Raw genomic sequence first — 72,089 nt, 5'->3', positions numbered from 1 at the left:
ATTCATATCAGAAGTCACAAAAATCAAATTCTTCAAGCATGCCTAGCAAAAAAGTGACTCAGAGTTGCAGAACACCCTTAGCATTAAGGATCAGGGTGCCCATGAGTACATGTTCTGCCCAAGGATTTGTTTTCAATACTAGAACCAAGCTCCCAGTCTTTTCACACAAAAAATAGACTCCTGGTTTCTTAATTTCAGCCCTGCATTTAGGAGGTGGAAGCCTTTTTATTGTTGCCATTGTTAAATGACTGTGAATCAGAGACCCTTGTCAGTTTACTGCAAGTCACCAGCAGATGCCAATCAACTTTTGGCCTGCTCCTGCTTTAGAGGAACAAATTAATGGTCAACGAGCTGAGCTACCAGTCCTGGGTTAGTTCATCAATGTGTTGTTGTTTGTCATTAGCCTCCTTCTCCTTGAGGTCTACAAAGAATTCTCCCCAAGACTGTTTCTGGAGCATCAGATACAATGCATCTCAAACCTGGGCCTCCATGGTCTGGCCTTTAACCCACTATACCAGGCTATACAAGGTAAGGATGGGGGAATAGGTGGCCTTCCAGAGGTTGTTAGATTGCAACTCCCATCAATCCTCACCACTGGCTATGCTGACTAGGGCTCATGGGAGTAGCAGTCCAACAACCTCTGGATGGCCATACATCCCCCCACTTCTGATATAAGGCATGGGTGCTCTCTAGCTGTAGTGCTGGCCTTAGTTCTATGAGCTGACTCGGCCACCTAAAGATAGTCAGCTGACTTCCCAAACCAATGGAAAGGCACCAGGCCCTATCAAGCCCTTCCTTCTAACTGGTCCGAGAATATGAACTACTTGTCTCATTGAGTAACTAATGCAGTCTCTTTATGCCCCACCCAGTCCCATGCCTGCCTTGCCTCACCTTGTAGCTGCCCTCCTACACCTCACCTCTCGACTCCAGTATTTTAACTTCCATCCTGTCCATGACTGTGCCTCCTGCTTCTGTTCCTGCTTGCCTGCTCTGCCTCCTGACCTCTAGCCAGGTGACAACCATGCCTATGGCCCGTGTGACCATCACTGTACCAGGGTGTATCCTGTTGCCAGGGCTTGGAGCCCACAAGGGAAGAGGTAGGCTACATTCTATAGAGCCAGGTGAGGTAAATGAGATTGAGTCAAGTGTATCCAGGTGAGTCAGTCAGCTGAAAGCCAGGTCCAATGAAGAACATCAGATTAAGGTCAATCAGCTCATGGTTAAATCAGGACAGGTCAAGAGGAGGGGCTTGGAGAAGTTCAATCCCCTGCCATCTCCAGGTAGGACTATGAAAGAACCCTACCTGAAACCCTGGAGACCCATGGCTGCCAATCAGTGTCCACAATTCTGGGCTAATGGACCAAGGGTCAGACTCAATCTAAGGCAGCTTCTGATGTTCCTAAGGCAAGCCAGCGCTTTACTGGTTTAGTCTTGGTGTATTCGGACAAGCAGCAGTCAGGACTGTGGATAGCTCCCAGTGTGCTCAGTTAGCTAAGCATGGAAAAAGAAGTTCTAGGCCTGGTCTTCCAGTAGCACCGCCCCTGTTGGAGCGGATTGTAATTCTTAAAGGGCCCAAGGCTGCTGCTGCTTGTTTTTGTATTTGTATCTTATGGTTTTAAGTTTCTTTGGTGAACCACCCAGAGAGCTTCAGCTATTGGGCAGTATAGAAAAGTAATAAATAAATAATCCTTGGAGGGCTGATTCTGCATCTGGGAGCTGAGATAGGATAACTCTCATTTGATATGAGCCATTTTGACAAGAGTTTGTTGGTTGGGAGCTTTCTGCAACTCCCCTGTCAGTTCTTTTCAACCTGTTCATATATAAATAAGCACTGTTGAAAAAGCATATGTTTACAGCATCATTCTCGGGTGCATTTTCCTTCAGTGGAAACTGACTGAGAAGGAAATAGAAACTGAATTAAGGAAAGAGAAACTGAATCCTTATTAAGGAAAGAGAAACTGAAAGAGAATTTATTAAGGAAAGAGAAACTGAATCCAATTTTTTTTATTTTTTTATTTATTACATTTTTATACCGCCCAATAGCCGAAGCTCTCTGGGCGGTTCACAAAAATTAAAACCACAATAAAATAACAACAGTTTAAAAACACAAATACAAAATACAGTATAAAAAGCGTGGGGGGGGGGCAATTCAGTTGATCAAGTTATCAAAGCAAGACAGTCCAATCTCACCTTGCAATCTTTAATCAAACCGCTTGCTGCCTAAACCAGAAATCAATAATGCAATTAAACCATTACTAAACATCATTACAGAGGCTTTCTGGAGCATACAGAGAGGCAAAGGATTGCATCTTTCTAACCCATTCCCTGTGGCTATTATTTAGCCCACCAATGTCTTCGGTACATTGCTGCCTTCTATTGCTCATACATGTAATAACTTGGTGATGTTGGCTATCAGATACTCCAAGGTTCACCTTAGACCATCAAGAACATTTAGAGTTGCAGTGCATGCCCTTTGGCCAAAATGAACCATTGAACTCAGTGGGATTCATGTCTGAATAGAAATGTACAGAACTGCACTGTTTATAGATTTGTGTTGGGTTCATTGTGATTTTTGATTTGTACTTTGTAACCTGCCTTGGGAAAAGATTATTGTGTTGCCCCCCACTGGAGGAATCCCCTTTAGAGGAAGAGCTGGAGCTCCCAAAAACCAAGGGTACCCCAGATCAATCACTGTCATCAGATCAGGAAGAGCCTGGGCCCTCAGGGGAGATGGCTGCAGATTCATCCCCATCAAGGACTCTGAGCAACTCCCAGGCCCTGAGGAGTATCATTGCCTCAAGTGTCAGGCTAGTAGAGTCCTTGTGCGAAGGAATGCTCTCTTGCAGAGAAGGACTCCTCAGGAGAAAGTGATTCCTTGTGAACAGTGAGCTCTTATGTACTGCAGCTGGGCTTTGGGTGGGGCTCAGCAATTTCTGGCCTAGCCAGTGTTGGAACATCATTGTATCAGCTCCAGTGCTTTGAATCTTGTTTTATGCACTTTGCTGTGTGATTGACCAACTGTACTACTGAACCTTGGTCTCCTTTCAGACTTCGCTTCTAGATTGTGTAATGTACCTGACTGTCTGTGTTTTGACCTTGATCCTGTTGTCTTGATCACTCCTGCCTTAGCCTGAATCCCTTCAACTGAAATCTGTATGCTGGAAATTTTGCCTGCTTCATTACTTTGCTTTTTGGTTAGACTCTTCACTGAGTCTGCTGCAGTCAATGCAGGATAGTTATACAGACAATGAATACAATACAGACAATGAATACAATTAGTTAATTGATTTTCAGCCGGGGTTGAGTAGTGGAAACTTCTGAGTAAGGGAGCCTTTCTCCCCACCCCTCTCTTGGGTTTTAAAATATTTGGGTGCCATTTTAGGATGTGGATGAAACAAAGGTATATGGTGGGTAGGGTGACCATATGGAAAGGAGGACAGGGCTCCTCTATCTTTAACAGTTGTATTGAAAAGGGAATTCAGCAGGTGTCATTTTTATGCATACAACACCTGGTGAAATTCCCTCTTCATCACAACAGTTAAAGCTGCAGGAACCCTGCCCTCTTTTATAGCTGGTCACTCTAGCATTACATTCTTTTGTATCTGGTCACTTTTCTATACAACTGTTAAAGATACAGGAGCCCGGTCCTCCTTTCCATAGGGCCATCCTAATGGTGTTTCTTTCTCCCCAGTCGTAATTTTAATCCTCTTTCTGTTTCATCTGAAGCCACCTTCACAAGTGCCTGCTGTATTAAATTAAACCATCAGATACAATACGCAACCTTTTTTTTTTTTACCTGTATCCATGGTCTTAAATCATTCAGTTGCTGTTGTCACTGCATCCAGCTATTTATTAAATAAATACAAGACAAATGTTCTGTCAAAAGGCCAAGTCTCGTCTTCAGCAGAGACAGAAAGGAGATGTTTTCAGCATCAGACAAACCTGCTTCTTACACAGCATCTCAATTATGAGTAAAAAAAAACAACTAGTGAAGTTGCCATGAAAAATGGAAAAGATAAAAAGTCAGCTTGAAGGCATATCCCTCCCAATTTAATATTGGCTTGATAATAAAATACTATGTGCAGCAGTTTGCTAAGGATCTAATGAACAAATTGTTAGGTAAAACAGTCTGATTGTTATGCGAGGCATGGCTGCAAAAAACCTCCTACATAACAGGTCTGTTTCTTTCAAGCAGAGTTCACGGATGATGCTTTGACAGCCTGACTTCTGACGCTGATGGACTGGCCTTCCTTATTCCAGGGTTCCTTAAAAAAAAAAAAGTGACAGATTTGATAGACATTGTTTTGGTCTTACGGTATGTTCCAAGAGTAAAAGCAGTTAGGCAAAGATGACAGACAGCCCAAGCTTAAAAACTTGCTCTTAATGAAGATCCTGACATCAATCCAAATACCCTTAGGTGTATCCTTTTGGCAGGAAGAGCTTCACTTCTTTAGCAGAAATGCCATTGCTTTGCTACCTTCAATTGTGGGGAAATGATCTTCCACAGCTCTGAAATACCAGAGGATTTCTCCTTTTTCACAGGAATGGCTTGAGGCGTAGCTTTCAGTTACAGCTGATGAGTTCGGACGACACACTAATCAATGGTTGTTTCCCATTCTGTTCCTATTAAAAAAACCTCCCCCCCACCCCAGTTGATTAGCGTGCCATCCGAACTCAGCCAGTATGTTTGCATTTCACGAGCATAGCAAAATCCTTGTGGTAAGCGGCAGTTACTGCAGCCGAAACTCTCCCCACGGCCTCAGTTCGATCCCAGTGGAAGCTGGTTCTCAGGCAGCTGGCTCAGGTCAACTCAGCCTTCCATCCTTCTGAGGTCGGTAAAATGAGTACCCAGCTAGCTGGGGGAAAGGTAACCGCGACTGGGGAAGGCAATGGCAAACCACCCTGCTACAAAGTTTGCCAAGAAAACGTCAGCGAAAGCAGGCGTCCCTCTAGGAATCAGCAATGACTCAAGTGCTTGCATGAGAGGTTCCTTTCCGTTCCTTTCCTACCACTTTGCTCCCCCAAAGTTGGTTTTTTTTCTAGAGTTGTCCATGCCTTTTCAGAAAATGTGATCTGTCCAAATGGCAGTTCTCCCATTCAAAGTTTTGGGTTTAATATTTTATCTGAGGCTGCTGATTCAGAGTTGTTATTAAAATGCATATATTTTACATATATTTATTTTATTTTATTTATTTACTTACTACATTTCTATACCACTCAACAGCTGACCTCTCTGGGTAGTTCCCAAAAGTTAAAACCAGATTGTTGACCAGGGCTGATTACAGGGAGCATACAACTCCCCAGTTAAAACAGCTTCACTGGCTTCCAGTCTGTTTCCGGGCTCAATTCAAAGTGCAGTTTATCACCTCGGGTACAGGTTATCTGAATCACTGTATTCTCCTATATGAGCCTGCCCATGCTCTGAGTTCTTCTGGGAGGCCTTTCTTTCAGTCCCACCAACATCCCAGGCACACCTGATGGATACACTGGAGAGGGCCTTCTCGGTGGCTGCTCCAAGGCTCTGGACCTCCCTTCCCAGGGAGGCTGGGCTGGCTCCCTCTGTGCTTCACTGTTGGAGGCACGCAAAAACATTTTTGTTTCAGCAGTCTTTTGGAACTTTCTGGACATGTATTAATGTATTGGATCCCCCCTTTAACTTGTTACTGCTTTTAAATTTTTTAACATGTTTTTAATTTTACTGCAGGTTTAATTCTATTTTAACTTTTGTAAATTTATATTTATATGTTCTTTATCAGGAATGATGGTGCCCCTGTAGGAATATGGAAGTGGAGACGATGGAGCATATCCTTCTGTCCTGTAGCTTTTATAATCAGGCCCATCATCTTATGATCACCCCATTGTTGAGTAAACTGTCCAGAAGTTCAGACAAATTTTATGTTAAGTTTCTGTTGGAAGATAAGTCCTCAAAAGCAACTTTGGCTGTTGCTAGATTTCTTACAGTGGCGGCTAGGATTAGAGCTCTCTGTGTATTAGACGAAAGTTGACAATAGCTCTAACTGTCTGATGTTTCATGTTTGATTCTTTTTCCCCCCATGGATCTATGGATCGCAATAAAGATGTCTGGTATGGTAATTTATATTTATATGTTTTAATTGTACATGTTTTAATCTTGTAAACTGCCTTGAGTCCCAGTACTGGGGAAAGGGTGGGATATAAATAATAATAATAATAATAATAATAATAATAATAACACCACAAAATACAGCATAAAATACAATATAAAATGGGTTAAAACTGCTATATAAAAGTGCAACCTAGAAGCAGTGCAGAGATTTAAAATGTAATAGCACATTTAAACCAGTGGAGCTAAAAACTGGAATACTAGGGCGCTAAAAATGCTGGGAAAATAAAAAAAGGTTTTCACCTGGCACCTGAAAGAGCACAACGTAAGCCCCAGGCGAACCTCCCCAGGAAGCTCGTTCCATAACTGGAGTTCCACAGCAGAAAAAGCCCTTTTCCTGGTAGCCTCCCACCTCACTTTCTTTGGCAGAGGCTCACAGAGAGGGACCCCTGAAAATGACCTTAGGGCCCAGGCAGGTACATATGAGAGGAGACGATCTTTCAGGTAACCTGGCCCCAAGCCATTTAGGGCTTTGAATGTTAATACCAGCAGGGCTGGACAGAGGGGTGGGGCCAGTTGGCATGGGCCTACAATTTTGAGGGGGCCTACTCCGAGTCCCCACGGTAGAGGCAAAGGGGGACCCTTTAGTAAAGATTTGTTACAAAGTAGCTCTCCTGTGAGTGAGCTGTACTGACTCCATTTTGAGACAGTCAAAAAGCCAAGGTGTCTTCACCCCCTATCGCCAGCAGAGATGAGACAAAAGCACATGAATGGGGCCGCGAGCAATCACAAAAGGCTAGAGGATGCCAAAAATTACTTCAGGGTGATGTGTTCGTCAACATAATTGACTGTGTTATCGATGGCCTTTCACGTCACTTATCTACGATCAGGGACATTTGTGGACTTTTTGATTTTTTGTGGCACTTTAAGCAGCTAGATGAGAATGAGTTGTCACAAAAAGCTAATCAGTTTCAGTTGCGATACCCAAGTCATATTTCAACTGACATTCAGAGTGAAGTGCTTCTTCTTAAAAAAAATATTGATGTGAATTTCAAATAAAATTCACATCCATTGGATGGCTGTTTTCAGAAGGTGGTGCTGGGGGATTATTGCTCTGTGCCGAGGCACCTAAGCCATGGTGTTCCACAGGGCTCTATCTTATCCCCTATGCTGTTTAACATATACATGAAGCCGCTGGGGGAGGTTATCCAGAGATGTGGACTGAGGTGTCATCAATATGTGGATGATACCCAGCTCTTGCTCTTCTTTTCAACAAACCCAGGTGACGCAGTGGCTGTTCTGAACCAGTGCCTGGGCACGGTAATGGACTGGATGAGGGCTAACAAACTGAGACTCAATCCAGACAAGACGGAGGTACTGTTAGCGGGTGGTTCTTCTGTCTGGCGAGGTGATGTTTGCCCTGTCCTGGACAGGGTTGCACTCTCCCTAAAGGATCGGGTCCGTAGTTTGGGGGTGCTCTTGGATCCAGAACTGTCACTTGAGGCACAGGTGAACTCAGTGGCAAAGAGCACCTTTTATCATTAGGCTGATATACCAACTACGCCCTTATCTAGACAGAGATAGCCTAGCTACAGTTATCCATGCTCAGATAACCTCTCGTTTGGATTACTGCAATGCATTATACGTGGGGCTGCCTTTGAAAATGGTCTGGAAACTTCAGCGGGTACAAAACAGGGCAGCACGCCTATTAACAGGGACTGGCCGGCAAGACCATATCATGCCAGTCCTTCTACAACTTCATTGGCTGCCGGTCCAGGTCTGGTCCTGATTCAGAGTGCTGGTACTAACATTCAAAGCCCTAAACAGTTTGGGCCAGGTTATTTGAAGGAACACCTCCTCCCATATGTGCCTGCCTGGACCTTAAGATCATCCAGAGGGGTCCTTCTCCGCGAGCCCCTGCCAAAGGAAGTGAGGCAGGGGGCTACTAGGAGGAGGGCTTTCTCTGCTGTGGCACCCTGGCTGTGGAACGATCTCCCCAGAGAGGTTCGCTTGGCGCCTACAGTGTACTCCTTTCGTCGCCAGCTGAAGACTTTTTAATTTTCTCAGTATTTTAACACTTAATTTAACTTAAATTTAAACTTTGCTGTTAATGCCATATTTTAACCTATATCAGTTTTTGCTGTGTGGTTTTAATCCTGGTTGTGCTTTTTATATTGTATTTTGTATTCATGTTTTTAAATTGTTGGTTGTTTTATGCTCTTCATGGTTTCAATTTTTGTGAACCGCACAGAGAGCTTCGGCTATTGGGTGGTATAAAAATGTAATAAAATAAATAAACTCGATGCTGTTTCACCAAAGGAAATTTATGGTCAAATACTGAACTTGAGATTGAGCAATATTTTCCCAAATGTCCTCATTGCGTTGTGCATTTCCCTGTAATTGCCAGCAACAGTGGCCTCTAATGAGAGGAGCTTCAGTGTCCTAAAATGAATCAAGCCATACTCTCGGTCCGCAATGGTGCAAGAATGTTTGAATGGATTAGCAGTTTTGAACATTAATATTGACAAGGCAAAGTTGCTTGATTTTTCTGTTGTTGTTGTTGATGAATTTGCCCAAAGAAAAGTGATGTCTTATATACATCTTGAATGAAAGTGCTTGCCATTATCTTTTTTTAATAAATCATTCTAGTTCAAATGTATTTAGAACTGATTAAAAATACTTAATGAGCAGTTTGAAATGGGGCCTACATTTCCCACCTGGCCTGGGCCTACTACCAGCTTTGCCTAGCCCTGAATACCAGCACTTTGAATTGGGCCCGATATATAGGAAATGCCAGTGTGTGTATTAGCTTCAAACTTCAAGGTCCCAGGGGTGACCATATGACCGGATTTGCCCAGATTTGTATGGGTTTTTGATGGCAAATCCGGGAGAGGAGGGGAAATCCGGATTTTTTTCAAAGAACAACTTCAATGGGAATTAACAAAAATGCTTATAACTCCGTAATTTTTTAAGATAAAGACATGAAACTTGGCACAATGGTAGCTCTTAGGAAGGGCTTTAGTCACACCAAATTTGAAACAGATCTGTTCATCCATTGATTTTTTAGGAATTTTTTAAAAATTGAGGTTTTAAAATTATTATTTTTAAATCGTCATTTTTAAAGATAAAGAGGTGAAACTTTGCACCATGAAAGGATTTAGGTAGAGCTTTAGCCACACCAAATTTGAAACAGATCCGTTCATCCATCGGGTGGGCACGCCCCCTTGGTACTTGACACGCCCCCTTGGGGGCGACCGTGTTGTCCTCCTTTTTGGTTTCCAAAATATGGTCACCCTACTGTAGATACACTGAGTTTAAGTTTGGATAGAACACAAGTATAGGGGATGATAAGTCCTTAGTTCAAATCTCCCTTCAGCCACAAACTTGTTGATCTTAGCAAGGCACTATTGTTTCAGCCTCAGCACCTCCACCTATAATACTGGCCTGCACTACACCTTCCCCACACTGTACCCACTGAGATTTTCTTTTCTATACAGCCATTTAAAATACACAAGATCTCTCTTTCTTTGCATCTGGGGGCAGGAAATTATTTGTCCTTACTGCTCTAATACAACAGAGCAGATTTAGGATAAGGCTCCTCACCTTCCAACTGGGGGTCACCCCAGCAATCAGGGTCTCATTCCACAGCTTTTGTGAGGGTCTTGGAAATGGGCATTTACTGCCAGATGTGTTTTGATTTCCTTCTTCAGCAACAGCTAATTTACAGTATACAAGATTTCAGTTTGTTTAACGCAAAGTATATTGATAATAATGCATAGCTGCTTTGATGGCAAAGGAGACTTGTTACTACTCGCACGAAACTTTAAAATGTTAACGCTTTTAGGTTAAATGAAGTGTAAAAAAAAATCTGAACTGAGAAGAATCTGAAAACTTTATTAGTGCTTTAACACTTCATGTGAGCAGCAACATTTTTTCTCTGTGGGTGAAGAAGTTCTGAATACTCCTTCATAAATATGCTCTGCAGACAGTGAATTGAAGTTCTGCATGCTGTACAGCTGTTGATGAAGATGGATTGTATTAAGCAGACTTCTTAAGATTAAAACTGGGGAGTGTTTGATTTGCAAAACCTTTGCCTGCAGCCATTCTTATAAGATCGAGTTGATCTTTCTTATAAGATCGAGTTGACCGCTTTCTCCAGAGTAGTGAAGCAAGCCATCAAGTTAGATTGCTTTAAAAGACAAATTCATGGCAGATAAGCCCATGAATGGCTATTGTGAACTTCTTTGAAAAAGTAGGTTTAACACCATAGTCCTATACATGTCTACTCAAAGGTAAGTCCCATTGAGTTTCCTGGGTGTAGAATTACAGGCTAAGACTGACATGCAGAGTAGGAATAAACCCCACTCGGTTCAGTGGGACTTGCTTCTGAAGTAACATAGATAAGGCTTTGTGTGCATATTCTAGGCTTCCACAGATCCACACCTGAAGTTCTTTGCCATAAAGTTATTAGGGGTATTTATTTATTTAAGCATTTTTATGCTGCCATTCAGCCAAAAAAGGCTCTCACGGTGGCTTACAAAAGTATTTCTTGACAGCCCCTGCCCACAGGCTTACAAAAGACATGACACGAAAGGAAAGAGGATTGGGAGGAGGAGGGGGGAAAGGAAAGCAAATTCAGGCACTACAATCTTAGTTGCAAAGTTCAGCAGTTGCAGTTGACAGCAGGAGGGAGGGGGCTCTCAGCTGGAGCTGGACCCAGGCACGATGGAGAGGTGCCTGGCTGCTGCTTCCTCCCTCACTGGTGGCCTCACTGGCAGACCATCCCTTTGACTGGGACAAAAAATTGCCCTACTTTCTCTTCGCTTTTAGGGAAATTCCCCAAGACTCCACTGGATTCTCACCGTTTGAACTAATGATGGGGAGGAATGTACGTGGTCCCTTAAGTATTATGAGGAAAAGCTGGGAGGGAGAATTAGAAGAAAAAGAATCTGTAATAAATTATGTTTTGAACCTTCAAAATGACATGAAGTACGTGTATGTGTTTGTGGGCCAATGTGGAATGGCTATATTTTATTTTTGTGGTAGAGAGACCCCCAGTGGCTACAGACTTAACCACATTATTTTTTGTATAGTCTTTCAACTACCATAAAATTGGCTTCCTAGTTCCTACCAATCCTAAAATGTAGAGAACAGCAAGTGCTATGTGAGAAGCACTTTATGTGAGAAGCACATTAGTTTAGCTTCTGCCAGGGCTGCTTCAATTTGAGTTGCAATTGTTATTGCTTTCTCTAATGTAAGATCTGTCTCTAGGAGTAAGCGTTCTCATATAAGAGGCAAAGATGTTTTCTCAATAAGCTGGATCTAATCCTTGCTCTCTTAAAGATACAGTACTATACCATCTCCACATTTCTCCCCCTCTTAAGAAACCTCCATAATCCCACATCCCAACACTACATAACATAGTCCTTAGTCCAAGCAGGTTGGTGTCTGACACGGACTGGCCATCTTCCTGGTTCACTTCCTGGTTGGTCAGATCCAGCTGTTGGCATAGTCTCTATTGTGGGTGAAAAAGGCAAATCCTCTAACCCAAAATGGGTATCTTCATCATCTTGACGGTCTACTGGAGCAAGATAAGGAGCATTCCACACACGTCCATCTGAAAGTTTATGTTTATAAGGTCCTTTTCCCCCAATAATTTTACGAGGAGATGTGAACTCCCTTTTGTAAAATCCCAGGTTTCCTAACTCGAACAAAGGAGTTGCACTGGAATATTTGTGCCTTAGCACCACTACATCCATCTGTATATACTTTAGATTTCCTTTGTTTCTCTTTAACTTTCTCTCTCATCTCGGATTCCAAAGGTCTATCTGGTCTAGATTTTAACACTTCAGCCACATTCAATTTTGTATGCATCTCTCTGCCATGCAATAACTCTGCAGGTGACCTCTGTGTTGTTGCATGCTGTGTAGCTCTATACACTTGCAAAAGTCAGTGGTGAATGTTTCCCATGCTTTCCCTTCTAACTTAACTGGTTGTAAACTCTCTTTCAGGCTTCTGTTGAACCTTTCAATCCCCCCATTAGCTTGGGGGTAATACACAGATGATCTCCAATGAATAATATTACGTTCTTCTAAGAAAGTTTCAAATTCCACTGAAGTGAACTGGGCTCCATTATCTGAAACCAGTTCTTTTGGATTTCCTTCTCTACTAAAAACAGTGGAGAGGAAACTAATAACTATAGCTGAGGTAGCTTGAGATGTAAACGCTACTTCTGGCCATTTACTATAATAATCAATTAAAGTGATAGCATAACGACAATCAATTGGAGCAACATCAAAAGATCCTACAATATCAATTGCAACCTTTTCCCATGCAGCATCTGGAAGTGGAACTGGCTGTAATGGTGATGCACGTGTTATTGCTGTCTTATCATGTAATTGACATGTAACACATGATTTTATAGCTGCTTCCGTTTGAGAGTCCATTCCTGGCCACCAATACAAATCTCTCAATCTTTGCTTAGTTCTCACAATCCCTCGATGGGTATCATGTGCCAAACTTATATAGACTGCAATTCCTTTGGCACAAGTAAACGATGTGCTCCCCATAACACATATGCATCATGGAAAGAGAGTTCATCACGTATTCTAAAATAAGGCAACAAAACAGGTTCACGCTTTTTCTTATTACTAGGCCATCTACCTGTCAAAAATTCCCATAACTTTTGTTGGATTGGACATGCCAAACATGCAGCTAAGAATTGCTCTTTTGTAACTGCATTAAGTGCACTAGTAATGATCACAGAATAGCATAGAATAGCACAGTTGGAAGGGGCCTACAAGGCCATCGAGTCCAACCCCCTGCTCAATGCAGGAACAACTACTTCTTCATCACTTTCCAATGAATTCTCAGATGATGACAAAGGCAAACGGGACAAGCAATCAGCAGTCACATATTTAGTCCCTGGTCTATATTCCATTTCATATGTAAAAGACAGTAGTTTTGTTGACCATCTTGCGATGCGATTTCCTACTCGACCTACTTCCTTTGTGGTTAACAATGTTGTCAAGGGCTTATGGTCAGTACGCAGTTTAAATACATGGCCCCATAGATATTTTCTCCACTTTTCTGTAGCCCAAACACAAGCAAGCACTTCTTTTTCAATTGTTTAATATTTCCTCTCAGCTTCAGTAAGTGTTCTTGATGCAAATGCAACAGTCTTTTCCATCTTATCCTCATGGAGCTGTGTAAGTACTGCACCCAGTCCATAATCAGAAGCATCCGTTGTCAAAATTATTGGTAATGCAGGATTAAACAATGCAAGTGCAGGACTGTTGACAATCAACACTTTTACATTCTCAAAACTAGACTGTGCAGCCTTTGTCTAAATAAAATTTTATGTTCCTCTTAGCAGTTCATGAAGGGACTCAACAATAGATGCATAATTAGGAATAAATTTTGCGTACCAAGAAGTAAGACCCAAAAATGAACATAAGGTTTGTACATCACTTGGGGGAGGTGCCTCTAGCATTGCCAACACATGATCAGGATCAGGTTTCAATCCCTGTGGTGAAATTGTATGTCCAAGAAAAGAAAGCTCAGTTTGTCTAAACTTATATTTATCTGAATTAAGCTTCAAGCCCACTGCACTAATACAGCTCAATACAGATTGCAAATTACTTTCATGTTCCTCAGGAGTATTTCCAAACACAATAATATCATCCAGATAACATTGGACCCCCTTTTGCTTCTTAAGGATTATTGACATCATTTTTTGGAAAGCACTAGGTTCTGATGCAAGTCCATAGGGGACACGTTTAAAACGGAATAATCCATCATGTGTAATAAATGCTGTAAGATCTACGCTATCTTCATGCAACACAACTTGATGGTATGCACTCTGCAAATCAAGAGTTGAAAACATCCCTGCTCCCTGAAGTTCTGCAAAAACTTCTTCTATATGTAGAAGAGGATGGCTATCAATCACCATAGCTTTATTTGGCTCCCTCAAATCTACACAAACACGAATATCACTATTCTTCATCTTTGCCACTACTGTAGGTGAAACCCATTCAGATGAATTCACCTCCTCAATAACATCTTGTTGCACCAATTTCTTAATCTCTTCAGAAACAGCATCTCTAACTGCAAATGGTAAACACCATAACTTCTGGCGTACAGGTATCATATTTGGTTTCATTTTAACTTTATGGACAAACCCATGTGCACAACCAAGTTTTCCTTCACTTTGGTCTTCCAACACAGCTGAAACTGATGTTTGCTCTACAAAAGTACTTAACTGGGGAGGAACAACATGCCCATCAACTATTCCAAGATTCAATGCAGCAAATACATCCCTCCCAAGGATAGAAGTACCATCAGGAACAATGTAAATCTCTGCAGATGCACAACATTGCCCAAAAGTTACTCTTACAGGTAGACATCCACATACAGGAATTTGGTTCTTCAGATAACACACTAACTGCATTTTTGGTTTCATAAGTGGTATATCCCTGAAGTAATGGCGATACAATGATTCAGGTAATATAGAGACTGCTGAGCCAGTGTCCAACATTAATTCAACATCCTTTGATACTCCTGTAACAGAAATATTAACAGTACACATGATTTTTTCTACTGTATGTGTGGAACTGGTCCTGTTCACACTCAAAAAAGTAACATCTGGTATTGTAACTACATTTACTTGCTGGTTATTACAATGACTTACTTTAGCAAAATGTCCCGGTTTTTTGCAATAATTACACTGAACATTCTTAGCCGGACATCCTGAGTGACTTGCAAGATGTTGTGAAGACCCACAACGAAAACAGTATTTAATTTGACTTGGCTGATTTAATTGCTTTTGACCAGCTTTTTCTTCATCCCCCTCTATCTGCCTTCTATTTGACCGCTTATGCCATGGATCCACTGCTTGCACCACACCCCCTTTGTCCAAACTCATTAGTTTAGCTTCTGCCAGGGCTGCCTCAATTTGAGTTGCAATTGTTATTGCTTTCTCTAATGTAAGATCTGTCTCTAGGAGTAAGCGTTCTCGTGTACGAGGCAAAGATGTTTTCTCAATTAGCTGGTCTCTAATCATCTCTTCCGCCATATCTCCAAAGTTACACGAGCTCATTAAGTCTCCCAAAGCAGCAGTATACTGTAACACCGACTCCCCCAGTTTCTGCTCACGCTGACGAAATTTGTAGCGGTTAGCTACCACATTCACTTTTGGCACAAAAAAGTTCTTTAAAGCGATACATGCAGTCTCATATTTATTGTCAGCAAGTGGAAGATTGTCAAATATCCGTTGTCCTTCAACTCCCAAACAATGAGTAAGCAACATACATTTTCTTGCTTGAGAAAGTTCCTCATTGCTGACTGCCAACAAGTAGTTTTCAAACATCGAATCCAGGCAGGGAATGCAATTAGAGGCTCACTTGGGCTCTGAAGAAAAGGTGCTGGTGGGTTCAATGATAAAAGAGCCATTCTTCGTCGCCAAAATGTTGTATCCAAAAAGAAGGTAAAAGTACAAATATAAATCCTTTATTTAAAGTATGCCTTGCAAGGCCGGCAGCATAGCCGTATGCCTGACTAAGCCCTCTCAAATGCTATCCCCAATTTCCCCTTATAGATTGTCCAGCCTTCAGATGGATTTAATCCTTGCTCTCTTAAAGATCCAGTACTATACCATCTCCACACTTTTGTGCCCTATAGTACTGCAGAAATTGGCCAACCCAAAACCTCTATCAACTGCTTCCCCCACCTCGCTATCTCAGGAGAGTGTGCCACAGAGCTGCGTTCAAATTTCACCTCAGTGCTGGACTCACTAGGTGACCTTAGTCAATTCACTATGCAGCTGATTTTGCAGTATTACGAGTATAAATGGTATGTGAAATCCCACATTGATCCTGTGGAGCAGAAGGTAGTGTTGCTATTTTGCTATTTTAAATCCCACCGAGTTCAATATCCCACTGAGTTCAAAAACTAAAATGTGAAATTCTTGATCTTCTAATAAAAATATGTAACATGCCCCTAAGAAAGCCTTATTAAAGGACTGAGTTGTAACCAAAGTAACACCATTTTTTTAAAAAAAAGGATCCAGGGGATATTCAGGGAATTAAAAGTGAATTAGCTTAAAACCTGTTCCATATAAATTGGTGGAAAGCAACAGATCCTGCTGAAAAAGTCCTGTCTCACGAATCTTTTTGAGTTCTTTGACTATAACCATGCGAACAGTGTAGCAAAAATAGCTCATTCCCTGGTGTACCAAGTCCAGTTCAGCACACAAGGAGAATAGGAGAAAAACTATGGGTCAAACAGCATTTATTCAGCAGAATAAAGAGGCACTGGAGCTAATTGCTGCAAAGCAGGTAGCTAAGTATTTATACACAATCTTCTCTGGTGCCGCAAAGGTAGGCACCATCTAACAGGAAATTTCTAGCTGAAAAGAAAGTACGTGGAAATACATTTTCTTAGCAAGCATCTACAGTACTCACTGTTCCCTGGAGAACATTCACTTGATTTTGGTTATCTTAAGAATTTCATGGCTTCCCTTAGACATTTTGCAACATTTCCTTAGCAACTAAGCATAGCATCTACTGTAGGTAACTCTGGTTCAGAGCTGGGCTCTTTTCCAACATTCCCACAAAGATTCCTTCCTCCATCATAGGGAAAGAAGTGAACAAGGGACATAAATACCCTTTGCTTTTTCTGGGAACAAACAGAACAAAATTGCGGGTAAACAGGGTATGTTTCCAAAATATGCATTGAGTTTCCAAAATACTTATACTTAATTACTCTTATTTGTAAACAAAATTAATTAAACGCACCCAACACCTGCAGCTTTTAATTGCTCCTTTCCCACGCTCACCCACGGAGGGCGCGATCCTATGTACCGTATTTCTTCGATTCTAAGACACACTTTTCCCCCCATATAAACATCTCTAAAAACGGGGTGCATCTTAGAATCGTGGGTGCATTTATTATTTCTTAGAATCAAAGCTTTTTTTTGTTAGTGGTACTGAAATTAGTGTACGTCTTACAATCAATGTCATCTTACAATAGAAGAAATACAGTATGTTTTAACTGAAAAGAGTCCTACAAGTCCCAGCATACTCCAGTATGCTGGGACTTGATGAAGTTGTAGAACTTATTTCTGTCTCAACATGCATAGGCTTGCACTCCAAAAACCAATTTCCTGCAAACCTCCCAAATATTTTCAGCAGATACCACCATTTCACAAATTCCTCTAGTTTCTGCGATGGAATGAGGCCCCTATTCCTAGCATAGACTACAGGAAGGAAGAAGCCAGCACAAGATGTAGGTGTTTCAACTGAAGTGGGCAATCAAGTGTAAGCATGGGAATTGTGGGACTTTTTTCTTCTTCTGGCTAAACATGCATTGGATTGCGCCTTAACTACCATTTCCTTAAAATAGAAATAAAAAAATCCAACAGTTGTTTCAGCAGCCAATCAGAGAGCAGAATCACCCATCATAAAAATCAAGAATTTTTAAGACGTATTGAAATTTTAGAATGTTTTCAGGATGTTTTAATCATGTATAGTATGTTTTAATTCGCTTTAATGTGTATTTTATATCATGTTTTTATACTGTTTTACACTTTGAATTGTTTTAGTTTTTGTGAACCGCCCAGGGAGCTTCGGCTATTGGGCGGTATAAAAATGCAAATAATAATAATAATAATAGAGAGGCAGGTAAGAAGAAGAATATTCCTTTTTCCCGGGGTGGGTGGGGTATGATTACTTCAAAGAAGTGCAACGAAAGGGAATCTCTGTGTGATTTAAATGTGTGTACTGAATTTCTATTGCTCCACCCCGCGCGTGGACTATCTAGAAAGCGTAAGCAGGAGCCGGAAGTGACGCCTATGTGGGACTCTTAGCTCCGCCCCCTCTCTCTCTCTCGCTTTCGGGTATGGTCGAAGAGATACGTAAGAGAGAAAGGGATTGCGGAAGTGACGTTGGGGGAGGAAAGGCATTGCGGAAGTGACGTTGGGGAGGAACCGGATATATGAGGAGTCGGAGGCGGCGCCGGCAAGCAGGTTTCTGAGAGAAGCGGTAGCGGCGCCATGGTGGATTACAGCGTATGGGATAAGATTGAGGTGTCCGACGATGAGGACGAGACTCACCCCAATATCGACACGCCCAGCCTCTTCCGATGGCGGCACCAGGTGAGGAGGGAGCTGCGGCCTACGTCTCCCCGTCAGGAAGGAAGGAGGGAGAGAGAGAGAGAAACCCCTCCCCCCCTCTTGTGAGGGCTTTGCCTCCCCGGACCCGCCACCGCCACCCTGGCTGGGGAGGATCTTCCAGAAGGCTGCGCCGTTCGCAGGGTTGCCACAAGTGTAACCGCCCCGCCCTGTAGCCTTCCCAAAGCCTGGGCTGGGTGCGTGCGTGGGGGATTCCTTCTCCAGGCAGATTCCTGCCTTGTGAAAACTTCTCTCTTTTTTAAAAAGCTTTAATCATTACATTGTTATTTATTACGGTCACAGATCAGCAAAACCAACAACAAAACATGCAAAGGATAGATTAAAAAAGTGACATTAAAAAACAAGATACAGCTTGGTGAGTTGCTTCTCTCAGAAGGATTGCAACGTTATTTTTCCTAATTTGCATTAAGATTGTGAGAAACTTAGAGACCCACCCTTATTATTTATTTATTTATTTATATAGCACCATCAGTGAACATGGTGCTGTACAGAGTAAAACAATAAAATAGCAAAACCCTGCTGCATAAGCTTACGTTCTAATAGAATCATAATAAAACAGTAAGAAGGGGAAGAGAATGCACCAAACAGGCACAGGGTAGAGTAAAACTAACAGTATAAAAGTAAGATCAATTTATTTATTTTATTTATTTAAAATATTTATATCCTGCCCTGTATCACTAAGATCTCAGGGCGGCGTACAGATAAAAACCTACAGTATAAAACAATAAATATACACAGTAAAAACAAATTAAACCATGATCCAAGTTAAAACAATATATAATTTAAAAGCAATATGGGAGGACACATCCCTTAAACAGATTAATACCAAAGTTGTGGGGCTACATCCAGAAAAGGCTGTTAATAAAGGAAAGATTAACTTTTTTTCTGCATGCCTCATACATGTGACAATGCAAAATGACATGTTCAACAGATTTTGTTGCTCCAGAACCACAGGGACATAACCGTTCATTAACTGGGATCTTACTAAATAGTCCTTCTAGTAATGCTGACAGCAACACATTAAAGCGAGCAAGGGTAAATGCTCTCCTATGCATGGGGATGGTTAAAGCATACAGATATGCCAGAGAGACAGATTGGGGATGCTGCTGGTATACCGCCCACCCTGCTGCCCGGCATCCTCCCTGACTGAGCTGGCGGAGGCAGTCTTGAGTGTGGTGTTGGAGGAACCCAGGACGGTGGTTCTGGGCGACTTCAACTTTCATGCTGAGGCTGTCTCTGGGGCTCCGGCTCGGGACTTTATGGCCTCCATGACAACTATTGGGCTGTCTCAGTTTGTCATTGGCCCAACACATAAAGCAGGGCATACCCTTGATTTGGTTTTTGCTCCAAGCTGTGAGATGGGTAGTCTGAAGATTGGGGGGGTCCAAGTAACCCCATTGTCATGGTCAGACCATTTCTTGGTGAGATTTGAACTCACAGCGTTACTACCCTCTGCAAGGGTGAGGGACCCATTCGGATGGTCCGCCCCAGGAGACTGATGGAATCCAATGGATTTCTGAATGCTCTTGGGGATTTTCCAGTAGAGAGAGCTGGTGATCCAGCTGAGGCCCTAGCCTCACTGTGGAATGGTGAGATGCGGAGGGCCATAGACTTGATCGCACCTGAGTGTCCTCTCCGGTCCTGTAGAGCCCGCTCTGCTCCTTGGTATACTAAGGAGTTGCGGTCAATGAAACAGGCTGGACGTCGGCTGGAGCGCAAATGGCGCAAGACTCGAAGCGAAGATGACCGTGCATGCTGTAGAGCGCATAATCGTACCTATTGCGTGGCAGTGCGGGCAGCAAAGAAGGCTTATTTTGCTGCCTCCATTGCGTCCTCGAGTAGCCGTCCAGCGGAGCTCTTCCGGGTGGTCCGGGGGCTGCTAACATCCTCCCCAGCAAATGGGGCCCTGGCTCCGTCAAGGACCCGCTGTGACCTTTTTGCATCACACTTTGAGGACAAGATCGCTTCTCTCCGCAGCGAGCTTGACGTTGTTTTTAGTGCAGCTCCAGTTGAGGTGTCCGATGCCACCATCTGCCCAATTTTGTGGGATCAGTTCCAGTTATTGCGGCCTGATGATGTAGACAAGGGGCTTGCAGCAGTGCGGCCGACCACTTGCCCTCTCGATCCCTGTCCCTCCTGGCTTATAAAAGCAAGCCGAGGGGGTCTGACTGGGTGGGTCCAGGGGGTGATAAATGCTTCTCTCCGGGAAGGGGTGGTCCCTGCTGTCCTTAAGGAGGCAGTAGTGCGACCACTCCTGAAGAAGCCCACCCTGGACCCAATGGTATTAGGCAACTACCGCCCAGCTGCTAACACTCCTTTTTTAGGGAAGGTACTTGAGAGGGTTGTGGCGGAGCAACTGCAGGCACTCTTGGAGGATACTGATTATCTAGATCCATTCCAGTCTGGGTTCTGATCTGGTTACGGGACTGAATCAGCCTTGGTCGCCCTGCTGGATGACCTTTATCGAGAGAGGGACAGGGGGAATGCAACCCTGTTAATCCTGCTCGATCTCTCGGCGGCTTTTGATACCATTGACCATGGTATCCTCCTGGATCGACTCCGTGGGATGGGCATCGGAGGCACTGTTTTACAGTGGTTCCGGTCCTACCTACGGGGTCGTTTTCAGAGAGTAGCATTGGGTGACCAGTCCTCGGCCTCCTGGCAATTGAGCTATGGAGTGCCGCAGGGCACCATCTTGTCCCCAATGTTATTTAACATCTATATGAAGCCATTGGGAGTGGTCATTAGGGGATTTGGAGCTAAATGCCATCAATACGCTGATGACACGCAGCTCTATCTCCCTGTGACAACTGAATCAGGTGAGGCTGTGCAAGTCCTGGACCAGTGCCTAGACTCAGTAATGGGCTGGATGAGGGCCAATAAACTGAGACTAAATCCTGGCAAGACGGAAGCCCTGTGGGTGAGTGGTTCCCGAGTCCGGGAGACAGGCTCATTGCCTGTTCTGGATGGGGTTGCTCTGCCTCTGAAAGAACAGGTTCGTAGTTTGGGGGTACTCTTAGACCCATTTCTGTCGTTGGAGGCTCAAGTAGCCGCCACGGCTCGGAGTGCCTTTTACCATCTTCGGTTTGTTCGCCAACTACGGCCTCTCCTGGACAGGGATAGCTTGACCACGGTGGTACAGGCATTGGTAACCTCAAGATTGGATTACTGTAATCCGCTCTATGTGGGGCTGCCCTTGAAGCTGCTCCGGAAGCTGGAGCTAGTGCAGAACGCTGCAGCTCGGCTGTTGTCTGGAGCTGCCCCTTTCCAGCATGTAACTCCTCTGCTGAGGGAACTGCACTGGCTGCCTATTCGCTACCGGGCCAGGTTTAAGGTTCTTGTACTTGTGTACAAAGCCCTAAACAACTTGGGACCAGGATACCTGAGAGAGCACCTTCTCCCTTACCAACCTGCCCGGTCAGTGAGGTCATCCGAGGGCCTGCTCCTGGTGGTTCCACCTAGATCCTTCCTCCGATTGGAATCCACCAGGGGAAGAGCCTTCAGCGTGGTGGTGCCCCTCCTGTGGAATTCCCTGCCTCTGGAGGTCAGACAGGCTCCAACCTTGTACTCCTTTCGGCGCCTCGTGAAAACATCTTTATTCCAAGAAGCCTTTCTTTAACATGCAGCCTTGGATTTCTATGTTGTTGTTGTTTTGCTTCTTTTTAAATTTTGTTTTAACTGTTTTATTCTGTTTTTATTTCCATTTTACCTTGTACACCGCTCCGAAATTTTTTCAATGAGGAGCGGTATATAAATATTCTAAATAAATAAATATGAAGCTGCAGTGAGCCCATAGTTATTAAAATTATTGTAGAGCAGTGGAGAGCAAGATTAAGGTTTAATCTTTTTTATTATTATTTCCAAACACCAATAAATAAAATAATAATAATAAAAAACATTAGCGCCAAAAAAAACCAAAAAACGAACAAACAAAAACACATAAATAAAAAATCTTGGCCCCTCCCTCACCCTCTAGCTTTTTCTTTGTTGCTGCCTCATACCTGATAACTTCTCTACCAGAGCAGCACCTACCTACGACGTGCTGTCTCTCTCTTCCTTCTCTCAGAACCCACCTTATTATTATTTATTTATTTATTTATTTATAAAGCACCATCAATGTTCATGCCTCTGTACACAATAAAACAAGACAATCTGCCATATGGCTTACAATCTAAAATCACAGTAACAGACTGGGCAGGGAGGGGAAGAACCAGCCGGGGTAGGGGGCATTAAAACTAAAATATAGGAATCATCATGCTACGATTGTTAACGTTTTCGAGAAAAACGTTTTCAAGTGAGATTTAAAAACTGAAAACACGTTGTTTGAGAGTCTTTGGCAAGTACCTATAACAGAACTGAACACATCTCTACCTACCCCCCCCCCCCCAGCTTTATCTCCTCTCCTTCCTCTCTTTCGTCTGTTGCTTCTCCTGGGTCAAATTTTAGATCTTAAGCTTCTTTGGAATAGAGACCTCTTGTCTTGTTCTTGCTCTGTAAAATACTGCATACATGTGTGGTGGTATAGAAGTAAGTGTTGTTTGTGCACTACCCTGAGAGCTTGTTATTGGGTGATTTAAAAGTGCAATCAATCTGTAATGCCTAAAGTACATTCCAGTGTAGGGCACATATTATCATTGTTAGTAAGACTTTCACTTTAAGTGCATGGCCTAAAACAGGAGCCCCCAACTTTTTTGGGCTTGTGGACACATGTAGTATTTTGAGAAAATGTCATGGATTCTATCACAAAAAACGGTGCCTTGGCAGGGTGGAGCGAGTTGCAAAACACTCATTTCACAGCCTCTAGGGAATGGGAGAAAAGATGGTAGGTTGTTGCAAGCCTGGTGCATAGTGAGGTGACTGTGGGTTCATTGGAGACAGGTAATAAAGAACTATTTGCTGTTCACTACATTTTGAAATGTGTTTCTGAAACTGGCACAAGAAATACAGTACAAAAACAGAAAGTTGGAGACCTCTTAAAACAACAGTTTGATATAATAGATCTTTTTCCAACTCTCAGACTTTACAGGAGTAACAACCTATGCTGCTTCCTAAAACCCTTGGTTCCTTCCATTTATGAACAACCTGGCTGGCTTCCAACCAAATAAAGAACTGAAAGACGTGTTAGCCTATCTTAGTTGGCATCTGCCCAAACCCTGCTTGGGTTCTATATCTCTGCTTATTCTGGAGATTTTTAATTAGACTGCTATTTATCCATATGGGAAGGATGAACAGCCCTGCATGCTTTCAAGCCGATGTGTACAGCCTCAAGGACTAGATGCTAAAAAATACCCCATCCCTGGTATTCTCAGGAGCTCAAACTTCTGCTCCAGTTTCCAGTCTCTCTTCTTGTAGCTATAGAAGAGATGAGCAGCCATGCCTATATTAAGATTCATATGTGCTTGCCAGTTTCTAAGAAAAAAGCAGAGTAAGGTAAAACAGCAAGAATGATGCATGGTTTTCAAGGCAGCATCCTGTTAAAAAAAAAAAGCTTAGATCCTATCTTAAACTATTCATAGCCTATGAGGTCAGAAGAGATGATCATCTCTTCTGACCTCCTTAGGGAATTTAACCTAGTGGGATTAAAGCATACCTTTTTCTGGACACATGACCCTCTGTCTCTAAAGCTTTGCAAGCATGGACTCAGTGTAGAAAGGCAGAGATTTTAGAGAGCTGTGTTATGACAAAAACGAGTCTTGGTCTTTACTAGGCAAATGCTTGATACCCCTTTTCCAGAAATAATGACCACATGCTGCTCCCATGCTTACACTTGATTTGCCCACTTCAGTTGAAACACCTACATATTGTGCTGGCTTCTTCCTTCCTGTAATCTGTGCTAGGAATAGTGGCCTCATTCCATTGCAGAAAGTAGAGGAATTTGTGAAATGGTGGTATCTGCTGAGAATATTTGGGAGGTCTGCAGTAAACTGATTTTTGGAGTGCAAGTCTATGCATGTTGAGACAGAAATAAGTTCTACAACTCCCAGTATGCCACAGCCAACCATAGTCTGTCTCAGGTAAAAAAGCATGCATAGAATTGTGCTGTTAAGTACTAATGAGAAGGTATATACAGAAATGTCTTAAGATTAAACAGTACTTTCCTAGAGGTTCTCTTTGATATTGCAAATGTGCATAATTCTGTTGATTATATATTTAGCTCTGCATGGATTAAACCTATTGATTTTAATAGATCGACTCTTAAGTATGACTAAGCCCTCTGTCTTAGGGTATTGGACTACTTTGAACTGTGTCAGTGAACAAGTCCTAGGGTGAATGGACCTTTTGCAGCCATGCCTTAGTTTTGTTGACTGTTGTAGTCATCCTAAAGCAGCCTTTTCCAACCTGGCACCCTCCATATGTGTGGAACTACAACTCTATATATCCCCGGCATGGTCATTGCTGCGTAGGGTGTAGGGGGTTATAGTCCTATCACATCCGGAGGATGCCATGTTGGAGAAGGCTGCTCTAAAGAAAATGACCTTGTTCAGGTGACATACTAAGCCATGGTGGCCAAGCATTTTCAGCTAAACGTTATGGCTTAGCATGTCATGTGAACCATGACTTAGCATGTTTTGTGAACCATTCCTAACCATGGTGGCTACACAATCATAAGAACATAAGAAGTGCCCTGATGCTGGATCAGACCAAGGGTCCATCTAGTCCAGCACTCTGTTCTCATAGTGGCCAACCAGCCAGCGGCCAGGGATGAACAAGCAGGACATGGTGCAACAGCACCCTCCCACCCATGTTCCCCAGCTACTGGTACATACAGGCTTACTGCCTCAAATACTGGAGATAGCACACAACCATCAGGGCTAGTAGCCGTTCATAGCCTTTGCCTCCTGGAATTTCTCTAACCAATTACTGCAAAAGGGTTAGCAGCCTAACCATGGTTTAATGTGTTGTATGAACAGGCCCAATGTAGATTCTGCAGTGAAAACATATTCAAGAGAATAAACTATGTCATTTTGAAACTTTAAAACTAACAGATTTGTGGTTAGCTTTCATGGAGGTCATTATAGTTTGCATGCATGAAATGTTGTCCTTCGTTGGTGGATATAAGCACACACATTTGAGTGTGCTGCAAGGGGTAGCAGTAGGTTTGTGAAATCTCCATGCAGAGACCAGATGGATCCAAGGTAAGAATTAGTGACTCATTCACAACAGCAGTCACACGTTACTTTATTTCTTACTATGCTAATCTCACATCTGAAGAGGGACTGCTACTTGGGAAAGATACCCATAAGTCTGGACATAATATAATCAACTTTGCTGATATATTCTCGTTCAGCAATTTCATGCTGCCATTTAAGTCTGTTGTCGTTGAAATATGGTCTCTATGAGACCAGGAGCAGAGTGTACCTGATTGAAATGGCCTTCCTCTTGTTATTATATATCACAACTTTTTATATCGGACTTGTGTTGCCAGCACTTGCAGCATCACCAGTCTCTTTGACTGGCCTCCAGCACTCCCAATGAACATCACAGCAGCCATGTATAGGACCAGGCTAATGGGAAGGACTGGCACAAGTAGTCATGGTTTGGGGTCATTCTGACTCCAAAAATGTCTCAAGTGGCAAATAGAATACATTCCAAACCTTGGAGTTGGATTGCAGGAAGAGAAGGGCACTAAAGCACAGGGGGGAAACAGCCACAGCATCTATCTAGGGAGGACTGCCAGTACTCCAGCTGAGCAGGCAGGCAGCTTGGGCACTGATGAATGAGCAGACAGCCCAGGGGCATTGCTGTTGCCAACACCAAAGTGCCAACCCAGTCTTTGCCACGAAGATGCAAATTCTCTGGTTTACTGTTCCAGCCAAGATGGTAAGGGCAGCTGGAAAGATAACCCCAAGAATTTCTTATTGGTAACAGGGATTCAGGAAAGCCACCTTGGCTGCTTCATCAACTTTCTGTGCTATTTATGTATAGGGCGTGGCAGGAGGGAGATAAAGAGTAAAATCTTTACTTAAAGTAGACCCATTGAAATAAATAATGGCTAATTTAAGTTCCATTTATTTAAATAGATCTACTTTAAGTAGGACTTACAGTATATTGGATTTTACCCAAAGGTTTATGTGTGGGATGCACCTATTAGTCTGTGGCAGCTGCTGCAGCTTCTTTGGCTGGCTGATTTTTTGTCCAGGTTACATGTATTCCCTTTGTACATCTGTAAAGACAAAGGTTTGGAAATGTGTTTTAATATATCAAAAGGTCAGCTTGCCAGCAGCTGTGGGGTTGAGAATTTTCCCCTCCCTCTTTTGTCAACTGGCCTGAAAGGTCAAACTGTCCAGGCTTCTGTTGCAGTTTATAAAGAATTTAATGGATGATTACATGTCATTGCTCAGGGTGTTAGTGAAGCCCGTGACTCAACTGATAGGCTGAGAGGCAAGACCATTAACTCTAAACTGTGTATCTTTTGGTGCTGACTTAAAACCTGGTTATTTAAGAAGGCCTTTAGTATACAAAATGTCTCTTCTGTAGATATGTTGATGATATTCCTGTTCATCATTTCCTTGTTTTTGATATTGTGGACTGACTACTGATTTTGCTACTTGCTGGATTTTTTTTAGCTCCTGGTGTTTTATGATGATGGTTGTTCAGTTTTGTTTTTATGTTATTGGTTGAGTTCTTTTTTGGAAACAGTTGGGATAAGATGTTGTGGGTTTTTAATAAATACAAAACAACCTTCCTTTTCCTTTAAAAGATGCCAAGTTGCTATATTTTCATATAAGCAGCTTGGTATGACTTGTTCTGGTTTGGAGTTGTCCCAGAATGACTGCCAGTGAGAGGGGTGGTACACATGAGCCTTAATTGGACTATATTGACTGAGTAAAACCTGTTTTCCAGGCTCGAGTTGAAAGGATGGAACAGTTCCACAAGGAGAAAGAGGAGGTGGAGAAAGGGTGCCGGGACTGCAAAAGGAAAGTAAATGAGTGCCAGAAGAAGATGAAAGAACTTGAATTGGCCAACGCAGAGAGCACCAAAAGTGAGATGCAAAGGCTACAGGCTGAGGCACAGCAACTCAAAAAAGAAGAGAAGAGCTGGGAAGAGAAGGTGGAAACACTCAGGAAGAAGGAAAAGAATATGCCTTGGAATGTGGATACTCTTAGCAAAGATGGCTTCAGTAAGGTGGGTCTAGCTTTCTGTCTTGCTTTTCAGGCTTGAGGGGTCTGCACTCATTTGCAACTGCAAAGCCTTGGTATGACTGTCTTGAACATTAAGTTACGTGAATCACATACCTTTTTCTGGTGAGTTGTGGGATTTGGTTTTTCCCAGCTTGACACATTCCTAAAACCCAAGGTATACAATAATTTCAAAAGCAAAAATCTTGTTCAAGACAACTAAAACAGGTACATGGAGAAACAATCTAGACATTTTGCAAATAGAAAGAGCCAAAGAACTATGATTCTAGTTCCATAAACCCACTGAGGCTCTCAGCTTTCCCCCGCACTCAAACAGTAGCCCCTCCCCATGCCACCTTTCAAACTGTTTTTGAAAATGAGGGTATTTCAGAGGTGGGTTGTTATGAGTTGGGAAGCCAGCAGAACAGAGGAAAAAGTCAAAATCGCACTAGGGTTAGTGCAATCCCCGCACCTTAGCTTAACTGGCTTGGACGCTGGTCAAGATGCCCAGCTGGCCGAACTGCACTCTCCAAGAGCTTGCCCAGAGAGGCATATCTGAGCGTACTTTTGGAAGGTGCTGTGGCTCTGGAGTAGGCAAGTCCTTGGGAATTATTTGGACAGCCACTGAGAGTGCCTCAATGTGCCCTTGCAAGCATGCATATAAACTCATGAGAATATGCCTAGGCAGTTTTGGAGATCATATTGATATATAATACTGTTGTGAGCTGCTCAGAGAACTTCAGCTATTGGGTGATACAGAAATGTAATTAATAAACAAATAATAAATAAAGAACTGCTTCTTTTCATTAAGTTTTGCAAGTCCTGGGATTAGAAAGTGGCAGGGGGAGGGAGCAAAAGAAGGGGTGCAGGAAAAGAGACTTCTAACTCTGATCCCCCAGGAATCATTAGAAGGAAGTGTCTTCAGCAAACATTGTATAGTTTGATTCTCCCTCTCATTTTGTGGATGGAAAGTGAACTGTACAAATATGCAGACCATGAGTTGATTGCCTCCAATGGTCCCTGATAGCATCACAAATGCTGGATCTGTCTTCCTGAATAGCTAATGATGGAAGCAAGGCTGAGATACTGATCCTAGAAATATCCTGAAACAAATAGATGAGGCTTTTTTAAAGCTTCCTTTAAAACTGTTGATGTCCACAGCATTTAGCATCTGAGGCTTCATCTTCAGAGGCAACTGAATCAGTTTCATCAAAAGACTTTGCAGGACTGTTTTTGATGTTTTGAGGAAACTGATTCAGTTGCCCTATCCTTTTGAGGCTGCTTCACCTCTTTATTCTTTTGCTGGTGCATTCCCTTATTTATTTGGTCTATTGCTCCAGCCCTGAGATAGTTCAGCTGACCTTGACTCCTGCAAAATAACAGTAGTGGCACTAACCAGCTTTCTTTTGTTATTGCAGAGTGCCTTCAACATCAAGGCTGAGAAGCAGGATGAGGAGTCTGAAGAACAGAAAGAGAAGAAGCACAAAACATTTGTGGAAAAGTATGAGAAACAAATCAAGCACTTTGGTAAGTCAGATGCCGTTTCCTACGTGGTCTATAGATGAACAACATTTCCATTTTCTTTTGAATTTCACAAAATGTCCCTGGATTGTGGTCCCATAGGAATGTTTACATTATTAGGGTGGGTTTTTTTTTTTGCAAAGGAGACTTTCATATGAAAAATATGCACCAATCAGAGAGTTTACCCTAGATCTCTCTTTCTGTAACTGAGAGCACTTGGGGTCAATGTGACCAATTGCAGATACAGTATTTGTGGACTGGTACTCAACTGCAGTAGAGTAGACTGTGTGACTGGCCAGTGTGTGTGTGTGTGTGTGTGTGAAAGAGAGAGGCAGACAGACAAACTCTGGCAACTTCTTTTGTCACTGGGCCAGCCCAGAATTACGTGCAGGAATGACATGGTCTGTGCCCTACCTTGCCCCACATTCTCCTGCAGTCTTTAGTTACATAAGTTTTTGGGGTGGAGGACAAGATAACTTTTAAAATATATATAATTGGGTTAGGGCCTATTCTGGGAAAGGGGAGGGTTTGGAAATCAACCGAACTATGTAGGTGATCCTCTCTCACCTCCATGCTGCAGCAGGAGATAATTGGATGTTTGCTTAGTATTCATCCCTTCCTGGCATAGTCTGCATGCCAGCAAAGCTGGCTACTGAGCATGATAGCAACACAGTGGGACAGAAGGAGCAGTCAGTGGTCTAGCTGATATAATTTGTTGAGTTGGGGATTGCTAGCTCCAAGTCTGGAAATAATAAATTTGAGAAACGTATCTAGAAAAACAAAGACATTGGCATTTAATGTTCTATGAGCTGCTTCTGGGCAGCTCTTCTGTAATCACCCATAACAATATGTAGGCTGCCTGTTTAGTATTTATTCACCCTGTTGGTTATCTTCCCTTTTGGGTTACGAAGTTCAAAACCAAAGTGTTCTGACAGAACACACATACTTCCTTTGGGAGGCTATTCTGGAGTAAATGAAGTCCAGTATCTGTTTCCAGTAGTCTAATTAGTTTACCCTTTTTCTGATGGTTTGTTCTTGTCTCAGAGAACAACCCTGGAACAAGGTGTTTGAGTTGTTTAGCAAAGCAGAAGCAAGCAGTTGGGAGCCAGTTTGCACTCTCCCATGCATTCGAACAGCTCATGGTTAACAAATCGTAGGTTGTGCAAACTAGGTTATTCTGTTGGTATCTCTGGTGCTTGCTTCTGAGTGTGAACTCCCTATAACGCTTGGCAAGATTGCTAATAATACAAGATTGCTAATAATACATTTTCAAAATAATGGCATTAGATGTCTATGCCACACATGGAGTGCACCTAAAAGGGCTTTACTCTCTCTCTATCCTGGTTGTGCTTTTTATACCGTATTTTGTATTTTGTATTTGTGCTTTTAACATGTTGGTTGTTTTGTTACGGTTTTAATTTTTGTGAACCGCCCAGAGAGCTTCGGCTATTGGGTGGTATAAAAATGTAATAAATAAATAAATAAATATAGTGGCCTGCTGTGCATGAAACATCCAACTGTGTGCATGATCCTTGCAGCTCATGTGCTTCCTCCAGTACCTTCTCCTGTAGGAAAAGGGAAGCTTTTGTTTCAGTTTCAACTGCAGTTATTTGTTATGTAAGAACCCGGACAAACTGTAGCTAGTGTTAGCTATGGTTTAAGGAAACAAGCCAATGTATTATAAACCACCATTTGAAGATGGCTTGTTCCCCTAAACCAGCCTCCCTCAATCTGTGTTACTAAAAAGGCTTTGGATTTGAATTCCCGTTAGCTCCAGCCAGCATAGCCAGTTATCAGGGTGATAGAAGTTGTAGTTCAAAGCACCTGGAGGGACCCAATTTGGGGCAAGCTGCCCTAAGCCATAGTTAACACTATTTATTTATTGATTACATTTTTATACCGCCCCATAACCGAAGCTCTCTGGGCGGTTCACAACTACAGTTTGTCCAGATTCAGACATAACAGGTAACTGTGGTTAGTTGAAAATAGGAGCCAAAGCACTAGGGGAGGGGAGGGCACTGCAGTGTGTGTGTGTGTGTGTGTGAGTTCGATGCTTAGCCAGTGCTAAATTAATTTAGTGCCATGTCTGAACAAAGCCATTGTGTAACAAGGACCAAAACAGCAAACCACTCCTATAGAGCTATTATGGACTTTGTTTCTTTTATTTAAAAACATACAAACATTCCTGATTCCTGCTGCTGATCTTAAACAAACATATATACAGGTTATATAAAGCCCCCTTTAGAAGCCAGAAGCCTTGCTCTGGTTCTCATAGTCTTAATTGTTTTAAAACTATTATTGCCATAAAGTCTGAGCTCCTTTAATATTTACCTCCATGCATGTATCCAAGTCAAAATATCACCTCCTCCATTGATATCCTATCCGCTTCAATTGCTTCTCCTGCCAAACTCAAGTTAATGTGTTGCATATTACACACCCACAAAATGCCAGTTCTTTATAGTGCTCTCAGTGGTGTGTCAGATTCCTGGTCCAAAAACCAGTTTAGGAAAATTATGTCTTCTGTAGCTTGTGAGAACAATCTGATTTGATACTGATACTCTCCTGTTCCAAAGGAATGCTGCGGCGATGGGATGACAGCCAGAAATACCTGTCTGATAACCCACATCTTGTGTGTGAGGAGACAGCCAATTACTTAGTCATCTGGTGTATTGATCTGGAAGTAGAAGAGGTGAGTGATGCTGATGCAGCTGCTCTGGAAGCTGCAGTGGAAAAGGCCAAGAGCTACCAGTTGAACATGATAAATCTGTTGAAGTATGTGGAGAACAACAACGGCTCCCAGAGACCTCTAGTGCAGGAGAATCCTGTCTAGTCCCCAAATAATTGTGTAGCGGCTACACAATTCTATGAAATGACTAGAAAAATTAAACACGCTCATGACTATAATTATTGGACTCAAAACAAAGGAGGAAAGTGTGTTTTGAAAAACTTTGGGTACTGCAAGTCAAGCTGTTAAGGGCCTTCCCCTGTATTTATTTCAGATCTTATGGTTAAGAGTCCAGATAATGATTTTGCACACTTGGATACTAGCCATTAGTAGCAGTATATTACCTTGTGCAGTTTGATAGTTGGCTACCTCATAAACAGCCAGTGTAGTTCTGCACGGAACAAACTGCCTGGCCCTGCTTTAACAGATTATTTCAGCTGTTGTTTTGTGCCTGGTATTGCAGCAGTTGGGGCTTTTGCTGAGTCAGCTGCTGCTGTCTCACAGCCAGCTACATGTCTAGAAGAAGGCACCAACTTTAGAGATAACCTCATGAATTTGTTGAAAGGCATTGCTAATGTTTGGTATAGTCTTTGTGACAGTGTAAGGTGATGCACGTTGGGGCAAAAAAACCCAATTTCAAGTATAACCTAATGGAATCTGAGCTGGTGGTGACTGAACAAGAAAGAGATCTTGGGATTGTGGTGGACAGCTCAATGAAAATGTCCACCCAGTGTGCGGCTGCCGTAAAGAAGGCTAACTCCATGTTAGGCCTTATGAGAATACAACGGCCAGTATCGTACTGCCCTTATACAAATCTATGGTGTGACCATACTTAGAATATTGTGTACAGTTCTGGTCATCACACCTAAAAAAGGATATTATAGAGCTGGAAAAAGTGCAGGAAGGGGCAACTAAAATGATTAAGGAGCTGGAGCATCTCCCCTATGAGGGAAGGTTACAGCATGTGGGATTGTTTAGCTTGGAAAAAAGGAGGCTAAGGGGAGACATGATAGAGGTGTACAAAATTATGCATGGTATGGAGAATGTGGATAGAGAGACATTTATCTCCCTCTCTCAAAATACTAGAACCCAGGGTCATCCCATGAAACTGATTGGTGGGAGATAAATAAAAGGAAGTACTTCTTCACACAGCACATAGTTAAGTTATGGAACTCACTACCACAGGATGTGGTGATGGCCACCAATCTGGATGGCTTTAAAAGAGGATTGGATGAGTTCCTGGAGGCAAAGGCTATCAGTGGCTACTAGCCCTAATAGTTGTGTGCTATCTCCAGTATTCGAGGCAATAAGCCTGTGTGCACCAGTTGCTGGGGAGCATGGGTGGGAGGGTGCTATTGCACCATGTCCTGCTTGTTGATCCCTGGCCGATGGCTGGTTGGCCACTGTGTGAACAGAGTGATGGACTAGATGGACCCTTGGTCTGATCCAGCAGGGCCCTTCTTATGTTCTTAACTGGAAGGTAACAGAATGGCCAGGAAGACAGCATGCTGTACCTTCGATAGTCATGGTGCTGGGCCAGCTTCAATCTGAGAGATGCTTGGACTGATTTTATTTTTGTATTAAAATTATTTATTGCCTGCCTTTCAAGCCAGGCAAGGTCCTGAAGGCATTATCCATGAAGAAAACCATTAAAACAAATTCAAAACAACAAACCAAATTAACAGCAGAGCTATGATTAAAGCCTCAAAGCAGAATTAACACCATGTTAAAAACATTTAAAAGCCGAACAGGAAAATAAACCTTTTTCACTGCCTGCCTAAAATTGAGTGAATATGTGGGCCAGTCTCACCCTAGGGAGGGATTTACACAATTGGAGTGATGCCACAGAGAAGGCCCTGTCCACGTCCCCACCAACCTAGTCCACCAACTTTTTAGGTCTATGTTGAAGTGTGAATAAACCTGTTTCTGTGCCAGGCTGAAGCAAGTGTGCTGCTGAGGAGGAGTGTTGTGCATCTTGAAAAGTTAAACTGCTTTTTTATCGCCTCTCTCAGAAACATGCTTTGATGGAACAAGTGGCCCATCAGACCATAGCGATGCAGTTCATCCTGGAGCTGGCCAAGAGCTTGAAGGTTGACCCTAGAGCCTGTTTCAGGCAATTCTTCACTAAAATCAAGGTAGAAAAGCTCTCCCTTGCTGGCTTCATTGTCTTGCTTCTTGGTTAGCATTGCACTCAGAGTCTGCTGCACTCAATGTTGGACAGCTACTTTGTTGGCTGGCAAAAATACAGAAACAGCAGAATAACACTAAGTTGTCATTTTCCCATAGCAAATGTTCCCTTAAAGCTGACAGTTCCTGAAATGAATGTCCACAGAGTTCAGTGCTTGGTGTTGTGCAATCTTGCTGAATGAGTCAGAATAATCTATGGCCAATAATCTGATATTGGGGGCAATTCTGTTGGTGGCCTGTATGGCCTTTCCCAACTGCATGCTCTCCAGAGATGAGAGTTGTAGTCCAACACATCTGGGGGGCACAACGTTGAGGGGGCTGCATTAAAGAAACCATGCAGACAGTACTCCACTACCACCCGTCCATCCCAAATATTCTCTTATGAACCCTGAGATGAACATAGGCTGCCCTCTTAATACTGCCCTCCAGGTATCTAGCCTACACCTCAAGAGCCCTAGGAGTTATTTTGGTAGCAGCTTTGTGTTTAGGGAATTGCATTTCTCTGGAGGCTCGCCAGAGTCTTAGCTTGAGTATAGAGTGGAATATTTAGGCATGGGTGGCCGTTTTATGGCAAGTTAAGCAAGTTGTGAAGGAGTTTGGGGAGAGCGGATCACTTTGGTCTTTGAATGAAGGGTAGGATGCCAGTTCAACGCCTTGTGCTCATACTATGTTTTTTCTTCTTTTGCCTGCCGCCTTCCCACATTCCATTCAGACTGCTGACCAGCAGTACATGGAAGGCTTTAATGATGAACTGGAATCCTTCAAAGAGAGGGTGCGAGGCCGGGCCAAGGCACGCGTCGAAAGAGCCATGAAAGAGTATGAAGAAGAAGAGCGGCAGAAACGACTGGGACCTGGAGGCCTTGATCCTGTGGATGTGTATGAATCGCTCCCATCTGTAAGTAACTCAGGGAAATTGCTAAACAGCTGAAGCTTCAAGTTGAGGAAATTAGTTACATGAAATGGTCCTTTATTTCGCTCTTGTGTGTATTTATGGGAGGGAAAGTGGGATGCTGATGGAAAAAACAACAAAGACTTTGCTTTGATACCTATGTTATCGCAAGGTCTCAGAACTAATGACTCTCATGTAGATGAAACTACTTGTATTCTTACTGCCTTGCTGCCACCAGAATCCTTAATCTAACTGTTCCTCCCCAGAAAGCTCTTCTGCAGACATTCCTCTTGTGAAGGTACCTGCAGCAGAGGCAGTTCCATCAGGTATCAGATTTGTAGTGCACCTGATTCCTGTGGCCTCTACCCTGGTGGGCGTTCAGGTCTTGCAGATGATGAGATATGAATATATAAAATTGCCTTATATAATTGTCATTTGGTGCACTGCTGTCTACTGTGATTGGCTGTGGTTCTCCAGTGTCTTGCACAGAATTCTTTCCCAGCCCTGCTGGGATACCTTTAACTGGTGCTGCCAAGGGTTGAACATGGACCTTCTGCTTGCAAAGTATGTGGTCTACCCCTGAACTTTGGATAGCCTTTGCGGTTCCTGTAGTTTGAAATGTTGGTGCAGGGCTGTTCCTTCTTTCCCTCTCCACTTCCTATTTATTTATTTCTTACCCGCCTCTCCCTTTGGATTGAGGCGGGGAACAACATTAGAACAGGAATCAATACATTTTTAAAATTCTTGATTTTACATTAATCTGGGTAGGCCTGCCGGAAAAGGCTAGTCTTTAAAGCTGCCTTAAAATCACACAGTGTTAATTTTACGAATCTCCTCCGGCAGGCCATTCCACAATCTGGGGGCGACAGAAGAAAAGGTCCTCTGGGAAACTGATGTCAGCCTAGTTTTAGCTGACTGAAGTAAGTTCACCCCAGAGGACCTGAGTGTGCGGGGAGGACTATATGGGAGAAGGCGATCCCGCAGGTAACCTGGACCCAAACCATTTAGGGCTTTAAAGGTAATGGCCAACACTTTGTACTTTGCCCGGAAACTAATTGGCAGCCAGTGGAGTGATTTTAATGTTGGGGTAATATGCTCACCCCTAGATGTACTGGTGACCAACCTGGCTGCCATATTTTGAACTAGTTGAAGTTTCCGAACTAGGTGCAATGGTAGCCCTATGTAGAGCCCATTGCAGAAGTCAAGCTTTGAGGTTACCAGCGCGTGCACTACTGTTTAGGTCTTCTGACTCTAAGAAGGGGTGCATCTGGCGTATCAGCCAAAGCTGATAGTAGGCACTCCTGGCTGTCGCGTCTATCTGGGCTGTCATTTGGAGCGACAGATCCAGGAGCACCCCTAAACTGCGAACAGTCTTTCAGGGGGAGTGTAGCCCCATCCAGAACTGGCTGACACACCTCCAAACCTAGGTCAGAGCCCTCGACAGCAAGCACCTCTGTTTTGTCTGGATTCAGCTTCAGTTTGTTTTTCCTCATCCAGCCCATTACCGCCTCCAAGCATTCATTCAGAGGGGACACACTATCCTTAGCTGATGCTGTTATCGAAGGCATAGAGAAATATATTTGGGTGTCATCAGCATACTGATAGCACCCTGCCCCATGCCTCCGGATGATCTCTCCCAGCGGTTTCACGTAGATGTTAAACAGCATTGGGGATAGGATGGCACCTTGTGGTACGCCATACAACAGCTCCTTTTTTGAGGAGCAACTATCCCCAAGCATCACCATCTGGAATCTACCTGAGAGGTAGGACCGGAACCACTGGAGCATAGTGCCCCCGATTCCTAAACCCCTCAGGCGTTCCAGAAGGATACCATGGTAGATGGTATCGAAAGCCGCTGAAAGGTCCAAAAGTACCAGCAGGGACACACTCCCCTTGTCAATACTCTTGCCGAGATCATCCACTAAGGCGACCATAGCAGTCTCAACTCCGTATCCTGCCCTAAAGCCAGTTTGAAATGGGTCTAGAAAATCTGTATCATCCAAGACTGCTTGGAGTTGGAAGGCAACTGCCTTCTCAATCACCTTGCCCAAAAATGGAAGATTTGATACTGGTCTGTAATTATTAAGGTCCAGGGGATCCAGGGAGAGCTTTTTTAGAAGCGGCCGTACCACTGCTTCTTTTAAACATGGTGGAAAACTCCCCTCCCTGAGAGATTAATTAACAATATGTTGTAGTCTAACTGCATCTCCTCCCTGGGCGACCAGCCAAGAAGGACAGGGATCGAGAGGACAAGTTGTCTTCCTTACTCGTCCAAGCAGCTTGTCCACATCATCAGTACTCACCAACTGAAACTGATCCAGTGTAATCCTACTCACGGAGTTGCTGGACACTTCAGCTTCTGTTATAACGACGGCATCTAAATTGGCTCTTATCCGAGAGATTTTATCTGTAAAATGATCATTAAATGCATCACAGCGAACTACCGAAGGCTCTAAAACTGGGTTCAGGGGAGGAGGTGCCTGAGTTAGACCCCTCACCACCCTAAACAGTTCTGCTGGACGTGAATTCGCAGACGCAATGCGGTCAGAGAAGAAAGCTTTCTTCGCTGCACGTATTGCCACCCCATAGGAACGAAGATGTTCTCTATGATGTGCCTTGTCGGATATGAGACGAGTTTTACTTCATCGGCGCTCCAGTCGTCGACCTTCCCGCTTCAACTTCCTGAGATCTTCTGTGTACCAAGGTGCCCGATTGGAAGCAGGTCGGAGAGGACGTTTGGGGGAAATCGTGTCGATAGCCCTAGTTAGGTCTTGATTCCATCTATTGACCAGGGCTTCAACAGGATCGTCGACAATACCAGCCATAGCACCCTCTAAGGCTTTGTGGAATCCAAGAGGATCCATCAGCCTTCGAGAGCGGACCATCTTAATAGGTCCGCCACCCCTGCAGGGGCAGATGGTAGCCATGATATTAACCCTGACCAGAAAATGGTCTGTCCATGACAACGCAGAGGTATTTATCACCTCCGCCCACAGATCTGTCTGTTCGGAACTGAAAACAGCATCGAGAGTGTGACCTGCTGAATGTGTGGGTCCAGAGACCAATTGGGATAGGCCCTTGTTTGTCATGGATGCCATGAACTCCCGAGCTGCACCTGACAAACCATTCCCGAAAGGGATGTTGAAGTCGCCCAGGACCAAAAGCCTGGGCGACTCCGACACCAGTTCCGTGAGCTCGACCAGGGAGTCTGATAGGCAGCGGGGTGGCCGGTACACTAACAGAATCCCCAGTCTATCCCTGGTCTTTAAACTCAGGTACACACACTCGATGTGATTCAATTCCCGGACAGGAAGTCTGGTCAGGTTGAGATTATCCTTATAGACCACAGCTACTCCACACACCCCCGCCCACTTTTCCTCACCTGCTCAATAACACAGTACCCAGCTGGGAGAGCCTGGGCCCATGTCGGGCCACTGTCATCTCCCAGCCAGGTCTCTGTGAAACAAGCCTGGTCGGCCTCATCTGTGAGGAGATCATAAATTATATTTCTTTTGTTTTTAACCGACCTGGCATTGCATAGGAGCAAGGAAAGGGTCCGTGGTTGGCTTGGTTTGTTCTCCAAGTTCCCCAGGGTGGCAGGGCGACCAGAAGGAAAGATGGGTGTTAAATATCTATCTCTCCTTCCCCTGTAATGGCACTTCACCCTGCCATCACCATATTGTGTGTCTGAGGGGGAGGGTGTCTTTTAAAATATCTGGTTGGATGCTAAAGTGGGGAAGAAGCAAGGGAGACTGGAGCAGGCAGAGACCATCAGAGCCTGCTTCAGTTGGACCTCCACCCCACCCCACAGGGCTAACCGTCATCTTCATCCTGTGGGGAAGAAGAAGGAGCTGTTGATCTGCCCCTCCATTGGGAGATGAGAGGATGGAGCAGGGCCTTCCCACCAGCCTGAACAGTCTCCTTAATTTCTTTTTATTTTCTCCCTCTTCCCTCCCTATCCCCTTTTCCTTGTGTGTCATGTCTTCTTTAGAATGTAAGCCTGAGAGCAGGGACTGTCTTCTTTATTGATCAATTGTAAGCTGCTCTGAGAGCCTTTTTGGCTGAGGTGCGGGATAAAAATACTCTAAATAACAAAGTGTTGGCCTGGAAGCAGGAAAAGCTCTTGTGCAGATGCCCTCATCTTGGGTGTTCTCCTGTTAGGGAAATTCCCCAAACCTGGTAGGAAAGGGACGATTTCACAAATGGTCCAGAAAAAGAGACTCTTTATTTACTGTGCACACAGGAAACAGCCCCCTACCTCATACAAACCAATGGCAGAGACTCTCTAGCCATCCTCGACATCAGCATACATTTATACTTCATCCAAGTTGCTCTGATGAAGTCATACTTTCCCCTCTGCCCTCCTGTGACTGATCACAAGTCCCATACATGTTCCATAAACAGAAACCCGTTCTTACGTAAACAATGCCATATTTTGGCAGCCTATGACCAGTACAAAATGTTGCATTCTGTTCCTTGATAAGCACCTCAAGGAGAGATAGGAATTCCAGAGTATGCTCTGACCCTTCAGAAATGCCTGGTCAGAGGGCTTTCGATGGTAAATAGATTAAACAATGCACATCTCCAAGTCTGTATTCTAAGTGATCAAGACAGCCTTGGGGGGTTTTGTAACTTGCTTTGAAAGGCACGAAAGGGGGGGCTACAGGGAAAGTTGTTTTTAATTTCTGATGATTCTTAAATTTTATATGCTTTTTAAATGTTTACTGTTTAAACTTTTGTAAACAGCCCAGAGAGCTTTGGCTATGGGGCAGTATATAAATGTAATAAATAAATATTATAAATAACGTGTCACTTCAAATTGAGGGGCTTCAACAGGAGCATTTTCAGATTTCTCTGTCAATCCCTCATTTGTAGGCATTTATAACCAATTAATATGCCTACACACATTTCTCCTTAGAGTTACTGATTAATAGACATCAGTTCCAAAATATCTCTACTCTTGGTTCTCTAATTTCACACAAAACCCATTTGTCTATCTTTTGACTGAGTGACAACAGTGGCTAGTTTTTTGAACAGCCTTTGGCACATGGTTTGATCAAGGCAACAATTGCATAAAACACAAAAGATGCAAGAAAATCAAAACAAAAAGTCCAAAAACAATAAACTCAAAGATCCTTGTAACCAAGACTAAATGGACCAGTCCTATTATTATTATTATTATTATTATTTATTTATATAGCACCATCAATGTACATGGTCCTCTTCCTTCCTCATTTGTGCAACCTCTTGGATGTTTTTCACGTGTTCAAAGATAGTGTTAGTATGATCAGACACAGACATGCAACAGTCCATCTGCAAAAGGTCTTACTTACAGATTATAGGTGAAGCACAGCGGATCCGATTCTCCCCACCCCATACATGGGAAATAACATGCCCCCTGCCCCCCTACCATTTGCCCCTAGGAAAAGGGCTCCAGCAGTTTGGTCTCTCAAGGACTGGGTGTTGCAAATCTTCCACATGGACAGCTCAGGAGTTACACGAGCGATGGGAACCAGGATGCCTATGTTACAGACTTATAGGCCCTTTCCCTACAGACTTGCTAGGGTGGTGAACTCCTTCCTGCAAGTGCTTCCTTCCATCCACATTCGATCGTATCCAGAAAAAGAGGGGAGGAGGCCTGAGAGCCTGTCCTGCTTGGGCTGTAGGATGCGCTAGGTGCAGGTCAGGTATATACAGAGGGACGATCAATCCAAACCGAGGTTAGCGCACATGCAGTCAATCAGTCAAGAGGGTCAGGCAATAACAGGAGTAGTCACAATAACAGGCAAAGGTCAAGACACCATAAACAGTCAGTACTTTACACAGTCCAGAGGCAGAGTCGGTAAGCAGTCCAAAAGGTCAGTAAACTGGGTATCAGGCAAGGCAAGGTTCAGGAGACATGGTTCAAGGCAGGATGGACCAAAGTTATTCCAAATGCAGGCTTTTAAGCCTAAAGCCTGTTGGATCCCACCCAGAGCTCAGCTGCAGTAATCAAAGCTCTCCTTTCAGAGTCCTACTCCTGAAGAGACCCTTTCTCCCTGAGGAGACCCTTTCTGCAGGCGAGCACTCCATCACACAGGAGCTTTAGTCGCCTGTCCCTTGAGGCAACATCGCTCCCTGGGGTCATGGGGGTGCTCAGCCTCTGCCTCAGAGGCAGAGACCCTTTCGCCTGGCAGGGATGGTCGTGCAACTACCTCCCCCAAGGGCTCAGGCTCCTGTGTATCTGATGGTGGTCTTTGGTCTGGGGCTTTGGCTTCTGGGACCTCTAGCTCCTCCTCTGAGGAAGACTCCTCAAGTAGGGGTATGACATCACTCCCCTCCCCATAATCGCCCCCCATACCGATTTGAGGGGCCCGGTTTTCCAGGATATTGTTGGTGGAACTGCCAGACCAGCTTTGGAGCATGAACGTTCATGGCTTCCTCCCAAGAACAATCTTCTGGCCCATAACCTTTCCAGTTTATGAAATACTGGAGCCGGCCTCGGTATAGCCGGGAATCCAGTATGCCCTCCACTTCATATTCCTCCTCCCTGTCCACTGTAATGGGTGGCGGTGGTGATGGGTGAACCTGAAAAGGATGGGTTGGTAAATCAGGGACCAGAAGTGAGCAGTGGAACACTGGGTGAATACACAGAGGGGAGGGCAATTGCAGGCGGAAAGCTACCGGGTTGATTTGTGCGACAATAGGAAAAGGTCCAATGAAACGGGCATCTAACTTGCGGTTGGGCCGACGGTTAGAGAGATACTGGGTTGACAATCTCCAACAGCCAACACTGGGCCAGGCTGGTCTGCAAAATGTTTGTAAGCATCTTTGGCCTCATCCAGTTGCTCTTTCAAGACTTGATGTAGTGCCTGGAGTTCCTGGAACATTTGATCTGCAGCCGGAACAGAAGAAGGTGGGGAGACTGAAGGAAAAAATTGGGGGTGGTAGCCGTAATTTGCAAAGAAAAGGGTCTGTCGAGTAGAAGAGTGGAGGGAGTTATTATGATATGCAAACTCTGCTAAAGGGAAGAGCTCCGTGCAGTTGTCCTGCTGGAAGTTCACGTAGCAACAGAGGTATTGCTCCAGTGTAGCATTAGTACGCTCAGTTTGCCCATCAGATTGAGGATGATGGGCTGAAGAGAGGTGGAGCTGCACCTCCAAGGACTTGAACAGGGACTGCCAGAAATGAGCTATGAATTGAGTGCCACGATCCAAAACCATGTGTTCTGGCAGACCATGTTCCATAAACAGAAACCCGTTCTTACGTAAACAATGCCATATTTTGGCAGCCTATGACCAGTACAAAATGTTGCATTCTGTTCCTTGATAAGCACCTCAAGGAGAGATAGGAATTCCAGAGTATGCTCTGACCCTTCAGAAATGCCTGGTCAGAGGGCTTTCGATGGTAAATAGATTAAACAATGCGCGTCTCCAAGTCTGTGTTGTTATTATTATTATTATTATTTATTTATTTATATAGCACCATCAATGTACATGGTGCTGGAGTTTTCTGTATCTTGTTGTTTTGAAAGGCACGAAGGTGGGGGCTACAGGGAAAGTGCCATCTCAAATTGAGGGGCTTCAACAGGGGCATTTTCAGATTTCTCTGTCACTCCTAATAGTACTCCTTGATGGAGCTGGGAAACCACCCTGAGTTTGTAATGGAGTGACAAAGAATTGTTGTGAATGGGTTGCTCGCCTAAGCAGATTATCTCCTTGGCTAACCATACTACCATCTCTTCTTCCCAGGAGCTCCAGAAATGCTTTGATGTGAAAGATGTGCAGATGCTTCAGGATGCTATCAGCAAAATGGATCCTACTGTGAGTATCATCAGAGCTGGGTTCAGAATTGGGCTCCCTCTTTCATGTCGTGGAGCTGTGTGTCCAGATAACTCCAAAAGAGATCAATCCCTGTTCTTGATTGTGCTCTCACATTTACATGTGTTCTCCACCCCAATTCAAGTATAGGTAAGGACCTAAGGGGTATAGTTCAAATTCCTAAAATACTTAGAACGGAAGTATTTCTTTGATTCTAAGATGCCCTTTTTTCCCAAATAAACATCTCTAAAAATGGGGTGCGTCTTAGAATCGATGGCGTCTTAGAATCGAAGAAATACGGTATACCCCTATACTTGTCTATTGCGAAGGCCGCTCCCCTCCTTTTCGTTGTTTGTCTCCACCCCAATTCACCTATGATCTTGAGCTTGGAGACATTTGTTCACATTATAGCCAATTACTGCAATTTTTCAGCTAATCCATCCCCATCAACCCACTTTTCCCCACTTTGTGAAAAAAGTCTGGTATTTATTTGTACTATAATTGCATGAGGAGGCAGTATCCTAGGCTACGAAGATTCAGCAAACATAAATGGCCTTACGGTACTGGACTTGCTTGCTCCATTAGCCATGTCTGATACTCTGCTTGCTTTGCTAAAACCAGTTCCCTTAAGACGTGTTCAAGCTTTGTAGTCCTTTTGCTTTATTTTCTAACCTTATTATGTTAGGGGGGAAAAACATTCATGCAGCATTTTGCTTAGTAATGGGTGAGCTTCCCTTAGATCTGCCTGGAATTGGTATTTATGGAATTTGTATTTGCACATTTTATCTGTGAGCATTTGACAAAAGCTTGTTTGATTTCCAAGAGTCATCTCTCAATTCATCAGGTTAGCACATGTGTGTTAATGATGTTGTCTACTTATATTTACATTCTCACCCTCCCCTGGGAGTTGTTGAACCTTGGGAGTATTTCTGCACGGCTGGCTTTGATTGCCTGGTCTGCTAACAGTGCATGCACAGAATTAGGTTTAACACTTGGAGCTAGAAAAGAATACCTGGGGAAAATAGTGTTTAATTCATAATAAAGCTGAGCATTATGAGCTGGACAAATGCATTTACTGAACCAGGCAATTACAAACTTCAATGCTATTACTTGTCCGTCTTCATAATTATTACATTCTCCCTTGATGCCCTTTAAAAAGCTTTAGGTGGGCAGCAGCAAAAAAAGAGAGACTGGCTTCCCACACCCCAAGTGGCGGCTTTTGCACTAAACCTTTTGCACTAAACCTTTTGCACTAAACCCTTTTGCACTAAACCTTTGCACTAAAAAGGTTTAAATTTAGCTTATAGTTCACTGAAGTGGCATGCTGCCAAAATAAATAAATTCTTCACGGCACCCCACTGAGTGCATTCTACAAGAACGATCTGGGGAGATGAAAATGGCTCCTGGGGCCCCGAAATTTGCCAGCCTAGCTTTAGGTTATTAGAGTACTTTAATTTCCTTTTTTTTTTTTTTAGAAGGCCAAAGCGGGTGCTAGGAATTCACTAGAACTGTTGTTCATCTAAAGTGCAACATGCATACGGCCCTTAAACAGTATGTGTTTTGTGTTCCGTTGTAGCAAGCGAAATACCACATGCAGCGATGCATTGATTCCGGCCTGTGGGTGCCAAATTCACGGATGACAGAGGGAGCTGAGAAGGCAGAAGGTGTCTATGAAGAGTTGAAGAGGGAGAGCTGCGAGGAAGATAAAGGAAACCCTTGAAGCTTCGGCCAGCTGTCTGTAAAACAGAATGCCCCTGTCAACCTCTGTCCGTTCTTCTTTCCTTTCACACCAAACTGTTCAGCGATGATGTGCTTTTCACACTTAGACACTTCTTGAATTGTATGAGCTGCTTCTCGACTGGCTCTCTCGCTCACCACATCAAAACACACCCCTGAGGCCCTGCAGCATTGTCACCTGTTGGAAGCCAACATTTTAGGGGAGGTTGTGCAACTCAGCACAGGCTCACAGGGGCTTGGCATGGCAGTTCCGCCTTCTCTCTTGTTGTGGTATTGCCAGTCAGCGTCATAGTTGCAAACGTGCTGTTATATCTTATCTTTTTGTTTGGCAACCAGTTAAAGCTATTGAGCAAATAAAAAGATTGAAATAGCTGAGACTGGACTGCAATCAATGGGTGCAATGTGTCTCTTCACTGTGGAATCAAAACATTAATTTTGTTGCTGTTTAGTTCCAGTTCAGGATTGTCTGCAAGGAGTAGCAGAGGGTATGTAGTCTGTTAGTAGAGCACATGGTTTGCATGTGCAAAGTCCAACCTGTCTTCTTAGGTTAAAGGATCTTGGGTACTGAGGTTGGGAAATTTCTTCCCAAAACCTTAAGGGAGCTTCTAGAGAATCGTGGTAGGGAGTGCTGACCTACACAGACCAATGGAGATGGATTTCATGTATATCTTGAGTTCCTGTTTGGGTCAGCAAAGGCTTGATAGCAGATTTGGGACATATGATTGACATTTCACATTTGATGTGCAAAGCTAATACATCATATATATATATATATATTCCAGTCTATTAGAACTATCTGCTTCAGAATCTAGACCTTGGGAGTCTGCTTCATTTTGCGTTGCCCGGGATCCTACAGGCACATCCTGCTGGAAGGCAACCAGGATGATCAGGGATCTGGAAACAAAGCCCTATGAAGAGAGACTGAAAGAACTGGGCATGTTTAGCCTGGAGAAGAGAAGATGGAGGGGAGACATGATAGCACTCTTCAAATACTTAAAAGGTTGTCCCACAAAGGAGGGCCAGGATCTCTTCTCGATCCTCCCAGAATGCAGGACACGGAATAATGGACTCAAGTTAAAGGAAGCCAGGCAAAACTTCCTGACTGTTAGAGCAGTGCGACAATGGAATCAGTTACCTAGGGAGCTTGTGGGCTCTCCCACACTAGAGGCCTTCAAGAGGCAGCTGGACAAGCATCTGTCGGGGATGCTTTAGGGTGGATTCCTGCATTGAGCAGGGGGTTGGACTCGATGGCCTTGTAGGCCCCTTCCAACTCTGCTATTCTATGATTCTGTGATTTTAGGGGTGGTCATACAACACATGACCTGCAAGAGAAATTGTTTTTAGTGACTGGTTTCAAATGACATGTCACAGCTCATTGTGGATTATTTCAGTGGTCCCCAACCTTTTTGGTACCAGGGACCGGTTTCATGGAAGACCATTTTTCCACGGACCGCGGGGCAGGGGAGGTTGAAGGGATGGTTTTGGGAAGCCCCCCCTCCAGTGTCCTGGCTTCACTTTGGCTGGGTCCCAGGTACGCTGTGGTGGGGGTGGGGCGGCGAAAGCAGCTCACCTGCGTGGACCGGTTCCTAACAGGCCATGGACCGGTACCAGTCTGTGGCCCGGGGGGTGGGGACCCCTGGATTATTTAACCCGCAGTGTCCATGAGTGCTAAATTGAACATGCAAACCTGCGCTCGCCGAGTTATCATCATATGTCAAACCCCGAGTGGTGACTGAATATTCAAAATGGCACCACAGCCTCGGCATGTGTTAAGTAACCCATGGTGGGTTGATGTGTCATGGTAATAGCCCCAGCTCGTCCTTTTGAGGGTCACAGGTCAGAAAGATAATGTTTTGAACAAGTTTTAAGAGCGACAGAGACTGGCTGAGCACCAGACCATGGGGGAAGTACTTTACAGTGCCCATCTACCACCAGGCTGCCATAGTGAACTGGAGTCTTAGAGTAGGAGACCTTCAGTCTGCCTACCTCTTCCCAGGCTTTGAGATAGCACAGTACAGAACAAGGTGTTACAGTCTGCTTGGATAGTGGGTTTATGTCTTGTGATTCATTTTAGATGGAGCCAATGAGTGTAATACATCAATTTGTTAATTGAACCCTTATTCTGAACTGATAATCTACACTGTCTTTTGGTTGGTTTTTGTTCTGTTTGTGTGCAACAGATACTTTTGAGTAATGGTTCCTGTGCCTTGGGAAGAGAGAACTAAAAAAAGGTTCATTCCAGTTCTTCTTCATGGTCTCTCTGCATCACACATATGGGCTCTGCGCCTGTGTGGAGTCTCGTTCGGAAGTTTCTATAGCTGATAGAGATTTTGGCGGGAACCCTCTCCCAATGTTGCACTGCGCATGCCCAGGAGAGTTCTCGCCCAGCTCCTCAGTTCCTTTTCGACCGCCATTGCGGCAGCATCGTGAGGGAGTTTCGCTTGTCTTTGGACACGTTTGTTAGTTGAATCTTCTTATTTATCTTAGTTTATCTTTGTAGTTTTTCTTCTTTTACTTCTTTTTCCTAAAAATAAAATAAAATTATATAACAACAACAGCAAAAATTTATCTTCTACTGCCCTATTAGCGATCTTTATCCCACTCTATGTAGGGGCATATGGCCCTCCGGGCACCTTTTAGAAAGTGTGCGAGTTGTGGCAGCAAATTGCTGCCTTCTGATGGTCAACGTTTATGCCTCTTTTTCTCGGCGAAAGTCACAAAGTCGAGTTGTGCACGTTTTGTCAAACCTTTTCAAAACAGATGTGTCGACACCGAGCAGATCATCTAAGATCTGAGCTGTGGAGAAAAGCATTAGAGGCAGTCCCCGCTAAGAGTTTGGATATACCTAGCTGTGCTGTAATTGAAAAGGGGGGGAAATTGGCTGAGAGACCTTCGACATCGACTCAATCTCTGGCCAACACGGCTGCGAAGAAATTGTCTAAGAAGGCTCGCAAACCCTCTCAGGTCAAGCACAAGAAAAAGAAAAGGAAGCACACAGATATGTCTGCTGAGATTGCTCCTAAGATGCCTAAGCACATCCCAACGCCCCCTCCACTGTTAGACTCACCAATACTGGTGTTAACGCAACAGCAGTTATTGGGCAATAGTCCTGCTCAAACGGTCGATCTCTCTATCACAATAGTTGATGTTGTCCCAACAGTATCGATCTTGAAGGGGGAGATACAGGACTTGTCCCCATGGCCACCAATATTGTCGGGACCTCAACGTACCCCCCATAGAGAATCGAGGCCTTCGCCAGACCGAGCCACACCACCTCCAAGGGCTCAAGACCAGCAATGGCATCATAGAGACTCTCCAGAGTCGAGCAGATACTCCACTCGACACCGAGACTTAAAGCCTCATTACCGATGCAGTCGATATCGATCACAATCACCAGCGTCTGATTGGGATTGATGCTCCAATTGGTCTATGCCTCCAAGACCCACGTACTACTGGGCTCCCTGGCATCCTTCCTATGATGGAGCGCACTATGCTTACCAGTATCTGCTGCCATCTCCTTGACACTGAGGGACTCCACTGGCGTCGATCTCTGTACCGAGGGACCAGCAACCCTCAGCATCGCCCACCACAACCAACAAGGGTACCTATACCTACGCCACTGATACCAACTCAACCACCCCCAAAACGCTCAATACCAAGGGCTCCGTCAACGTCGAGAGGGTCAGCATAGGGAAACAGACACCGTTTCTCACCCAGACCATGAGTCGCCATCTGATGGTTACGGCTCTTGACTCGCCATCGTGTTCCTCAGTAGCACCTTCTGTTCCATCCCTGGACACCCTTGTGATTTTGCAAGACCCAGTCTCTCCATCAGAAGATCTTCAACATTTTTCTGACCTAATTCAAAGAATGGCACAATCGTTAGGCATGGAGACTTGTGGTTCAATACAGAAAATCACAGACCCGGTTTTTGATTCCGTGCACTCGGAAGCGACAATGGCTGTAGCAATATCTCTGTTACCTACATTACAACAAACAATACAACAGGCGTGGAAGTCGCCCGCAACTCTACCACCCACTTCTAAGAGGTTGGAGAACGTGTATAGGGTGCTAGAGAAGGAGGCGGAGTTTTTGTTCGTCCATCCACAACCAAACTCTATAGTGGTTGAATCAGTGCAGGGACAATTGCAATTCGCCCATGCTGACCCAGTCGATAAGGAGGGTTGTCGCCTGGATTTAATGGTTCAGAGAATGTATTCCACAGCATCCCTAACTTTAAAAGTAGCCAATTACCAGGCCACAATGGCCAGATATCAACTCTTCCTACGGGGGAAAATGAGCTCTTTAATTGATCATCTGGGTGAAGATCACAGGGAACTGGCCCGAATTTTTCATACTGAAGCGGTGCTCTTCGCTAAGCAACAGATTAACACCGCACAATACCAGGCAGACTGTGGAGCAAAGTCTATGGTGAGTGCCGTTGCACTTAGATGCCACGCATGGCTAAAATCTTCAGGACTTTTGCAGGAAGCAAGATCCCGCATTGACGATCTTCCATTTGATGGCATGGGGTTATTCAATGCCAAAACAGACGAAGCTATGGACTCTGTCCAAAAAGCCAGAATAACTGCAAAGAAGATGGGGCTAGCACCCACACCTCAACAATTTAAACAGAAGAGCTGATATTGCAATCAACCATCTCAGTACTCTCGCTTCCAAAGTGGCCAGCTGGCTTTTAAGCTTAACCAACAGTTCCTCACTCAAGCTAGACGTTAATCTCCGTATAAATATTGCTCTCAGTGTTGCAAGACTGACGACAGTGACAAACATCGCCTTTGACTCCCCATACTTTCAGTACACCACGACACCCTTCGGACACCATCTCTTCCCTTTCTTCTCAGCATGGTCCCAAATAACAACCGACCCTTGGGTACTCAAGATTGTAGTGGTGGGGTATCGCATAGAATTTCTGACAACGCCACCATTGGGACAGATACAGTTTACCCAGCCATGAGCAGCCCTACAGGAAGAAATCCTGACCCTCTTGCAAAACCTTATTCAGGAGAGTTTTTACTCCTGCTATTTTACCGTGCCAAAAAGAGATGGGGGTCTACGTCCCATCTTGGATCTAAGGAACTTGAACCTTTTCGTAAGGACTACAAAGTTTAGAATGACTTCGCTAGCCCTTATTCTTCCACTCCTCACTGAAGGAGCTTGGTTCGCATCCATCGACCTTCGAGATGACTATTTTCATATCGACATCCATGATTCCTGTCAAAAGTTCCTCCAGTTCGCGATGGGGGACCACTTCCTCCAATTCAGGGTACTCCCCTTCGGCCTATCTACTGCGCCACGCATCTTTACCAAATGCATGGCAGTGGTGTGCGCACACCTGAGGCAGATGGGGATTCAATTGTACCCTTACATCGATGACTGACTGGTCGTGGGAAGGTCCAGAAGCAGCCTTGCACAGCAGGTCACGACGATCCAAGGCCTGTTAACCAATCTTGGGTTGTGCCTCAACGAGAAGTCAAACTTCATCCCATTGTGCTCGATAAAATTATAGGAGCCATTCTCGATGCAGACACTGCTCGAGCATACTTACCCCAAGACAGAGCCACTATTCTTATCAAGCTGGCAAAGCATGTCATCCAGCAGCGGAACATGAAGGCGTTTACTATCCAAAGACTCTTAGGTCTCGTGGCAGCCACCACGGCAGTCATATCCTTTACACGACTCAAGATGCACCATCCCCAACTATGGTTCATCAGAGCGTTCGACCTGGCATTGAATGCTAGGAGAACAACTCTTTGGCTACCAACCAGGGTAGCGACATCCTTGGTGTGGTGGACTCGACCGGATCATCTCTTGTTAGGGATACCTTTCCATCACAGTTCTATGATCGTGTTAACAACGGATGCATCACTCTGCAGTTGGGGTGCTCACTGCAAAAACCTTGACAGTTCAGGGTGCTTGGTCGAGCAGACAGAAAAGCAGTCATACCAACATCCTGGAACTCCTTGCGGTCCAGAAAGCTCTCAAGGCCTTTGTGTCGTTACTCAATGGCAATCATGTTCAAGTCACCTCTGACAACACCACGGTGGTCTTCCACCTCAATAAACAAGGGGGGACGAGATCGATCCAACTGGTCAATCTCACAATACAGATCCTGGAGTGGTGCCTGCAACACAGCATCACAGTCACAGCAGTCCACATAGCGGGCAAGGACAACGAGTTGGCGGATCGACTGAGCAGAACTGTCTTGACATCACACAAGTGGCAGCTGCACCAATAAGCTGTTCATGCCATTTTCCAGCGTTGGGGGACACCAACCACTGACTTGTTTGCAACACAGGAGAATTCCATGTGCGACTGTTTTTGCAGCAGGGCAGGCCTGGGATGACATTCCAGGGGGGATGCTTTTCTCCTGACCTGGACTCACGAATTTTACTTCCTTTTTCCACCATTCCCTCTGCTCACCAAGGTATTGGGGAAGATCACAATGGACAATGCAAATTGCATATTGGTGGCACTGGTGGCCCAGGCACGGCTGGTTCACCCCACTGCTCATCAGATCTCGGGGTCACTATTACCGCCTCCCATGGTGTCCAGATCTACTACATCGACAAGAGGGTTGTATTTACCACCCAGAGATTGACACCCTATGGCTGACAGCCTGTAGGCTGTTCCCTTGCAGACAGTAACTTACATAACGTCTGAGATTCAAACAGTTCTCGATGCAACATTAAAACCATCTACACATTCCTCTTATTCTAAGGAAGTGGTTAAAGTTTAAAGAGATCGCCTTAGCCAGGCAGTTTGAACCAATTTCCTCACCCATTCAGCAAGTTTTATCCTTTTTGTTAATGTTAGGGGATAATGGTCTCCAGTTCTCATCATTAAAAGTTTATCTGGCATATCATGACTCTGTAGATGGATATTCTGTGTTTTCCCATCCATTAGTTCATCCTTTTTTGAAAGGACCACGGAACTTGAAGCCACCAACTTGACAGCTCACGCCTGCCTAGAGTTTGTCAGTGGTGCTACACGCTCTCTCTGCCAAGCCATTCGAATCCATGGCCACTTCAGACCTTAGCCTCCTGACTTGGAAAGTAGTCTTTCTTGTAGCCATAACTTCGGCAAGATGTGCAAGTGAACTTGCAGCCTTACGTGTGGATGAGCGTCTTGTCTTCCACCGTGACTAAGTGGTGCTATGTCCTGATATTCAGTTCTTGCCAAAAGTAGTTTGTCTTCCACGTAAATCAGGACCTAGTGGTACCGGCTTTCTTTCCGTCCCCTTCTACACCTCTGGAATCCACACTGCACACATTAGATGTCAGACATGCTTTAGCCTTCTATAAAGCCCGTACAGAGAACTTTTGACTGTCTCCCCGCTTATTTGTCTGTTATGGACTCCATAAGAAGGGCCACCCTGTATCTATACAAAGACTCTCTGCATGGATAGTACAGACAGTTTGCCTGGCCTATAAGTTGGCTAAGATTGACTTGCCTAAAATAGTTAGAGCACACTCCACTAGGGCTGTTTCTACATCAACAGCATTCAGATGTGGGGTCTCTTTATTCGAGCTGTGTTGTGCTGCAACATGGTCTACTCCGACGATGTTCATCAGGCATTACAGACTGGATGTACGCTCCAGAGCAGACTGCTCTTTTGGAAGGGCTGTCCTCTCATAGAATCATAGAATAGCAGAGTTGGAAGGGGCCTACAAGGCCATCGAGTCCAACCCCCTGCTCAGTGCAGGAATCCACCCTAAAGCATACCTGACAGATAGTTGTCCAGCTGCCTCTTGAAGGCCTCTAGTATGGGAGAGCCCACAACCTCACTAGGTAACTGGTTCCATTGTTGTACTGCTCTAACAGGAAGTTTTTCCTGATGTCCAGCTGGAATCTGACTTCTCAGCCATTCTGCAATGAGACACCGACCCACCACCAGTAAGTCAGTCGCCCATATGTGTGATGCACAGAGACCACGAAGAAGAAGGACAGGTTGCTTACCTGTAACTGGTTCTTCGAGTGGTCATCTGTGCAGTCACACAACCCACCCACCTTCCCCACTGGGTGTCTTTCCTTGGGTACTCTTCTGGGAACTGTTCTTCAGTCCAGGAGACGCAATGTCGGTCTCTAGGGAACTAAGGAGTTTGTGCAGGGACTCTCCTGGGCATGCGCAGTATAACAGGGTAGGGTTCCTGCCAAAATCTCTATCAGCTATAGAAACTTCCCGAACGAGGCTCAGCACAGGCGCAGAGACCATATATGTGACTGCACAGATGACCACTCGAAGAACCACAGTTGCAGGTAAGCAACCTGTCCTTCTTGGTACAGGTGAAGTTCTACTACCTAATCTAGTGTGAATATAGGTATAGGAAGACCAATTCCAGCTCAACGTTATTTTTTGAAATAAATTATAGTCTTGCCTAAACAAGTTACACATACTTGTTTAGCATTCTGTAAAGCACCTTGTAGTTTGCAGCTGTCCTACTCCACCCCCAAGGGCTGTAGATCACTATAGATAACTGCAGTTTTAAAAAGATGAGGGCTAACCAATTAAGGTAAGTACAGAGAATTAAATAGCTTTTTTAAAAACTAAAGACTATAGCTTCAGAAATGCTCATTTCTGGGTCTGGACAGTTCAGCAGAACACTCCTTTCTGTGAGCTCTGCTTGTCCTGCCCTATCCCAGAAACTAGTGTTTCTGCTCATTTCAGGTTATTTTTAGAAGGGCCAAAGTCACATTGCACAAGCAGCAGGTACTGCGAGCACAAGGGCACAAAAGGATATTGTAAGCTCTTGGATATTTGGGGGGCAAGGTAGGGAATAAATCTTATAAACTTGCTACCTAGGTACAGTCGTTCTATAATAACCCCTCCCATCTTCTGAGAAATTTTTTAAAAGCCATTTGCCCTGAACACAGTTCAAGCGTGCTGGGAGGGCGGGGTTGGGGAGCGGATGCACTTTCGTGGAGCCTTGCCAGATGCCAGAGGGATGTTGCTTAATTAACTTTAGGGGAGGGGGGAAATCTAAGCTGTAGATCATGCTTGAGAATGTTTGTTTATTTTCTATACTGTCCCATAGTTGAAGCTGTCTGTGGGGTTCACAAACATATCTGCATTGTTCAGCTCTTGTGAGATTTGTTGGTGCCAACCAGAAGCCCTCTAGAACAGGAAGAGATCATGTACAGGAAACCCTTGTGGTTTGAGAGACATGTGCCTCTCTATGGCACATGAGTGCTTGAACTGCAAGCCCCGGAGTTTAATTCCTGCTAGCATTTCCTATGCAAAGGCATGAAGAACCAGCAAGGGGCAGCTAACAGGCAGCAGGCGGGAGAGATCAATACCATAACAATAATCAAAGACATTTGAGATCCTTGGGAGGGTGAACATGAGTGTTGCTGAGATGATTTACAGGACCCAGAATATAGGAGAAATAAGCTAGGATTGTTCTCCCAGGATTGAGAACAATGTCTAAAAGGCATCTTGTCAGTACACTTGTACAGTGTCAACATACATACATGCCATACTACCGTGTCTGGCCATAAATACATAGCAGTCATCCAGAAACTTGAGACTAAATGAGGTGAACGGAGTGCTGAACTAGAGATAGACCCTTGGTCTGATAAAGAATGGCTCTTAAGTGAACTAAATAAAGCTCAACGAGAAGTACCTTATTTTAAAATATACCTCACCTTTTCTCCTAGAGGTTTCTCAAGCAAAATCATTCTTTCAATTTACAACATAAATACCAAACAGTAAAACACAAAACAGCAGTGGAAAATAACAAAGCAGTAGTCAAAACATTTGAAACATTCAACCCCCAAATCTCAGCAAGTTAAAATCACATACCTAACCCTTTCCTGAAAAGGAAGCTGTTTACCTTCTTCCAGCAGGCCATTGATGAGGGAGTAAGATGGGTCTTCCTCTAGTTCTTTAAGGGTTTGTGGAGGATGGGGCATGTTACTGGTTTGTACTGCCCCAGAGAAATAATCATTTGGTCCTGGCCCTGAGGGGAAAGCAAGAGGAGAATCCCAGATTAGGGAGCTCATACTATCAGTGGCCAGAGTCAAGTTGGGGCGTCCCCTCCCAAGGGTTATTTAAAGGCCTATATAGCTACGGCCACTGCTCTTGGGTAGTACCTAAAGGCATTAACCTGGTTCAAATGACATGATAGACCACCGTGGCTTAATTTACCCATGTTATCTGTCACATTGTGGCAGATGGCATTTTTGCATGGCACCCATGGGCTAGCATGCGTGAACCCAGGAGTCGGGTTATTTGAGGATTGTCTCAGGGCCTTGCTAGACCTACCTGTTAATATGGCCGGGAGTAGGGGCAAGCCCGCGCTGCAGTTAGCACGGGCCATCGCCCCAGTCTACACTTGACACGCGACGGGGTAAAGTAGGGTGACCATATTTTGGAAACCAAAAAGGAGGACAACATGGTCGCCCCCAAGGGGGTGTGTCCAGTACCAAGGGGGCATGCCCACCCGAACATAGCCTTGGTCACATGTCTGATTTTACAGCACACATTTAAGACAAATCTGTTCTACATAACATCTTCATGTTAAAATCACTGAAATAAAGAACAAGTGAGAGATCAATGTATCTGAAATTAACTTCACTCACTCCTACTTTTGTAGGTTTTGCTGTACTTTGAAGCTTTTGCTATACTCTGTGTGTTACATTCTCCCCTTCCCTCAAATATCTTTTCTTACTGTATCTTCACTCATTGCAAGCTGCTGTTGTTGTTAACAGGGTTTGCTACTGGCCCCAGATCTGTTTCAAATTTGGTATGGCTAAAGCTCTACCTAAAAGCTACCATGGTGCCAACTTTCAGCTCTTTATCTTTAAAAATGATAGTTTAAAAAAATAATAATTTTAAAACCTCATTTTTAAAAAAATTCCTAAAAAATCAATGGATGAACGGATTTGTTTCAAATTTTGTGTGGCTAAAGCGCTACCTAAATCCTATCATGGTACAAAGTTTCATCTCTTTATATTTAAAAATGACGATTTAAATAATGATTTTAAAACCTCAATTTTTAAAAAATTCCTAAAAAATCAATGGATGGTGTGGCTAAAGCGCTACCTAAATCCTATCATGGTACAAAGTTTTATCTCTTTAACTTTAAAAATGACGATTTTAAAAATGATTTTAAAACCTCAATTTTTAAAAAAATCCTAAAAAATCAATGGATGAACGGATCTGTTTCAAATTTGGTATGACTAAACCCCTTCCTAAGAGCTACCATTGTGCCACGTTTCATGTCTTTACCTTAAAAAATGACAGAGTTATAAGCATTTTTGTTAATTCCCATTAGAGCTGCTCTTTGGGGGGGGGGAATCTGGATTTCCCCCCTCCCGGATTTGCCATCAAAACCTGGACAAATCCGGTCATATGGTCACCCTAGGTAAAGGAAAGCCCTGTTGTGTTGGCCATTTTTTTTTTTTTTTAGGTTAAAGGGGCCATGTGCTCAGAAGCGCAACAATGACAAAGGTAGCCTTTTTTTTAAAAAAAAAGGGGGTTCCCCGCTTCCCCCTGCCCCCGATTTCCCCCCGCGATGTCTGATGCCTGCCCGCCATGTCCAATCGCCGCCCCGGCCACGATCTCCCCACCCTGGCTCCGCTCTCCCCCCCCGGCCCCCATCTCTCCCCCCTATGATTTCCCTGCCCCCTGCCCAATGGTCACAGCACAGCTTCTCCTGGCTATTCGTGAGTAAGCCGCGTAGCTGGGAAAAGCCACGGAACGGCCCGGGACTGTGGAAATACCGGGCCACAACTGGTGCTGATTATCCCGGGCCAAGGGAGCATTTAGCCTGGGCTGACCCCGGGATCCCCTGTGCGTCATCTGGATGCACAGGGGTGAGCCCAGGTATCAGCCCGGGCTAAACCCTCGTCTAGCAATGGCCTAACTCTCAACTCTTGCTGCCTGGGTTCGCAAGCCAGGCACCATGCCAAAATGGCGTCCAGGGGCACCCATCATAACAAAATCCCCATAGGTAAATTAACCTATGGTGGGCTGTTGTCATTTGCAAACAGGCCCACTGGCAGCTCAGGGATTCTTGGAAAGGGTTCAGGAAAGCTAATGTTCTAGTTGTTGCTTCCTGTTTTCTGCGGTGAGATTGGGAAAAGGGGGTGTTGAATATTGGGGTATAGAAAGGTATTGGAATAGCTAAAATTATTGGGAATGGGTGAAGGTCCTGGTTTTGGAAAGATTGTTGCTGGGGAAAGGGATTCCCTTGGGGCATTCTGTGCCTTTGGAGTAGGGAAGAAGAAAAGTGATAGAATCATAGAATAGTAGAGTTGGAAGGGGCCTATAAGGCCATCGAGTCCAACCCCTTGCTCAATGCAGGAATCCACCTTAAAGCATCCCTGACAGGTGGTTGTCCAGCTGCCTCTTGAAGGCATCTAGGGTGGGAGAGCCCACAACCTCCCTAGGTTCCATTGTGGGAGTATGGCATTTGGCACAACTTCTAAAAATGAGGCAACATGCATAGACTGTTGATGTGAAGGACTCCATATTATCAGGGTTCCTGATCAGAGCATCTACCACAATAGGTGCCTTTTTGAGATATTATGCTGAACATGTGGAAACATTAGAGTGGTGCTGTCCTGTTTCCCCCTCCATGTATTGGATACATGTGTGGAGGAGACTTTTCTGAAGAGGACTGTTGTCCATTGAAGTGTCTTGTGCCTAGCTATATGAGAAACGGGAATGTGGCAGCTGTGATTGTGTTGTCTTTGCCGGCGCTTTCCAATGCTAAGAGCTCAGGTTCTACCTGCCAAGGAGCAGAGCAAAGATTGAATTAGAACTCTTCTCAGGCTGGTCTAATCAAGGTGGGTGCTAAAAAGAGAAATCAACTCTGGTGCTTGATAAACGTGTTAAAAAATGCTCTGAGCATTTTTGGGTTTAAAGAATAAAATAGTTTTTAACATGTTTATCAAGCACCAGAGTTGATCTCTCTTTTTAGCATCCACGCTTATTGGAGCGTTTCTCCCCCTACATTGGCATATCTGGTCTAATCAAGCCTCCCTATCATGCTTGTATTGTTTTTCCAGTTGACTGTACTTGCTAAGCATCTAAAATGTAGTGGAAACAAATATCCTGCAAGGGTTGTTGCGCAGGCCACACGTTGGGTTTGTAAAAAAAGTGCCAGTGATTTGTAGGAAGAATCATAGAATCATAGAATCGCAGACTTGGAAGGGGCCTACAAGGCCATTGAGTCCAACCCCCTGCTCAATGCAGAATCCACCCTCAAGCATCCCTGACAGATGGTTATCCAGCTGCCTCTTGAAGGCCTCTAGTGTGGGAGAGCGCACAACCTCCCTAGGTAACTGGTTCCATTGTCGTACTGCTCTAACAGTCAGGACGTTTTTCCTGACGTCCACCTGGAATCTGGCTTCCTTTAACTTGAGCCCGTTATTCCGGGTCCTGCACTCTGGGAGGATCGAGAAGAGATCCTGGCCCTCCTCTGTGTGACAACCTTTTAAGTATTTGAAGAGTGCTATCATGCCTCCCCTCAATCTTCTCTTCTCCTGGCTAAACATGCCCAGTTCTTTCAGTCTCTCTTCATAGGGCTTTGTTTCCAGACCCCTGATCATCCTGGTTGCCCTCCTCTGAATATGCTCCAGCTTGTCTGCGTCCTTCTTGAATTGTGAATGCCAACATATTGGACATCCTTAGAAAAGCTTTGTACATTTGTCTCACATTGGCTGTTGCAAGGTGGATTGTGGGTGGAGCTTACGCTATGGCTGTGACCAATATTAATGGAGGTTGGCTCTTAGCCTTTGGTACCCAACCTCACTGTGCATAACAAACACTCTCTTCCAACAACCAAAAAGACAGCTTTATACATGGACTTCTCCAGATGGCCGACACCGAAATCAGATTGACTACATCCTTTGCAGCCAAAGGTGGCGGACATCTATACAGACAGTAAAAACAAGACCTGGAGCTGACTGTAGTTCAGATCATGAACTTCTTATTGCACAATTTAGAATCAAACTAAAGAGAATAGGGAAGACCCACAGATCAGTTAGATATGAGCTTATATGCAGTGGAAGTGAAGAATAGATTTAAGGGACTAGATTTAGTAGATAGGGTCCCGGAAGAACTATGGACAGAAGTTCACAACATTGTCCAAGAGGTGGCAACAAAAAACGTCCCAAAGAAAAAGAAAACCAAGAAGGCAAGATGGCTGTCTGCTGAGACACTGGAAGTAGCCCAAGAAAGAAGGAAAGCAAAAGGCAACAGTGATAGGGGGAGATATGCCCAATTAAATGCAAAATTCCAGAGGTTAGCCAGAAGAGGTAAGGAATTATTTTTAAACAAGCAATGCGCGGAAGTGGAAGAAGACAATAGAATAGGAAGGACAAGAGACCTCTTCCAGAAAATTAGAAATATCAGATGTAAATTCCAGGCAAAAATGGGTATGATCAAAAACAAAGATGGCAAGGACCTAGCAGAAACAGAAGAGATCAAGAAAAGGTGGCAAGAATATACGGAAGATCTGTATAGGAAGGATAATAATATCGGGGATAGCTCAGACGGTGTGGTCAGTGAGTTAGAGCCAGACATCCTGAAGAGTGAGGTTGAATGGGCCTTAAGAAGCATTGCTAATAACAAGGCAGCAGGAGATGACGGTATCCCAGCTGAACTATTTAAAATATTGCAAGATGATGCTGTCAAGGTGATGCATGCCATATGCCAGCAAATTTGGAAAACACAAGAATGGCCATCAGACTGGAAAAAATCAACTTGTATCCCCATACCAAAAAAGGGAAACACTAAAGAATGTTCCAACTATCGGATAGTGGCACTTATTTCACATGCCAGCAAGGTAATGCTCAAGATCCTGCAAGGTAGACTCCAGCAATTCATGGAGCGAGAATTGCCAGATGTACAAGCTGGGTTTAGAAAAGGCAGAGGAACTAGAGACCAAATTGCCAATATCCACTGGATAATGGAGAAAGCCAGGGAGTTCCAGAAAAACATCTATTTCTGTTTTATTGACTATTCTAAAGCCTTTGACTGTGTGGATCATAACAAACTGTGGCAAGTTCTTGGTGGTGTGGGGATACCAAGTCATCTTGTCTGCCTCCTGAGGAATCTGTATAACAAACAAGTAGCAACGGTAAGAACAGACCACGGAACAACGGACTGGTTTAAGATTGGGAAAGGAGAACGGCAGGGTTGTATACTCTCACTTTATCTATTCAACTTGTATGCAGAACACATCATGCGACGTGCTGGGCTTGACGAATTGAAGGCTGGAGTTAAAATCGCAGGAAGAAACATTAACAATCTCAGATATGCAGATGACACCACTTTGATGGCTGAAAGCGGGGAGGAGCTGAGGAGCCTTATGACAAAGGTGAAAGAAGAAAGTGCAAAAGCTGGGTTGCAGTTAAACCTCAAAAAAACCAAGATTATGGCAACCAGCTTGATTGATAACTGGCAAATAGACGGAGAAAACGTGGAGGCAGTGACAGACTTTGTATTTCTGGGCGCAAAGATTACTGCAGACGCTGACTGCAGCCAGGAAATCAGAAGACATTTACTTCTTGGGAGGAGAGCAATGACAAATCTTGATAAAATAGTTAAGAGCAGAGACACCACACTGACAACAAAGGTCCGCAGAGTTAAAGCAATGGTATTCCCCGTAGTAACCTATGGCTGCGAGAGCTGGACCATAAGGAAAGCTGAGCGAAGGAAGATAGATGCTTTTGAACTGTGGTGTTGGAGGAAAATTCTGAGTGCCTTGGACTGCAAGAAGATCAAACCAGTCCATACTCCAGGAAATAAAGCCAGACTGCTCACTTGAGGGAATGGCATTAAAGGCAAAACTGAAGTACTTTGGCCACATAATGAGAAGACAGGAGACCCTGGAGAAGAGGCTGATGCTAGGGAAAGTGGAAGGCAAAAGGAAGAGGGGCCGACTGAGGGCAAGATGGATGGATGATATTCTGGAGGCGACAGACTTGACCTTGGGGGAGCTAGGGGTGGCGACAGCTGACAGAAAGCTCTGGCGTGGGCTGGTCCATGAAGTCACGAAGAGTCGGAAACGATTGAACGAATAAACAACAACAACCAAACCTCTTACTACTACTTCAAGAACAAACAAAAGCTGCTGACACCCACTTTCCACTACAGCTGATCCTTTGTGCACTGACTGCCATATATCCACTGGAGGAGGTAGCTGGGCATAACCAGGGCCAGCTGTTCTACTCTATAGTTTTATACACACACACACACACACTACAATTCTGTGCCCAGATATAGTGTTCTGGGCATGTTTTTAATGGCACACCATCTCAATTCAATCAACTTTTCATGTTTTGGGGAGGTGGCATGGACTGGAAGATGGCCAATGTAACACCAATTTTCAAAAATGAATCCAGGGGGGATCTGGGAAATTGCAGGCCAGTTAGTTTGACATCTGTTCCAGGTAAATTGGTTGAAAGCATTATTAAAGACAAATATGCATATTTTTGTGAGGAGGTCCGCAATTTCATATTTGAGTTCTTTGAGAACTCTAGGATGGATGCCATCTGCGCCTGGTGATTTATTTGCTTTTGAAATCCTCCTGTCTGGAGCCTATCTCCAAATGGTTGGCATTGGATTCTAGGGATATTATGGCTCCTTCCACAATTTCGCCTGTTAGAGATGTTTGGCGTATAATTTCACGCCACTTACAGTTTCATCCATTTTCTCATGACAATTATGGTAGATTAGTGAGACAGGACTTGCCTTTGTGGAAGCCATGTTGATTCTTCTTCAGCAGGACCTGCCCTTCTACAGTATATGCTAACAACATTTGAAAGAGTGGTATACCTGTGCCACTTGCAAATAGACCTAAATATGGATATTTGGTCAGATTTTGATTGCATTTTATGCATAATAAATTTTCTTTTACTTTTTTAGAATGTTGTAATACTTGAAGCTGAGATCCTTAAAGTATGTAGCTATATTAGTGATTTTTAATATTTTTTCTTATTATTTATTATTATTTATTTATATAGCACCATCATTGTTCTTGTTCTTGTGTTTGCTTTCGTTCTGTTGAAACAATAAAAAATGAAAAACTGATTTAAAAAAAAATCAATTGTTACCTTTGGTACACTTTTGGGTTATACTTTAATTGGTCAACATCTGATTTAATGCCCATAGGTAGTATCAAGATACCCAAAGTATCTACTAAATGGCACTTTTGTTGATGCCCAGTAGTGATAAAGTACCTAGGTATATTGGTGCTAGAGACATTTTGCAAATGGTTAAACTGAATATAAGTGCATCATTGGTGAAAATACATTTTCACTTGGAAAGATGGGCATTTTTCAAAGTACTTGGTCATAAGATTAACATACTTAAGGTGAAGAGATACAAACTAATCAATGGAATGTTGCCCTAGCTACCATATGTACTATTTATACAGATTTAAATTTGAGATCTGTTTGGACACCACAGAGGCTTGCTATGAAGAAGCCGGCTACCTCTGCCAGTTGCTGGTGATGGAATGAGGTTAACGCCTCCTTGAGACATATGTTGACATTTCCTGAAGTGGCTTCCTTTTCGTTGGAAGTCATTGCTCATATAAACTCTGTTGTTGAAAAATGCGCTTTCAAATTACACCCCTGTGGGGATTATTAATAGGTGGATAGCAAAAGTGGATGCCGAGAGACCTTACAGTTGTGAACAGACTTATACTTTAGGCTTGGAAGGATAAACATCCAACAGCTGTCACTGAAGGGACTGCTCTTGCTACATTTGAACGTAACTCCTACCGTTGTCAATTTCGTATGGCTGCTTATTTAGGGATATGGACTGCTTTTATTCATATATATATTTGAAACGGAAATGTTAAATCCTTTTCCTTTTAGTATTAAGGGTGATGTAAATGATTATTGTGCATGGATATGCTCTATGATATTGGGTTTCCCCCCCCTTTTCATTTTTTTTGTTTTGTTACCCCTCTTTTGTGTTTGTTTATTATTGTTGCAGATAAAAGTTTTAAAAAAAGAAAACTATGGTTGCTTGCTTCATCTTCAGAATCCCTTGTAATTTGTGTCTGTGCAACACACTCTTATTTAGTACCTAGCAAGATTATTTAGCTATGTATTTGGCTTGCAGCTCTTTCCCAAGCTTTTCTTTGTTTTCTTTTCAATCATTTTGGCTTGCAGTCATCTCTGCTAAGTGCTTGCTCTCTTGAATCTGTTCCCAGTGTTTTCATAAAGGTTCCCACGCAAATGCCCTCTATCATCATTTCTATGCTTGTTCCCCACCCACATTCATTGTGTAGCACGGAAGCTGCAGGGCCATCTGACAAATGAGAGCAGAATGCAGAGGTTTTTATGTAATTACCACAAAAGCTCTTTGGAACGATTTGCAAGTCCTTCTCTGTGAGAGGTTGGAAGAAGAGCAGAAAGGACAGAGATCAGGAAATTCTTCACTAAACTTGGAACTAGGCTAGAAACTTCGGATAGGCAGTGGCACGGTTAACTAAGTAAACATAGCTTTCTTAAATCTGTTTGACAGTATTGGAGCTTGTGTAGTGTAGGAGTAAGGGTGAGAGCGCTGTTAAGCAAAGAACTTCAAGCCTATTCTTGCCCCTGCAATGAAGTCACTGGGTAGCCTTAAGCCACTTGGTATCTCTCTGCCTTGCATTCTGCCACCTGTAACGTAGGAATAATATTCCCATTCTTTGTAGGGTTATGTGTAAGGATTAATGAGCTAATGCATATGAAGTGCTCTGAACACTTATGTTATGTATTGGCACTACGATGTTCAACTTGTGCCTGCATACGCCTCTGTATGTAGAGGCAAAAAGCTAGTAGAAAAGTCCTTTTGATATGGGTGGGCAAAGTTTTGAATTCATATACCAATCTTAACTATTGCTTTAAAAATACATTAAAATGGGATGCCAAGTAATGTCTCTTGGATGGATATAATGTTCTAGTGCCAAGCTAACTTGCATCTGTGCTGCTAAATGGCATCAGTCTTGCGCATATCCAACCACAACTTAAATTGGAATTACCTGCCAGCAAGTGTGTGCTTAATATATTTTCTGAATAGTGCAAATCTAACCACTAAGCCAGAGCTTTGCAAACTCTTCATGTTGGCGACACACTTTTTAGACATGCATCATTTCGCGACACAGTAATTCAGTTTTACTAGCAAACCGGAGGTTAAACTAACCCCTTATAAGAGATACGGATACATACATAAATTGTAATAACGAAATGTATGGGGGGGACAACATATCTCATAAAAACCTTTCATTTATATTTTTAAAAATATATTATTTGCAAGATAACAACATACATTTCCAAGACTTTTCACATTGAACCAATTTTGTCGAGCTGCGATCGAGCGGCGGTTGAGACGGTGTTCTATCAAAAAAACTGGACCCATGGAATTTCTCGAATGCGTCACTTCAGGTGCATTCCGGAAGTGACGCGGAATCAGCTGTTTTGACCTGATTATGCATACTCACATGCGCAGTACCTGTATGATCCCTCGACCATGGTGTGCATACCCGGATACAACGGAAGGGGAATATACTAGTGCACCATACTAATCGGCACCTTTGCTGCATAAAAATGCATGCAAGTTGGTATTGCTTATTTCACATAGACTCAGAGGTTTCTCGTTACGTTCGCGTGACACACCTACACACTGCAGCTGACACACTAATGTGTTGCGACACACAGTTTGGAAAACTCTGCACTAAGCCATGTGAGTTTACCACTAAATAAATAGAATACGTACTGTTGACACTGTTTAATTCTTACAAGGAGGATCTGCAATTCTTTGTCTTGCTGTGAATATTCTGCATACTTTCCTTTTCTACCTAGTTTAAAATATTCCCATATAGGACTTTTTGGGGTATCTAAATATGCATTATTATTATTATTATTATTATTATTATTATTATTTATATAGCAACATCAGTGTACATGGTGCTGTACAGAGTAAAACAATAAAATAGCAAAACCCTGCCGCATAGGCTTACATTCTAATAGAATCATAAAACAATAAGAAGGGGTAAAATTTAATGAACTCCAAATGTATTTAGCAAGCAAAACACACACACAATAATAATAATTTATTTATTTATTTATTTATTACATTTTTATACCGCCCAGTAGCCGAAGCTCTCTGGGTGGTTCACAAAAATTAAAACCACAATAAAACAACCAGACAGGTTAAAAGCACAATTACAAAATACAGTACAAAAAGCACAACCAGGATAAAACCACGCAGCAAAATTGATATAAGATTAAAATACAGAATTAAAACAGTAAGATTTAAATTTAAGTTAAAATTAAGTGTTAAAATATTGAGAGAATAAAAAGGTCTTCAGCTGGCGACGAAAGCAGTACAGTGTAGGCGCCAGGCGGACCTCTCTGGGGAGCTCATTCCACAACCGGGGTGCCACAGCGGAGAAAGCCCTCCTTCTAGTAGCCACCTGCCTCACTTCCTTTGGCAGGGGCTCACGGAGGAGGGCTCCTGTAGATGATCTTAAGGTCCGGGCAGGTACATATGGGAGGAGGCGTTCCTTCAAATAACCTGGCCCCAAACCGTTTAGGGCAGTGGTTCTCAACCTTCCTAATGCCGCGACCCTTTAATACAGTTCCTGATGTTGTGGTGACCCCCAACCATAAAATTATTTTCGTTCTTCTCTACACGATCCATTGTCATGGGATGGTTTGCTAATGAAAATAATACATAACAATAGCTTTAATAATACAAAAGATGATACATGACATAGTTCAGTCAATACAGTTTCCTAAGACCATCGGAAATATGTGTTTTCCGATGGTCTTAGGCGACCCCTGTGAAAGTGTCATTCGACCCCCAAAGGGGTCCCGACCCACAAGTTGAGAACCACTGGTTTATTTATTATTATTATTATTATTATTATTATTATTATTATTTTATTTATCATACTTATACCCCGCTCCTCAGCCAAAAAAGGCTCTCGGAGCGGCTTACACTTAGCAAAAAAGACAGTCCCTGCGCTCAGGCTTACAATCTAATAAAGACATGACACACAAGGAAAAGGAGTCAAGGAGGGAGGGAGGGAGGAGAGAGAAAGAGAGAGAGAGAGTCCAAGAGGAGCAGGCCCCGATGTTACTTCTGCCTGCTCCTGTCCCCTCGGTCCTTCTTCTTCCCCACAGGGCCAAGATGGCAGTTTGCCCTGTGGGGGTGAGGGAAGAGTCCAGCAGGAGCAGGCCCCGATGTTACTTCTGCCTGCTCCTGTCCCCTCGGACCTTCTTCTTCCCCACAGGGCCAAGATGGCAGTTTGCCCTGTGGGGGTGAGGGAAGAGTCCAAGAGGAGCAGGCCCCGATGTTACTTCTGCCTGCTCCTGTCCCCTTGGTCCTTCTTCTTCCCCACAGGGCCAAGATGGCAGTTTGCCCTGTGGGGGTGAGGGAAGAGTCCAAGAGGAGCAGGCCCCGATGTTACTTCTGCCTGCTCCTGTCCCCTTGGTCCTTCTTCTTCCCCACAGGGCCAAGATGGCAGTTTGCCCTGTGGGGGGGGGGAGAGTCCAGCAGGAGCAGGCCCCGATGTTACTTCTGCCTGCTCCTGTCCCCTCGGTCCTTCTTCTTCCCCACAGGGCCAAGATGGCAGTTTGCCCTGTGGGGGTGAGGGAAGAGTCCAGCAGGAGCAGGCCCCGATGTTACTTCTGCCTGCTCCTGTCCCCTCGGACCTTCTTCTTCCCCACAGGGCCAAGATGGCAGTTTGCCCTGTGGGGGTGAGGGAAGAGTCCAAGAGGAGCAGGCCCCGATGTTACTTCTGCCTGCTCCTGTCCCCTTGGTCCTTCTTCTTCCCCACAGGGCCAAGATGGCAGTTTGCCCTGTGGGGGGGGGAAGAGTCCAGCAGGAGCAGGCCCCGATGTTACTTCTGCCTGCTCCTGTCCCCTCGGTCCTTCTTCTTCCCCACAGGGCCAAGATGGTTTAGGGCTTTAAATGTCAATACCAGCACTTTGAATCGGGCCTGGACCTGGACTGGCAGCCAATGAAGCTGGAAAAAGACTGGTGTAATGTGATCTCGCCAGCCAGTCCCTGTTAGTAAACGGGCTGCCCTGTTTTGTACCAGCTGAAGCTTCCGGACCGTTTTCAAAGGCAGCCCCACGTATAACACATTGCAGTAATCCAAGCGAGAGGTTATCAGAGCATGGATAACACTAGCTAGGCTATCTCTGTCCAGATAAGGGCGTAGTTAGTATATCAACCTAAGCTGATAAAAGGTGCTCTTTGCCACTGAGTTCATCTGTGCCTCAAGTGACAGTTCTGGATCCAAGAGCACCCCCAAACTACGGACCCGATCCTTTAGGGAGAGTGCAACCCCATCCCTAAATAATAATACCCTGTTTCTTCGATTCTAAGATGCACTTTTTTCTCATATAAACATCTCTAAAAATGGGATGCGTCTTAGAATTGCGGGTGTGTCTTAGGGTTCCCCCCCTGTTGGTGGTACTTAAATTAGTGTGCGTCTTACAATCGATGGCGTCTTACAATCGAATCCAAATACACAAATATTTATTTGTTTTGTTTTCTCCCCCTACTGACTTATAATTTTGTTGTGTCTTTTAAACTTTTTCCTTTTTTACATTTATTTTCCTATGTTTTAAAACGTATGTTTTAAACTTTGTAATACCGCCTTGAGGCCCAGTATTGGGCAGAAGGCGGGATACAAATAAATACAATAAATAAATAAATGAATATTACAATCGAAGAAATACGATAATAATGATGATGATGATGATAATGATGATGTGAAGCCACCCTTCAGCTCAGCACGTGATTATAGTTCCAGCCTGGCGGAGGCCAGAGATTACATGGATTACTATTCTGTCAGGGATGCTTGAGGGTGGATTCCTGCATTGAGCAGCAGGGGGTTGGACTCGATGCCCTTGTAGGACCCTTCCAACTCGGCTATTCTATGAGTCTATGAAGGTACTCTTCCCCTGTCTATCTGCACTGCGAGCCGTGGCCAACGGGTGCCAGCTTAGAAGCGGCGAAGTAGCAGAACTGGGTAGACAGCAGCTAACCGTAAGTTACGAGCGCCGAAGCCAGCAGCGCTCGCGCACAGAGCCCCGAAGAGCCAATCATTTCTATGGCCTCCAATCAGGAGCCCGGCAGGTAGAGGCAAGGCTTTCTCTTGTAGCCAATGAAAAGCCGAGCGGCGCTTGCCCTACTCCGAGAAGCCAGTAACAGAGAGGCGAAGGGAAACAGTGAAGGCCAAGTACACGACCAGAAGCGGGGCGTCACCCAATAGGAGAGGGCGTCTCATGGAACCAATAGCAAGCTGTGTCTCGGCCGGGCAATCCGGATGCGAGTGGAGGGCGGGGGCTCGAGCTGTCTCTGGCAGTTTACCTGAGGTAGTTCTGGCGGCGGCGGCGGCGGCGTTGATGCGGAAGGGCTCCCCTCCCCCCCCCGCCCTACTCTGAGGTAGGCGACCGGGAACCGCAGCATTACAAGGATAGGGGAGCAAAGGGGGCGGCTGGCGGCTGTGGAGGAAATGGCGCCTCGAGGATGAGGCGGCGGCGGCGGCGGCGAGCAGGGAGGGAGAGAGGGACGGAAGGGGAGAAGAACTGAGGGAGCAAAGCAATGGCTAAAGGGGTAAAAACAACTCGGGGGGCTTTCAAAAATGGGTTTCAGAGGAAATTCATGGGGAAAGAGCGGGGAGAGGTTTGGCAACGTTATTGTCAACCGTGACGGCTGATAACGATGAATGCTGCCTAGCTGAATCTGGATCGGTAGAAGTTTAATGCTATATGCAGGTCACTGTCGATAGGTTATTTCATGCTTGGTGTTCGTTTTATTTATTTAGTTATTTATTACATTTCTATACTGCCCAATAGCCGGAGCTCTCTGGGCGGTTCACAAAAAAAGTTATATTTTTATCCTGTTACGTTTGGTTTTTCCCCCCAATAAAATTTATTTATTTCCCACAAAAAAAAAAAAAAAGCATAAGGAAGGTGCAAAAAACAAAGAAGAAACACTACAAATTGTACAAACTACTACACCACACATACACCTAGTAAAATAAACACAATACAGAAGGCTATATTTCATTTAAAGCGATCTTCATGTCAGATGGCAAACATCCGTTGTTTCTAGATTGCCAGGTATGGATTTCATAACAAGCTAATGTATATATACAAGGCAAAGGTACAGATTATATATAAAACCCACAAACAAATAAATCATCCCTTTGCTGTTCTTGTATATACTCAATAAAAGGTTTCCAGTCCAATACATGTGAGGACTGGAAACCGTTAATTTTGCCATCTCCGCCAATTCCATCACCTTGAGGAGCCATTCTTCCATTGTTGGTACTTGTGGTTTTTTCCCATGCTATTAATGTTTGTTGATGGAATTATAATAAAAAGAAATAAAAAAGGAAAATAAAAACTGATAATGGAGCCTCCATGTATAGAGGCAGTGTACCTTTAGAAAAAACATGCTGGGGGACAAACAAGATAGAAACGTCGCCAGATAACACTACACGGGTGAGTTAACTGAAGTGAAAATATATCTAATGATCTAGATTCAGATAGGTAGTAGGAAGAGAGCGGTGTGAATAGTGGAGAAAGTATTTCTTGATGATCTACAGTTACTCTGTAACTTTTAATATTGTGAATGGAAATTATTTTCGTATTTGCTGTAAATTGTATTATCTATGTTTTGTGTACTTGGACTTTCAATATGTAAATTGGAAAAAACATAGTTTTCATGGGAGAGGGGAGGAGAGAGGTAAAACCAAACGTATGAAAGAGGAGAAATCTATCAATGCTTCTATTAACTACAATAGCTAAATGAAATCTATAAGTACAAAAATAATACGGCTCTGAATACCAGCTGCATTATATAAGCTAAAATTTCAGAGACTGTTCAAAGCAGTGAGAGTCCTATGTATATCTGCTTTCATAATCTTTGAACCTTCAGTTTAGTGTCCCAATCACTAGCAAATATATAAAAATCACAAGAACTAATAGTTTGTCTCCTCTTGGAATAGGACAGTCTGAATTTGAACCCTATTTGTACGGAATGACAAGTCACTGTGGTTTATATAACTAATGATGAGGCTGCAGCATGTGCGGTCACCATTTTGAATATGCAACCCCCACTTAGGGTTTGTTGTGTTGTGTGAACCTGGCAAGTTGTCCCATTTAGCTGGGTCAGATTCAGCATTAAAGTAATTGAAGGGCAAATCCAAAGGCAACTCAATAAACAGGCAAAAGTCAATGGCACAGTTTTATCAGCTATGCAATGGACTCACCTGGGTCCATTTTGTTGGGTGCTTGCCCTGCTACAGCCACCTGAGCTGCTTATGTGGCTTGTTAACATCCAACGAGTGCATTTCCTCCACTACATAAATGGCGGCCGTAAAGGTCCCATTTACACAAGAGTAAAAGTTCGAACGTTTTGTTCACGCCTTTACTCTTGCACAAATGGGGCCTCTATGACCACCATTTACACAGTGGGGGAAATTACGTAATTTCTGCAATCTCCATTGCCATGCACAATGGAGGATCTGGACGAGGGCGGATGGCTGTCAGGTGCTTGTTGAGCTGCACAGGTGCTCGACCTGGGATAGGAGCTCAAGGGAGCCCACTCAACTCCTGGACCCAGTCAGGCTCCCACAAGAACTCTAGGTGTGCACTTCACATCCAAGTGGCAGCCTGTGCTTCTACCTCCTGGTGCTAACACATTCTAGGATTAGGCAGATCCTCAGCCTTCTCAGATTCTATGGGGGATGTATGGTCCTCAGGGGCCTTGTCCAAAGGTTCCTTAGTGTTCAGCAGTACTGGAGAATCTGGTGTAGCTTCCCTGGAGGTGCTAGCAGTGCCAGTGTCGGGATGATGCACTGGGTTGTTGGACACCACTGTCTCAGAATCATTATCTCACAAGTCATCCTGTCTTGGGTCAGGCGTGACAAGTGGGAACCTGACACTAGCATGAGTTATGCGAGGGTTAAACAACCTTTGCATAACCCATTGACTGCTTTAGTGTTACTTGAGGGTTGTTTAACCCTTGCATAACCCATGATTGACAGATGCACACAACACAACAACCCCTGAGGAGGGGTTGTATATGTAATGTAATGCCTGTGGGAGCCACAGCTCATTGTGGATTAAATAAACTCATGATGAGCTGTGGTGTGTCATCCGAACACAGCCTATAGGTTTGTGACACTTTGATGAATGCTACTTTCTTTAATAGGGAGCTGTAAAAGAAAGTTTATCTATTACTGATTCTTTTTTTAAAAAAAGGGTAAATATAATCCGAAATCTTAAATTGAATCACAAGACAGAAAATATAGTACATGATTAAATACTTTGTTTCAGTTATTCTAAAGTTTGTCTCTTTCTACATTTTGCTGCAGAAAATGCAGAAGAGGATACTGCCCTGGTAATTTTAAGACTCTTTTGTCACAAGCCATGCATAATTTGGGTGACAGGGATCAGAGACCACTAGGGTAATCTGTATAAAAATTGTTCCAGGCATTTCATACTATACTAAGAGACAATTAAATGTTTTAAGCCACAGTGAAAATAAATAGATAGGGAAAATAAGAAGCCTTTAAGAGTTAAACCTATTGTATAAGAATGTCTAAAAGCAAGGTTTGGCTACCTGTAGGCCTCAGGTGTTGCTGGACTGCAACTCCCAACACCCTGACCATTGGCCATACTGACTGGAGTCAAACAACATCTGCAGAGCTACTAGTCTCCTCACCCTTGTCTTAAGGGGATTGATCTTACAAATATATTGGGTTTGTTTTGTGTAAATTCCTAGTAGGCAAATGAGGCTGAAGCTGGTTACTTGTTCCCAGTTCCTTAATAAAAATGCAGCTGCATTAGCATCTTGAATAAGGGATTAAATTTTATATGCCCCTGTACCCCAAAATAAGGTTTGGGCCACCCCATATCGTATATCTCCATAAATAGGAGCCTGTCTTTTTTTAGATGTACAAGGCTTCTCTACAAGAGAAGGTGCCACTTTTGCGTAACATGCTTTAACACTTGATGAAACTTGGCTTCATTTACAAAATAAGCTTTTGGCTGCCACTACAAGGAAAGCATCCCCTATGAGACATCCTAGCATGGCATCTGGCCCAAAGTTTTATTTTGCAGCAAACAGTGATGTGGGGTGCTTTATTTTTCCACAGAAAATATTTCCCCCCTGAAGTTCATTAGTAACAATGAATGGATGACAACTGCAAATAGAGAGGTATTCACATGTCATTCCAACCTATGATATGTGACAAGCTATGCAGAGTTGTTTGTTTGCCAAACAACCTGCTCTGCGTGTGTGGTGCTCCTGTCAAACAAACAACCATTTTTGTGTTGTTTGTTTTCCCCTCCTCTCCTTCACTTCTAGTCCTCTACAATATTAGGCAAGCTTGGTAGTTTCAAAGTTGTAATTAATGTTTTTCAGGTGATTAACCTTAGTGAGTATGTGAGAAAATACATATATGCTACTGAAATACATATACGTCTCAGTGTGAAATGGAACTAGTAGGCAGTGACTGATCCAACAACCTTAGTGGAAGAGAATTGAACTTCACTGAAACAGATGAGTGTTTCTCTGCATATTATGCACAGTTCTTTGGTTTGCTAACATTAATTAGTGCAGTCTTCCCCAACCTGGTGCCCTCTGTGTTAACTGAAGGATGACTGAATTTCGGTCAATTCCCCAAAGAGCTTTGTCTATTTGGCAGTATAGAAATGAAATAAAATGAAAGGATGCTGGAAGTTTATTTATTTATTATTTTATTTATTACGCTTATATACTGCCCCCATAGCCAGTGCTCTCTGGGCGGTTTACAGAAATTCTAAAATTAAGATAAAAACGAATAT

At 43.9% G+C, this 72,089-nt stretch overlaps 1 protein-coding gene across 1 annotated transcript; it reads left to right on the top strand.

Moving 5' to 3' along the window:
- The first annotated feature begins 18,093 nt into the window (after positions 1–18,093).
- Positions 18,094–44,616, top strand: CDC37 (cell division cycle 37, HSP90 cochaperone). Its single transcript, XM_063119311.1, has 8 exons — positions 18,094–18,233; positions 27,114–27,395; positions 28,807–28,915; positions 31,483–31,598; positions 33,647–33,769; positions 34,534–34,716; positions 42,441–42,512; positions 44,086–44,616. Exons 1-8 carry the CDS (start codon positions 18,132–18,134, stop codon positions 44,227–44,229), a joined length of 1,131 nt encoding a protein of 376 aa, XP_062975381.1. The 5' UTR covers positions 18,094–18,131; the 3' UTR covers positions 44,230–44,616.
- Positions 44,617–72,089: the final 27,473 nt, after the last annotated feature.

Source organism: Elgaria multicarinata, chromosome 3, assembly GCF_023053635.1.
Source record: "Elgaria multicarinata webbii isolate HBS135686 ecotype San Diego chromosome 3, rElgMul1.1.pri, whole genome shotgun sequence".
Classification (NCBI taxonomy): domain Eukaryota; kingdom Metazoa; phylum Chordata; class Lepidosauria; order Squamata; family Anguidae; genus Elgaria; species Elgaria multicarinata.
Note: the sequence above shows the minus strand (reverse complement) of the source record. Positions and strands in the feature narration are given on the sequence as shown.

Excerpts from the sequence above, each read along its gene's own strand:
- CDC37 (XM_063119311.1), top strand. The coding sequence starts at position 18,132 with ATGGTGGATTACAGCGTATGGGATAAGATTGAGGTGTCCGACGATGAG. Across the intron at positions 31,599-33,646 it reads TTGATCTGGAAGTAGAAGAG|AAACATGCTTTGATGGAACA; the intron begins GTGAGTGATGCT and ends CGCCTCTCTCAG. Across the intron at positions 42,513-44,085 it reads TCAGCAAAATGGATCCTACT|CAAGCGAAATACCACATGCA; the intron begins GTGAGTATCATC and ends GTTCCGTTGTAG.